This window comes from Vigna angularis, chromosome 5 (assembly GCF_016808095.1).
Source record: "Vigna angularis cultivar LongXiaoDou No.4 chromosome 5, ASM1680809v1, whole genome shotgun sequence".
Lineage (NCBI taxonomy): Eukaryota > Viridiplantae > Streptophyta > Magnoliopsida > Fabales > Fabaceae > Vigna > Vigna angularis.
The window spans coordinates 33,080,116-33,151,966 of record NC_068974.1 but is presented as its reverse complement, the minus strand read 5'-3'; the positions used below and the strand labels follow the sequence as shown (position 1 = coordinate 33,151,966).

General features: G+C 30.6%; 7 protein-coding genes and 1 non-coding gene across 11 annotated transcripts; 5 read left to right on the top strand and 3 right to left on the bottom strand.

Moving 5' to 3' along the window:
* The first annotated feature begins 17,638 nt into the window (after positions 1-17,638).
* On the top strand, positions 17,639-21,786 carry LOC108340370 (protein SOSEKI 3). 4 transcript variants are annotated; one of them, XR_008248816.1, is made up of 8 exons: positions 17,639-17,934; positions 18,045-18,403; positions 18,515-18,584; positions 18,770-18,885; positions 18,972-19,842; positions 20,713-21,011; positions 21,117-21,265; positions 21,340-21,786. XR_008248816.1 is itself a non-coding variant. In XM_052877541.1 (7 exons), exons 2-7 carry the CDS (start codon positions 18,211-18,213, stop codon positions 21,140-21,142), a joined length of 1,575 nt encoding a protein of 524 aa, XP_052733501.1. In that variant the 5' UTR covers positions 17,639-17,934; positions 18,045-18,210; the 3' UTR covers positions 21,143-21,786. The 4 variants fall into 4 exon arrangements, 3 of the variants coding, with proteins under 3 accessions (XP_052733501.1, XP_052733502.1, XP_017433197.1); XM_052877541.1 differs by having other exon boundaries at positions 21,117-21,786; XM_052877542.1 differs by having other exon boundaries at positions 18,029-18,403; positions 21,117-21,786.
* A 1,463-nt stretch (positions 21,787-23,249) lies between these two features.
* Positions 23,250-26,075, bottom strand: LOC108340371 (E3 ubiquitin-protein ligase RZFP34). Its single transcript, XM_017577709.2, has 12 exons — positions 25,933-26,075; positions 25,692-25,779; positions 25,515-25,574; positions 25,194-25,226; positions 25,013-25,090; positions 24,868-24,911; positions 24,730-24,770; positions 24,569-24,651; positions 24,387-24,478; positions 23,938-24,007; positions 23,792-23,833; positions 23,250-23,676 (listed from the first exon to the last, which is right to left on the bottom strand). The coding sequence occupies exons 1-12, from the start codon at positions 26,040-26,042 to the stop codon at positions 23,521-23,523; spliced, it is 897 nt and encodes a 298-aa protein (XP_017433198.1). The 5' UTR covers positions 26,043-26,075; the 3' UTR covers positions 23,250-23,520.
* Positions 26,076-32,598: 6,523 nt separating this feature from the next.
* On the bottom strand, positions 32,599-33,789 carry LOC108339898 (protein EMBRYO DEFECTIVE 1674). The gene is made up of 4 exons (XM_017577122.1): positions 33,649-33,789; positions 33,498-33,568; positions 33,270-33,414; positions 32,599-33,173 (listed from the first exon to the last, which is right to left on the bottom strand). Exons 1-4 carry the CDS (start codon positions 33,706-33,708, stop codon positions 32,739-32,741), a joined length of 711 nt encoding a protein of 236 aa, XP_017432611.1. The 5' UTR covers positions 33,709-33,789; the 3' UTR covers positions 32,599-32,738.
* Positions 33,790-36,538: 2,749 nt separating this feature from the next.
* Positions 36,539-38,150, top strand: LOC108339427 (transcription factor FER-LIKE IRON DEFICIENCY-INDUCED TRANSCRIPTION FACTOR). Its single transcript, XM_017576559.2, has 4 exons — positions 36,539-37,009; positions 37,148-37,345; positions 37,435-37,608; positions 37,709-38,150. Exons 1-4 carry the CDS (start codon positions 36,539-36,541, stop codon positions 37,826-37,828), a joined length of 963 nt encoding a protein of 320 aa, XP_017432048.1. The 3' UTR covers positions 37,829-38,150.
* Positions 38,151-39,013: 863 nt separating this feature from the next.
* LOC108340736 (superoxide dismutase [Cu-Zn], chloroplastic) lies at positions 39,014-42,379 on the top strand. The gene is made up of 8 exons (XM_017578284.2): positions 39,014-39,393; positions 40,289-40,350; positions 40,436-40,475; positions 40,570-40,665; positions 40,761-40,792; positions 40,963-41,038; positions 41,318-41,371; positions 42,091-42,379. Exons 1-8 carry the CDS (start codon positions 39,165-39,167, stop codon positions 42,114-42,116), a joined length of 615 nt encoding a protein of 204 aa, XP_017433773.1. The 5' UTR covers positions 39,014-39,164; the 3' UTR covers positions 42,117-42,379.
* A 15,959-nt stretch (positions 42,380-58,338) lies between these two features.
* Positions 58,339-59,679, top strand: LOC108339821 (zinc finger protein ZAT5). The gene has a single exon (XM_017577037.2). It carries the CDS (start codon positions 58,466-58,468, stop codon positions 59,381-59,383), a length of 918 nt encoding a protein of 305 aa, XP_017432526.1. The 5' UTR covers positions 58,339-58,465; the 3' UTR covers positions 59,384-59,679.
* Positions 59,680-63,456: 3,777 nt separating this feature from the next.
* On the top strand, positions 63,457-63,529 carry TRNAV-UAC (transfer RNA valine (anticodon UAC)). The gene has a single exon. It is a non-coding gene; the product is annotated as a tRNA-Val (tRNA).
* Positions 63,530-63,928: 399 nt separating this feature from the next.
* LOC108338957 (50S ribosomal protein L9, chloroplastic) lies at positions 63,929-67,035 on the bottom strand. The gene is made up of 6 exons (XM_017576045.2): positions 66,833-67,035; positions 66,519-66,646; positions 65,713-65,758; positions 65,293-65,390; positions 65,163-65,210; positions 63,929-64,342 (listed from the first exon to the last, which is right to left on the bottom strand). The coding sequence occupies exons 1-6, from the start codon at positions 66,977-66,979 to the stop codon at positions 64,222-64,224; spliced, it is 588 nt and encodes a 195-aa protein (XP_017431534.1). The 5' UTR covers positions 66,980-67,035; the 3' UTR covers positions 63,929-64,221.
* Between the last annotated feature and the right edge of the window lie 4,816 nt (positions 67,036-71,851).

The window sequence follows — 71,851 nt, the reverse complement described above, 5'->3', positions numbered from 1 at the left end:
AGTAATATCCCTTTATCTTTGTGGATGTATTCATTAAAGACTGCTGTATATCTGGTTAACAGGGTTCCTAGCAAAGCAGTTTCTAAAACTCCTTATGAACTATGGACTGGAAGGAAACCCAGTTTGAGACATCTTCATGTTTGGGGTTGTCCGGCAGAGGTAAGGTTATATAATCCACATGAAAAGAAGCTTGATGCAAGAACCATTAGCGGTTACTTCATCGGTTATCCTGAAAAGTCAAAGGGATATAGATTTTATTGCCCTAACCATAGTACAAGAATAGTTGAGTCTGGAAATGCTCGGTTCATTGAAAATGGTCAATTTAGTGGGAGTGAGGAATCACGAATAGTGGACATTCAAGAGCATACTGATAGTGTTTCTACATCTAATGTCTCTTCTGAAGTTGTTATCCCTCTTGTTGTATCACAGTCACACAACAAGCAGAGACAACAAATTAATGTTCCAATCCCACAAAATGAACATATAAATGTTGAGCCAGTTGACAATGAGCAAGTCATAAATGAGCAATTGATAGAGGAACCACAAGAAGCAGCATTAAGAAGGTCTGTAAGGGAGAAAAGACCTGCTATTTCGAATGATTATGTGGTTTACTCTGTTGAACATGAATGTGACTTAAGCATTGATGAGGATCCAGTCTCTTTCAGACAAGCCATGGAAAGTAATAATTCAGAGAATTGGTTGAATGCTATGAAAGAAGAGTTGAAATCAATGGATGACAATAAAGTATGGGATCTAGTTGAATTGCCTAAGGGTTCAAAAAGAGTCGGTTGTAAATGGGTCTTTAAGACTAAACATGACTCAAAAGGCAATATTGAAAGGTATAAAGCTAGATTAGTCGCCAAAGGTTTCACTCAAAAGGAAGGCATTGACTACAAAGAGACCTTCTCTCCTGTTTCTAAGAAGGACTCTTTGAGAATTGTTTTGGCTTTGGTGGCTCATTATGATTTAGAGCTTCACCAAATGGATGTAAAGACCGCCTTTCTGAATGGTGACTTAGAAGAGGAAGTTTATATGGACCAACCAGAAGGTTTCACCATAACAGGAAAAGAAAATCTAGTGTGTAAATTAAAGAAATCAATATATGGACTAAAACAAGCTTCCCGTCAATGGTATCTAAAATTTAATGATATCATAACTTCGTATGGTTTTGTAGAGAACACCGTTGATCGGTGTATATACATAAAGGTCAGTGGGAGTAAGTTTGTTATTTTGGTTCTATATGTTGATGATATTCTTCTTGCTGCTAATGATATTGGTATGTTACATGATGTAAAGAAGTTTCTCTCTAACAACTTTGAAATGAAAGATATGAATGAGGCATCTTATGTGATAGGAATAGAAATATTCCGTGATAGATCACAAGGATTGTTAAGTTTGTCTCAAAAAGGCTATATTAATAAAGTGTTAGAGAGATTCAGAATGGAAAAATGTTCTCCTGGAGTAGTTCCAATTCAGAAAGGAGACAAGTTTAGTCAAATGCAATGTCCCAAGAATGATTTGGAACGAAAGGCCATGGAGTCTATTCCTTATGCGTCAGTGGTTGGGAGTTTGATGTATGCTCAAACTTGTACTCGGCCAGATATCAGTTTTGCTGTTGGAATGTTAGGCCGATATCAAAGTAATCCCGGAATGGATCACTGGAAAGCTGCAAAGAAAGTTCTTAGGTACTTACAAGGTGCCAAAGAATACATGCTCACTTATAGAAAGTCAGATCATCTCGAAGTGATTGGCTATTCGGATTCAGACTATGCTGGGTGTGTGGATTCAAGAAAATCCACATTTGGGTATGTCTATCTTTTGGCTGGAGGAGCAATTTCTTGGAAAAGTGCAAAACAATCAGTCATTGCTACTTCCACCATGGAGGCTGAATTCGTGGCATGCTTTGAGGCCACAGTTCATGCCTTGTGGTTGCGGAACTTTGTATCGAGGCTTGGCATTATTGACAGTATAGCTAGGCCGATAAGGATTTATTGTGATAATTCCGCAGCCGTCTTCTTCTCTAAAAATGATAAGTACTCAAAGGGTGCTAAACACATGGATTTGAAGTACTTGTCAGTCAAAGAAGAAGTGCAGAAACATAGAGTGTTAATTGAGCATATTGGTACGGATTTGATGATAGCAGATTCGTTAACTAAAGGACTACCGCCCAAAACTTTTATTGGCCATGTTGAAAGTATGGGCATTATGGATAAGTCAATGTTAACATGATGTTGTTATCTATCTATATAGATATGTATAGTTATATGCTTGTACTGTCATGACACTTGTGAATTCAATTAAAGTTATGTTTCTCTTTATTCTATTGTTATCCACATTAAATTATATACATGTATTATTGATTGTGATGACATGATAGGTCTCCTTTAGAGACATGAAAGTTATAAGATTGATTAAACTTATGTTGAGTTGTTTTGATTATGTGATACATGGAAGGAATCTTGTCGATCATGACTTTTGCCCGCCATGATCCGATTATTTCAATTCATATAAGGATGATGACTTGATAATTCTAATGAATGGTGCGCACTTAAAGTTTATTTTAGATCTTCAAGTCATCACATGAACCAAGTGGGAGAATGTTAAATTATATTAATAATTTACATTGGTTCATGTAATTTAAAGTATACCTTTAATGTAAGGATTCTAATGTGATGATTATTAGAGTATTAAAGTATTAAAGTTATTGGGATTATTTTAGAGTTATTAAAGTTAATCACTCTCTTCTCACTCCAAAAGGGCATTTTGGTATTTTATTAAAGTTAATTAAAATATCATAAAAGAGGAAAAAGTTTTACTTCTGGTGATACATTAAGTTTCTGAAGAGATATAGAGAACATAACGTTCTCAGGAAAGAAGAGAAACTGACAGAGAAAACCATCCTACAACTTCTATATCATCAAGAAGGCATTAAGGAGGAGTAAGAGGAGAGAGAATATTTCACAGGAAGAGACAGGAAGAAGTGCACAATGGACCCAGGTTAGTTCTTCTTTACTGTGTATGAGAAAATAGTGAGTATCATGAAAATTCAAGATCCTGTGTGTTGTTTTCATTTAATTGAAAATTAAAGAAAAGCTTACAGATCAGACTATGGGCAGAGAAGTCATTGGATGAGAGCTTTGTAATGGACTTTAATGATTTGGAAGAAAAATCCGTATTGTACGAAGAGTATGAGAGAGAGAAAAGAAATGGTGGATTCTGTGGTTAACCAAAGGCTGAATGGTGAATTAACTGTTGAACCCGTGAAAGAGAAACAAGAGAAGAAACCTGAGTTGAAACAATCGTTAATTGATACATATGTGAATGAAGAGTTTAAAGGAAAGTCGACAGTAGATGCAGATTTGTTGGTCGAATATATGAAAGGAGACTTCTTTAGGCAATCGAATAAGGAAATTGAGTCACGAGATTTGATCACTTTCCTTAAAAGTTGTGTGAAATCCATTGTAAACAGTTTGAAGGGTGAAGACTATGTGTTTTTGAGGTACAATGATATAGAGGTTGTTGACACTCAAGAGAAAGATTTAAAAGCTGAGGAATCTCAAGGAGCGAAAGAGAATACTGAAATGCGATCTGAGGTGTCTGACGTGGAAAATTCTGAAGAGGAAAACCAACTTAAGCAGGAAACTGGAAATGAAATAGGGAAATTAGTGGAAGAAGTAGCTATTGTAACTTTTGAGGTTGGTAGTTCTTCAAATTCAGATGAGAGTAGTGATGATGAAAAGAGAGGGAAAGCTTGGGCTTCAATGGCTGAAGAGTCTGAATTAGCTGAAAGTAAGAGGAAAGATGTAGAACACTTGGATGCGTTGTTGGTGGGTTACGCTAAATTGCCGCTAGACGTGATGCATTGGCTGATGAAACTTTTGCTACTAAAGCAAAGAAAGAATACTTGTGGTATTTGCAGTGTAAAATCATCTCTGATAAATCCACGATGATGGATATTATTAGGGAATATGCTTACGGAATGTATCATGAATCTGAGGGTACTTTCCAGAAGAACGCAGGATTCTTTCGGGTGGTCAAAGGGAATGTTCGTTGGGAATTCAAAAAATCGAGGACATTGGGTCATATGTATGCAATTAAGTTTGACTTAGAAACGTATAAAAGTGGGGCTACTTTGGTACGATTATTTTGGGGAAAGGACTCTGAAGATCGTTTGAAGATCGACGTTCCAAATTTCACAGAATCTAAGAATGGATTGTTTATGGTTTGTGATCACACTTTTTTGATGAATGAAATGGAGATCTTAAAGGTTTTGAAAGTTGCATTGACTGAGCGTAAACATAAACACATGCCCAATGCGACACTAACTGATGGTGTACCTAGCTGTGGAAAATCTACTCATACTGTGAAAGAGGCTTCACTAGATAAACAATATGTATTGACAATGGGAAAAGAAGCAACAATGGACCTTAAAGAGAGATTTAAAAGAGAAAGGAAAGCGATTGAGGCACAGTTGAAGAGAGTCAGAACTGTCGACTCTTTCTTTTTGAATGATGGAAGATCACGCGCTAACGTTTTACATTTTGATGAAGCTCCGATGGTTCATGCAGGAATGGTTTATTTTTGTGTTGACATGTTATCTGCTCGCATTGTAGTGTGTCAGGGAGATTCTCAACAAATTCCTTTTGTGAATAGAGTTGAAGCTATTAACCTTCGTTACAGTGAGTTGCAGATTTCTAATACAGTAAAAAAAAGACTTACTTGCAGATCTCCGTTAGGTGTTGTTGCATATTTAACTAAGAAATTGTTTTATGGTAATTCTCTGGTGATGAGTGTTAATCCTTTGGTAAATTCTATGAAAGTGTTTGGACCGAGAAGTGGAATGAGCTCATTTATAGCATACCTAAGACTGAAGGAGTGCACTATTTGACATTTACTCAGGCTGAGAAAGATGATGTATTGAGATATTTGGGTCATGATAATTAGGGTGTCAATACAGTACATGAAAATTAGGGAAAAACTTACAATGATGTCGTGTTGGTGAGATTGAAAGCAACCGAGAATGAAATATATTCTGGTGGGCGTAAATCTAACCCGTACATTGTTGTCGGTACGATTCGACACAGAAGGTCATTGGTATATTATACAAAGGCAGAAGACAAGTTATTCTGTGACATTTCTGATATGATGCAACTGCAAGAAGAAAAAATGATGAATCACTTGTAAGAAGAAGGTAACAAATGACGGTGTGGGTCTAAGTATGAGGAAATAGTATTCTCAAATAATGTTTTTGTAGTACCTGATGTGGGAGAAATTCAAGCTATTCAGGATATGTACGCCTTAGCTTTTTCGAGTAATTCTACTATTTCAACGTACTTTGATGGGTATGAGGTTGCGACTAATCATCTGTCGTAACCGGGATCTCGACGAGGAAGCTGACGAACCGTACGAAAAAATGACAAACGATTTAAAATCAGAGTTTAGAGTCTCCATCATAGTTTATTCTGAAAAACTACGGAAAAAACCATAAAATTAGGCATGGTTTACGAAAATCAGATTTTTTGAGCTCGGGAGTCGGTTGCGTGTAGGGAAGGTATTAGCACCCTACAACGCCCTCCGAAGACAATAACTTTAATTAATTGTGCAAAGTTGATGTGGTTTTCATAATGGTTATTTTTCCTGAAAATAACGATATAAGACAACACAGAAGAACAAAAAATGTTTTTTGTTTATTTTAGGAAGCCCGACAAGGATTGACCTTGCTCCTACGTATTCTCATTCAACATGAGAAATTAGGGTTACATAGTTCTTTTTGGAAACTCTTCATTGGAACTCTACTTTGAAATGATTTTTTAGAACGACTTGGATATTAAGGGAAACTTTTGATTTTTAGGGGAATGAACCTGACAAGGATTAACCTTGGTCCTACGTATCTCCTTTTTTGGTAGAGAATCAAAGATCACATAGTTCTATCCTAGGTTACTTGTATGACAATTTGATATTTTTGGATATTTTATATTTTTTGTATTTGGATATGATTGATAAATTGAGGGTAATGAGCACTAGGCTAATGTCAATTATCGCACGAGCACTCACACCATTATTTATGTATGTTGAGGGTAATAAGTATTAAGCTGATGTGAACGATAGCACGAGTATCCATACTGTTATTTATTTATGTTGAGGGTAATAAGTATTGGGTTGATGCGGACGATCGCACGAGTACTCGTACTGATATTTATTTATGTGGAGGGTAATAAGTACTAGACTGATGCGGACGATCGCACGAGTACTCACACCGTTATTTATTATTTTATTATATTTTTTTATTGTTTTTACTTTTTATCTTTTGTTTTGTAATTTTTATTATATAAGAATAATATCTATATTTAAAAAAAGTAAAATTATAAGAAATAGTAATTATATTTTGTCAGAACCATTAAAAACGCACCCAAAAACCCTCTGAACGGACGCTAGGTGTCAAGCGGAGGTGATCCGGAAATCAGATAGTGGAATGCAGGTGTCAGCAGATGAGCGGACGTTCGTTTTAAGCAAAACTGAGTTTTTGAAAAGTTTACGTCACACTCTCTGCATGCATCTTCTTCTCCAAAACTCTGAAATTCTCATTTCTCCTCCTTCTCACTAAAAACTCTCCCTTCTCTCTACCAAATCTCACCTTTTGTCTTCTCCGATCACCGTTTAGGCACCGTAGAAGCATTTCCGGCGTCCTGAGCTTCATTTTTAACCGTACAGTTTCGAGTTCTGAACTGGTAAGTTTCCTTGTCTTTAGTCGTTCGTTCTCTGGTACATGCAAACCAAGTTCTGCTTGCATGCTGTCATCTTGTCTGAGTCATTATTAGTTTTCTATTGTTTGGTTTAGTTTGAAGAATTGTGGAACGCAAGGGTAGAAAGATTTGTAGTCAGACGAACTGTATTTCTGTCTCTAGGACGTTCGTTCACGCTCAGAGGTAAGGTAAGTCTATCTAATTTAATTATATGTTCGTTTGTACGTTCGTTGATAATGAATGCATGTTGCTGAGTGGTTGAATGTATATAAAGTATGAATGCTGATATGCTTGTTTATATGGAATATGATTATTTACTATGATATGGATTGTATGAATTATGAAAAATGATTATGATATGAATTTATAAAGTTATGAAATTATGTAAATGAGTCCTGGATATGAAATTTCCCTATGATAATGTATGTTCGTCATTGAATGGTCATTGACTGTTCGGTAATACTAGTAACCTTGGATAAAATTGGATTCTTTCATTTGGAAAGAACCCTCGTTGAGGACGAGCGTCTTCGTGTGGTAATACTATGCTTGAGCGTTCGGCCAAGCGTAGTTGTATCTGAGTATTTTGTGATAAACTTAAATTTTGTAAATATATGTATTTGTATATTTTAGTTATTCTTAAACCTTATTCCAATAGTATCTTATTATATTTATTAAGCTTTCTATTTATAAGTTTAGTAGTGCTCGGTCTCACACCAAGCGCTCGTAATGAGTAGTGTTCGGTCTTATACCAAGCGCTCGTACTCGTTTCTTGTATGATCTTGATGAAAATAGTGTTCGTCCAACTTCAATAGAATTTTCCCTCTACCGTGTTCGGTCATTGACTGACATTAGGTTTCTTTATGTGAATTCTTCTAAGTATTGTTCTTTAAATGTCTTGACGTGTCTACATTCATTGGTTCCGGCCTAGAGCCTTAGTACTTGACATGTTCTTTGAGGTGTTTGGTTTGAGCTCACGAGAGTCAGTTCATTTAATTGACTCATTTTGTAAGTAACGTTTGTTCTAGTCGTTCTTGTGACATATAGTTGTACTCAGTTTCTTTCTCAACCTGACAAGTAACCCTCTCGGTCTTATTCTATTCTGGAACGGGAGACTTCTCTGTCTCGTTCCAAGTGTTCGTCCTCATTCTGAGTGAGGATTGAACGTTCGGTATCGGGTGTCCTTGAGAATACTTGAACAAAGATGGAATTTAACTGATTGGTAATGAAAGATGAATTTGAGAAGATTGATAATGAAAGATGAAGAAAATATGAGATGAATGAAATGTTGTGGATTTGAACGAGCGTTCCAGGGAGGAACGACTCATGAATGATTATTGAAATTGTAAAGTATGACTGTGGGCATGCTAAGCTGGCTGTTCATCCTGATGTTCCGTGAGTACTCGTCCTCACGTAGAGGAGGATAGGTCATGTGTGAGAACAGCAGGAGGCCTAGTCCTTAGGGGTACTCTGGACAGATAGGACTAACCTCGGGTGGCAGCTGTTGAGGGCATCCCAGTTACTACACCACCCGGGTGCACGAACGCCTGTAGCTATGTAGATTTCATACAGTCCGGACAGTTAGTCTAGTATTATGATTTATATGAAACGTATGATGAAATATATCTTGTGTGTTGATTGTGTGGAAATGTATGTTTATACTTGAATTAAATTACATAAGCTTATCCCGTGTATTTCCTGTCTTGTCTTGTTTTGTACATTCGTCTTGTCATTGCAATGATCATCCGTTGTGGATGTGAGCAGAAGGAGACGAGCTGCTGGAAGAGGCGTTGGAAGAAGAAAATCTAGTTGAGATTGAAGTTAAGACTGAACCGTAGGACGTTCGGTCGATAGTCTAGTTATAGTAAGGTGGTCGTTCGATCACCTTTCCTTTTTGTTATATATGACCGTTCGGTATTTTATTTTGTAAATCATTCGGTCAGGTTTGCTCATTCTTTATAGTTTATGGTAACTCTTTTTGTAAGGTTGTTCGGCCGTAAGCGTACGTTCGGCTTTTAGTGCAAAGACTGATCTGAATTATCAATTAATGTGATTATTCTATTATATAGTTTTGGACTGCATTTTTGGGATGTTACATATTTACATAAGAGTTTAATATTATTTACCTAAGAATGACATAATAATAGTATTTATATAAAGGTTTAATATAAAATAGAATATATACAAAAGTATTTTTAAAGTAAAATTAAGTATTATTTACATAATATATTTACCTAAGTATTAAAAAATAAAATGAAATAAAATAAAATTATCTACATGAAAAAATAAAAACTATAAAATAATAACAGTGACATTTACATAATTATTTTTTAAAGAAAAATCTAAAATAGAGAATAAATTAAAACTATGCCGTAATCATTAAAAGGTACTAAATATCAAAGAAACACTACAACCAATTTTTGGCTAATTTTATAATCTTATATTTTTATTCTTCTTTTTATGTTTAAGAAAAACAAAACAATAAATCTCAAGAATTATATTTTATAATTTTATAATTTGTATTATTTTTCTTATTGAAGAAAACAATTTAAGAACAATAACAGTTTAAAACCGTTTGTTTTATAATTTTAAAAAACAATGCTCAATAAAACAAATCACAAACAATGCTCAACACAACCAACAAATCAAAAACTTTATTTATTTATTTACAACAAAGGATGCTTATTTTTATTGTAGAAAAGAGTATAGGATTAATATATACAAAGAAACCTACCAAAAACAAAACTAAAGGAAGTAAAACAGAACAAGGAGAAAAGAAAATGGCTGAACCCAATTTCCTTCTAAAAAGGAAACAGGACGCTTTCATTCCAGAAATGAAAATAGGCTGAAACCCTAAATCAATTCTCCACTATTTTTAATTTTTTTCGGATTTGAAAACGAGCCTAAGCCCATGCCATTTCAAGGTATTCCTCTCAAGCAAAAACAGGGAAAAGAAAGCTACCCCAACCTTTCTTTTCTTAGCTAGCCGCGCAGGGGAAGGATCCTCCTCTTTAGCAACAAGATTCACGCCCAGAGAAAGGTTCATCCGAAGCAACCCTGCCATTAGCGCGCCAAAGGTCGTCCTTCCTATCCCGATGACACTGTTTGCGGGAAAGAGTCCGCGGTTGTGAAGCCAACGTGGACCTTCCGGCAGCGAGGGTGGTGAGAACGACGATGTTGTGCCAGTAGGGTCCAGCTCTGAGTGTAGATGCCTCACTCGGTTCCCATGGTTCTGGAACCAACAGTAAACGTTGTATTCCCCAGCTTCTCCGTAAGCCCTGAGTCGTGCGGTGATCTCACAAATTTGAGTCCGACTAAGGTGAGAGACTCCATAGTTTCCATAGTTGAAGATGTTTGTCATGATCTTGACCTGGTACTCGGTCGGCTGCCATCGTTGACACACTGGCTTTTTCCCTATCTCCGATTTCTCAAGCCTTTTGTTGTTCATTCTCGTCTAATATAAAAACAAAGAAAAAAACAAAAAAATAACTGTTTAGCGTAGGCCAACGATTAGCCGATTCGATGTGGGTTGTAGGTCAAGTTGGTTTGTCGCACAATGAATGACTCTTCGAGTTAGTCAAACCAAAATTCAAGATAAGTCACACATATATCAAAGTTTGAGAGGAGTTGACACACATATATCAAAGTTTGAGACGAGTTGGCAATGACTAAAGGGTGAGATAAATTGACTTGACAAAGTTTGCGTTTAATTGACTCATGACAAAGTTAACTTATGATCAAACTCATTTAGTTTAGGTCAAAGGTTTAGTTAACCTTAGACAAAAATTGAGACAAGTTAATCCTTGCTAAAGTTATAAATAAGTTAGTATTTTATAAATGTTGAAACAAGTTGATATGGGTCGAAAGTCGAGACCAGTTAGGTGGATTGAAGATTAGAATGAATTGGTCAAGTCAAATATCAAAACGAATGATTCTGAGTTAAAAATCAAGATGAGTTAATCCAAGTCGAAAATCAGACTAAGTCAATTTGAATTAAAAGATAAAATTTAGTTTTTCAAATATTCAAAAAATAGAATTTTGTCTTAAAAGAGAAATTGAATTGTTGTATAAAAAAATTGAAATATAAACTATTACAATGAAAATAATTCAATTGTGAATAATTAAAAAATATCATATGTTTCAATTTTGTAGAATGACTAAAATTATTTATCCAAACAATGTCAATGGACTTTTAATTTCTCCCTCCTTATTTTATTTCTCACTATTTTTACCCCTTAGTTTATCTAGATTTCTTTGTTATTGACAAAAACAAATTAAGTTAATAGAGATAATCAATTACTCCAACCCATATCCAAAAGAAGAAAAAGATAAATATATATCACTATACTGTCCTCTACTCTATCCAGGAAATATACTGATTCGGGTTTTCTGAGAGCTGTCAAAATGGGTCACAACCCGCGAGCTAACCCAACCCACCACGAGTTTGGACCGGGTTGGGTTTGAAAAAATTGTATTTTTTTTATGCGGGTCAAATTTCAACCCGGCTCATTTAAACCCGACTCATTTAAATCCGGCTCATTTAAACTCAGCTCATGCGGGTTGAACCCGTGGTGGACCGGATTGGCTCACCAACTAATTTTATTTTATTCAAATTTAATTTTAATTTTAATTTTATAAAAAAATATTTATTATTATTTTTTGTTTGAAAAAAATATTTAAATTTTTTATTTTCAAAATTAATTAAACACTCATGTTGTTGGGAGTGAAATTTGTTTAGATTTGAATTATATTTATTTAAAAAGATTGTAATTAAGTGAGTCAGTGAGCCAACCCATCTACCTACCAATCCGTAGTGGGTCGAGCCAAATAACTCGTTTTGACCGCTCTAGGTAAATATACCTGATTTTCTTTTTCTATCATTCCTTTATTATATACCTACGTATACTTTTTCCCACATACCCAGCATACTAGTAGCTTGCTTTGTTGAGATTATTTTTACTTGATGTCAACATATCCTCCAATCTCGGTGATCATGTACAAAAAGACATAACAACAATACATGTTTCTATATTTCTATATAAAAAAATATAATTACAGCATTATAAATTCAGCTTCAGAAAAAAATGGCAAGAAAGCATCTTGGTTTATCTAGACTTAACATACCTAATTTAGAAAAGAAAATTAAAATAATTTTCTAATTTCTCTATAATTACCAATCAAAACAGTAAATTATTTTACACATATTTATTTATTTTCAACTGTTTTGAATTCTTCTTCGGCACTCATCAAATACTAACTATTTTTAATGATGGTATGAATATAAAACGTTATTTCTATCCTGATTGACTTACCATAATATTGATACTGATTATCACTAAAATATAATTTGATTTACATAATTTTATAGAATAAAATGATGGTAAAAGATATATCTCCCCAATAAAATGATAAAGACATGGTTTATTTTTAAAATTGTACAAAATATTTTAAACTCTTGTAAATACACAATTCTTTTCAAATATTATTACTTCATATATTACCCGTAATAGTAAATTATTTAAAGATCTTGAATTTTCATCTTCTACGTGTTGTTTAGAAAATAATTTGAATTTAACATGATAACTTATGACAGTAGAAGTATGTTGAATATTAAATATTAATGTTACTTTGGAATACAAAGATTTGTAGTATCTCAGATAAAGTTATGAAAATATTCATTTATTAGTACATTTATCTACTTTGTTCCAAGTGAATACACCTAAACTCCATTTAGAAATAATTGGATGCATAATTACACTCAGAAGATAAATTATAAACTTGACACTTCCATTAATCTGTGTCACTATTCAGTGTCCCCTGACCAGCAGGGGAAGCAGAAAAATGGTCCATTTTTTCATTTTATACACACACACACACACACATATATATATATATATATAATAACTCTAAGATTTTTTTTTATGAACCTTATAAATGATGCAGTTGTGTGCGGCCAATTTCATGCCCAGGGAGAAAAGTAGGGTACTGGAAGGAATAATTGTTTGAATTGATTTGTGGGTCTCCATTAAGATGATTATATAACCTATTTCAATTCATCATAACACTAGACAACTTTGCAGTTAGCCATTAATATTGATCAAAGGCCCATCATATACATGTCTGTCTGAAACCAGATTAATTTATCTGAATATTTACAAAGTCAAGATATTTTATGCGTATATAAATCTATTTTTATCTTTTATTTTATGTTTGTATCTTAATAGAAAAACACACTTCGATCGTTTTTTTTATATCAGTGTGTGATTTGAGATAACATGATTACTCTGTAAACTGAATAGTAAATTGTTATATTAGATATTGAAGGTTATTGTGTTATTTTCATAGATGTTAGTTTGCCTTAAATCAGAGAATGGAACAGTATTATTAGCAATAAGATGAATTAGCATATAAATGATGAAATCCTTTTAAGATCGGTGATGAGAAATAATGAGACTATGTGTTGACAGCTGGTTGAATATCATTCACTAAGTATACATGAACATAAGTCTCAATGGTTTAGTTTTGGTGCCTTTCAATGTGACTCTCTGTGTCATGATCTTTGATGGCCCAAAAAAGTTATGATACTCATTGATGTATATCTTCGTATATGTAACACTTGATTATCTAGTTAATTGGCCACTAAGGTTTTGTTACTTATTATGGTCGATGATTAATTGCGTGTTATAATACGAAGGTGACAAGTGAATGAGTGATTGATCATTCGAGATGGAAGAAATTGTTAAACAAAAAATCTGGATTAGTGAATAAATATTGATCTTTAAGACCTCTAACCACAAATACATCTTATCTTATTTTATAGTCAATCATTTCAATGAATTACGTTTACCTGATCTTTCATTTTAGACACTTTTAATATATATATATATATATATATATATATATATATATATATATATATATATATATATATATATATATATATATATATATATATTTCTTTAAGTCAATTATCAATATTTATTACTAATGTGTCTTTTAGAAGAAATTCACAAATAGCATACAATGAGACATAAACCTAACCTATAAATAAAATATTAACACAAATTTTCATGCAAAATTTTAAAGTTTAGTTTCGAAAAGAAAACTTTTGATAGGAAGATTTGATTAAGCCAATCACCAACATTGACCGTTGGTTTTAATATTATTAATGATATTTTAAAAAAGATTTACTAAGGAGATACAATATCAATAAGAGATGGTCTTTAAAGAGAAAATCATTAAAGAAATACAACATCAATAAAACGTAAACGTAACTTACTATAATTCCAACAAAAAATAACCTTAAAATAATGAATTTAGGACTTTTCGTTCTATGGAATATTTAATTCTTATTTTTACATTTTCATTTAATATAAAACTTAAACTAATATTTAGATTTTCGGAAAACTAACTTTTAAAAATGTTAAATATAAGACTAAATATCTAAAAGATAAAATTGGTAAACACTTATATCTTACCATTTGATTTTATTTATGAACGATGGAACAATACGTTAGAGTGAGCCTACCCTGAGAAGATGACAGCTAGGTGAAGTAGCAAAACCGGTAGTGGGAGGTATCGCATTTATTTTCATTTGAATAGGTAATTTGTTGTCTAACTTATGCAGTTAAAACGAAGCTCAACAATTTTATAACAGATATTAAGTGTAATTTTTGTTGATGTTTCAAAGTGATTGAAACAATTAATATATATAATTCCTTCAACTATTCATAATTAGATTGTTTAACAACCATGTTTATGTAGGTAATGTAAGTGATTTTGTTTTATTGTGGCATAAAAAAACGAAAGCTTCGCAATCATGGGAGTTTAAAGATATTGTGGCATAAAAGTAACTTTTTTAAAAATTTAACCATAGCCAGGAGAATAATATACTTCAGTTTTTTAAAACCAAAGTTTATGATTATGCAAATAATTTTAATAATGTCCCTGTGTTTTAAATGATTTAATTTTTCTTAACACCAAGCTTATTAGATGATTTTGAATGCGTTTTCATCATTAATGATTTTTTCTTAAAAAAATATTTATTAATGGTTGTGTTAAAATATGTTAAAAACACTAATTAAATATCATAATATGATATGATTTTTTTTTCACTTGGTATGGAATTAAATGAGATGACTAAAAAAAAGGAAGGATGTTTTGAAAAAAAATAATTTATTGGATAATTGAAGAAAACTTAAAAAATATAATATGTACATTTTATATTATCTATTAAAGTGAGAATGCAAAGTAGAAAGTAGAGATTACAAGTTTAACTATATTTTTTTAAGTAAACTTTTATCTATATTCTCATATATAATTAATATAAAAGTTTTGTTTTATTTTTGTCTTCGTACCAACATCTCACATGTATATTTTACACCTTATACGATATTATTCTCAAATATTAATTAAATAAAAAAAAACACAAGAGGAAAGTATGATATCACCTGTCAAAAAATAAAAATATTCTTTGACACATCCAAATTTTTATATTTATTTGACACTATTCTTACTTATTTTTTCTTTTTTCTTTCTTGAAAAATATAAATTTTTACTCTTTTATGACTATTTTACTCTTATATCCTGTGTCAAATAAATGTAAAAGTATGTCATAATACAATTCTTCCTAAAAATGTACATTATAAGTATTATCGCAAATAAAATCTGTTATGAATAATAAATAGATACTTCAAACGAAAACTCGTATATAACAAGTAAGGAATAATTTAATAACCACTTATAAAGGAGTTGGATATGTGTATTGTACCATATGTATCCATTGTCCGTAAAAAAATAAAAATAAAATTTAATTTATATTATATTAAGTTAAATTTAATTACAATTAAATTTTATTTTATATTTTATTAAGTTAAATTTAATTAAAATTAAAATCTAATTTATATTTAATTTAATTTATATTATATTTTTTACTTTCCTTTTTTTGAAATTTTATTTAAATTTTATTTTAAGAATTTATAAATTATTATTTTTTAAATATCTGCAAGTATTTATGAATAAAATATGTGGATGTCTTTTAAACGAATATCAACAAGGTTATAGGTCGGGTTTTCTAGTACGGGGTAGCATGTAAACATGTGTCTAATCCAACTCTTTCTCATCTTTAATCAGAACTATCTGAATTCTATAAATTGTGATATTTTCATGTAAAAAAAATTCATAAATAAAATATAATAAAAAGGAGCATAAATAATTAAATATGTGCTCCACAGACTATTTAATGAAATAAAATCGAAGTTTGTGTTTCATCGAGTTCAATGTATCATTTGAATGAAATCATACAACACAAAATGTGTATGTAATATAAGAAAATATAAATTAGAAATATAGTAAACTTTGTAAATATTAAACAATAATTAAGAGAGATAATGAAAAGTTTGGGTGAAAAAAAATTAAGGTTTTCTAACTCATAAATCTAAAGATTAATTTCTCATATTAGTAATAACGTAATAAAGTGTGAATATTTTAATAATTTAAAATAATAATAAATATAAAGAAAACAATAAATATAAAAATTGACATAATGATAAAATAAGACAACTATATACATCTTTAATCCTTATTATCATATTCATTTTAAAAAATTAAATATTATCTATATTCATGTATAAACTCGGCCAACATGAAAATTTCTCGTTAATGTTAAAAGAAATCCCGACAATACCAATAAAAATTAGATTGTTTGTCATCTTTAATGCTCACAGGATGAACATTAGAATGAAGAAAAGTAGACTCATGAAAAGCCATAGAAATTCTTGTGGAGTCTCAATTGTTACAAGGCAATGATTTTCAATTTCCAAGTGAGTCGAATGACATTTTTTTTGTTTTGGGTGTAGATTTTAGTTTTCTATTAAAACTTTTTTAGTATATTTAGTAGTAGGTGTTGTATTATATGTTGGTGTTGACAGTTGGTTGTAAGTATAAATTTTGACAATTTGTTCGTTTGTTGGTTTGTGTTGCACAATCAAATATTGTTGCAACTTTATATGTAAGCTATGTCCCACGAATATTGTTAGACTTATACAAACTTTTTCAAGTATGGTGGCATTTGCATAATTTTATTTAAACTCATTTGCAAATCTATTATTCCGTAAGAAAATCAATCTCTTTTCAAAAGGAAAAAGACAATAGGAGAAACCATGTGTATGACATTCAAATGATCATTGTTTATAAACTGTAATGACATAAATCTTTTCACACATAACTATGCCATACTTCCCAATCATAGTTGTTTCCTCCTTTCTAAACATTCACTTCCAAGATCATTAAATTTTTAAAGTAAAGCTACTTATCATTTCTTCTAGACTAATTGCTTCAAGTATGGTTTCAATAATTAACTCATTCAAATTTAACATAATAACACTCAACTAATTATTACATTCATATTAATAATGGATAACACTACTTTGTAATTTATACCACCTAGATCCACACCACTCAATTTTAATCATATTTCGAAACAACTTGTATATTATAAACATGAACCTCTCATTGACCAAAGTGAATATTATTTCCATGCAACTTGTTAAGTTATCTAATATCAGACATTTCCATAAATACAGATTTCCAAACAGTTAACCAGAAACGAAGAAATAAAGTTTTTGTACGACTGGGTATATTTATAACACATTATTGCTGACAGTAAATTATTGGCTTACTTTACACTTTACAGCTCCCAAAATTAATTTCTAACTGCTTCACATAAATCCATGATACAATCGGTTTTCACTGATAAATATTATTTCATAAATAAGAAATATTGTTTCACTGATATGTATATGTGTGTATATATATATATATATATTCTTTGAATTTTACCGCGCATGATTTGAAGGGCAAATGTGGTAGTTTGAAAAAGGACAGAAGAAGAGAACTAATATTATAAAAGGTGGAAAAAACAACAAAGTCAGACAACCGAACACAACACAGCACAAACACAAACACAAAAATCTGAAGTGCTCAACCACATCAACAAAGTCCATCAAATCGGCCAAAAACATCACCATAAAATACGGACCAAGCTACTCAAACTGAGTTTCTTGACCCACTCTTGTCTCTGTTTCATCCCCTTCCACTCCCACTTTCACTCTTTCCCAACTTTTCAATTTTGGGCCTTCATTCCTATTTTCTCTTTCTCTCCTCAACTTCTTATTCAGTTCCCTTTTTCTTCAAGGTATTTTTTTTGTCCTCTTGCCTTATTTAGTTTTGCATCGATGTTGTTAAATATTCCAGTTTTCACACGCATGTTGGTGTCACGAGCTTGTTAGATCTGATTCATTGCAGTATGAGCGACGGCGGTGGAAAGTCTGTGAATCTCCACACCCAGTAACGGTTTTGCGCGGCATGAAGCAGATGGAGAAGTGGGGTTCTCTTTGAGAGAGTTTACGAGGTGAGGGCACGATAAAGATTCAATTTTTAGGGGTGGTGGGGGCTGTTTTTGCATGCGGGAATGGAAACGAGGATGAAGAAGTACAACCGACAAGTGAGTCCGGAGAGGGCAAAAGTGTGGACTGAGAAGTCCCCAAAATACCACCAGAGTTTGAAGGTGCCCGTGATTTACTATCTTTGTCGAAACAGGCAGCTCGAGCACCCTCATTTCATGGAGGTCCCTCTTTCTTCACCGGACGGGCTATACCTGAGAGGTAGAATGAGTAATGGGAGGACATAATCTTGGTTTTCCTCATTGGGGTGGGGTGTTGTCTCTGTTGTTTTACTTTGTTGGTTGTGGATTTTGACGGCTGTTTCTTCTGCAGACGTGATTGATAGACTTAATGCGTTGAGAGGTAGAGGTATGGCTTCCTTGTACTCATGGTCTTGCAAGAGGTGAGCAAGTTGTTGCATTTTCTATGTTCATGTTTTCAATTTTTATGTCGAGGGAAAAAGAAAACATCACTGGTTTTGTGCCTCTGACATTTTAGAGAAGTCAAGGCTACATGAAATTTGCAATTTAAGATATTTAACTTTAGGTTATTTTTTCATCACTGGTATACGTTCTTCTTGTAATTCAGAAGCTACAAGCATGGATTTGTGTGGCATGATCTATGTGAAGATGATATAATTCTTCCAGCTCATGGAAATGAATATGTTCTAAAAGGTTCTGAGCTCTTTGATGAATCAAATTCAGGTAAATATCTTCCACAGGTAAGAAATTGTTAGGTCCTAAATGATACAGAGTTCCTGCAACCTTAGTCAATGGATTTTACTTCGCAGATCGTTTCAGTCCCGTCAATAATGTTCAAATACAAAGCGTGAAGCTGTTGCCGGGGCCAACTTCTTCTAGGAGCCATGATGAAGCCTCATCCTCTTCGAGCATGAACGGGAAAGAGACAAGAATCTCCCAAGACGACGAGCTTTCCCAAGAACAACAATCTGGTTCCTCTGATGTTTCTCCAGAGGCTAGAGCTGAAAAGGGTGATGCTCTAAGCCTGGCATTGACAGAATACAAAATTTATAAAACTGAAGGACTTGCTGATGCTTCAACTCAGACTGAAGAAAGATTCAGCAGATCCAGGTGTCAGAAAACTTGTACTAGGGGTGTATCAACGGAGGATGGATCATTGGAATCTGAATGCCATGAAATATGTCAAGTTGAAGAAGATCCACAAGTGAAAGATACTCCACAAATCTGCAGGGATACCGTTTCTCCTCCCTCAACTTCAAGTTCCTCGTCTTTTGTGGGGAAGGCTGAAACTTTGGAATCTCTGATTAGAGCTGATGCTAGTAAAGTAAACAGCTTTAGGATTCTGGAGGAGGAGAGCATTCGGGAACCGACCAACACGAGGTTGAAAGCTTCAAATTTGCTAATGCAACTGATATCGTGTGGCTCAATATCAGTGAAAAACCACAGTTTTGGACTTATTCCTTCATACAAGCCCAGGTTTTCCAGCTCAAAATTTCCTTCCCCACTGTTCTCAACTTCTTTTGTGTTGGGGGAGTTAGATTGCTTAGCTGAGAATCCAAAGTTGATGAGTCTCAGATTAGAAGACAAAGAATACTTTAGTGGAAGCTTAGTTGAGACTAAACTGAAGGAAGGAAATGGACTTAATGTTCTGAAACGCTCTTCTTCCTACAGCGATGAGAGGTAACTTTTGCTTTTAAAATTTCACTAGCAACATCATAATTAGCATGGTGAAGAGTTGCACTTGCTTCTTAATTATGCTAGAAAAGACTAGTCATTTCCTAATACTTATTCAAAGCTGAGAAAAATAGTATATGGGTCGCTTCTCGTCTGATCCTTGATGTGGTAATGTAATAGGAATAATAATTGAGATATTGTAATTCTTTAGATTATTGTCAGATTAGACTGAAAAGCCAGACAAGTTATGCTGTGGTCCAAAGGTGATAATGCTTCAATCTGGTCATACAAGGCTAATTGAGTTTCTTTCAAATCTGAATTTCTTCTCCTGTTGCTTTAAGTTCTCTCTCTTGCATTAAATGCATGAGTCTATCTCTCGGCATTTTTCTATTAAAAAAAATTGACCATCTTAATTACCCTTGGCCATGTCATTGTTCAATAAAATGGTTTCAAAATCTATGTTTTCTTATGTTTTGGTTTATCGGTGTTTGAAGCTAATGATTTCATACAATACAAGTACTTTCACATGCATGTTTATATCTCTATTTCTGATTGTATGAGATGTCTCATGGAAATGAAGGCTTCAAAGGTCCAAACAGAAAGTCTTTCATTGCTGCTTTATGATGCTAGTATGTGATATGAAAAGTGGAATAATTGAATACAAAAAAGCTGGATTGAGAATCTGTGGAGTAAGAAAGAGAGACACATTTATCATATGTTATTGGGAACATCATTACTGCTTGTTCTCTTTCTATGTTATGAAATAAGAACCTTTGTATATTTATCTTCGAACATGCCACTAAATCTGATAGGGACGTGTTAATTGTCACATTGTGGCCTATGATGTTTTACAAAATGAACTCACAAATGTGCCAGGACATTTAAAGAACAGAAACCACAAGAAGACAAAGAGGAATCATCATCCTCAGGACATTCAAAATGCATTCCACGGTCAATTAAGGCTTCATTGTCCAAGCATCCCCGAAGTGAATCCATGAGATCCCCTGTTTCTGATGGACCACGCCACTCATCAGACAGAATTGATGGCTCTGGCATATCCTCAGTGACATCTAATGGTAGCAGCAAAAGAATCACAGAACCTCTTTCAGGGAAAAAACAATCAAAGAGGATAGATTCATTTAAGGAAGAGGAGGAAGTGATCAAAATTGAAGAAAGTTAAGTGTTGACTCCATTTATTTCTTAAGGCTCCTATAAAACTATCCTTATGTTCTTACACCTTTCAGCAACATTAACTGAAACAATTGGTGTTTCCTCAACAGGCTTGCTTCAGGAGCTCGGGTTATAATCCAATCCAAACCATTTTCAGACACAGCATCTAGCAGCAGTTGAAAAATTGAAGTTTCAGAACCTAGACAACAGAAAAAACTGCTTTAGTTTGAATTCAACATGGTTTTGTATATATATCTTGGTGGGTCCACGTGACATTTTCCTAAGCTTACAAGTAAAATTATTTTGACAATTGACTCAATGCAAATGGAGCAGGTGTGGTCCCAGTGGTCCATTACCTTCAATATCTTTTGTGCTGGATAGAGAAGGACTACCATTCTGATTTGAAGTGATTGCACATTCTGCTGTAACTCCTGATACAATATCTTCCTTTTGCACCCTTCCTTTTCCTTGCTTCAAATTATTGATTACTGCATACTACCTAGCTTTCACCTTCAAGGGCAACAGGTGCAGAAAAAAAAATTAGTGCAGGTCGTTTTCAAAACCCTTCTCTTGGCATTGGAGCTGATGTCAATTGTCAAGAATGTGACTTGATTTTGACATTGGATGCCTTCTACTTAACATCAAAATGTAACATATCCTAGATGACCAGATTTAATTCTCAAAGCTAGAAAAAGTTGGTGAAAAGCTAATTTTATGAACCCTTTTAAAAGGGGTGCTTCAAGTCATGAATTTTAAAAGCTGGGTTGATTTTAATGATTATATATTGCTGTTTCCATATTGGCACACTACACGATTCATTGACCTTGCAGAAAGCATCAATTGAAACGACAATAAGAATCTCACGGTAGACAAATTTGTTCCAAAAATGTATGGGCTACATGAATAGATTGACATTTTAAGACTACTTTATTATAAGGATTTAGAAGGAGAGTTTCCATGGCTCTGTTTCATGGGTCCTTACTCTTGTGTCTTTAGCTTCAAACTTGAGGAAGACAAGCATAAAGGTGTTGTCCAAAAGCCTTTTGTCTGGAAAGCTAAAATCAGGCTTAGTCCTTTCATGCTTTTGTCTGGCTATTGAGATCTTGACTGACCCATAAAATCATTACCTAAGCAATTCACATATCTTTGGTTTTACTCAAGGCACAAGACATGTAGGCCACTATGCTTATCTAGTAATCTTTGATTTGTAATCTTAGCTTTTTTCTTTCTCTCTCGTTATACTCTCTGGGTTTTTTGGATTTTTGCTTATTGTGGTGGTTCTAGTATATAACATAGCAATGAATTTATATGGGAAATTATGATATCAGTGAACCTTTCAACATTTTTAGCTTTAGTCTCTCTAAAGATAACCCACTTGTTATCATATATCAATAATTCAAAATTTTTTTTATGTTTTATACTCAATATAATACAAATCTTGTTGGTTCATAAGTATGTATTTACCGAATCCCATTGATTAATATGAAGATCCTCCACAATTCTGTAAGAAGACACATGTTATCGTCCAAAAAAGATGAAATTGTTGGGTTTTGAGGGAAGAGAAAATGAATTTGAAAAAAATCTCAATTCCATTTATGCCCTTTACTACTTAGCAAGCTACTTTGTTGTTTTTCTAACTATGTCCACCCTCAAAGTTTGTCACAGAAATGAATAAAAGCTCGGAATGGAAAATGGAATCTAATTGAAAGCAAAGGTGATTTGGTGACCAAGCATACAGTCACGGTTATTGCTTCATGCACTTCCATAATTACTAATTTGCATCTCCACAATAAGAGGAAAAGACTCAAACACTCTTCACTACTGCAACACATTATCATTGTCGTTGCCACCACTACTTCCATCATCACTGTTGCTGTACAGAAAGAAAAAGAGAGGAGAACCGGAGAGGAAGAAGAAAAGAGAAAATACGAAAGAAAACTCTTTTCGCAATATATTTTATGGGTTTTGAAAAGTATTTTTCTGAAACACATGTGGGAGGTATTATTATATGTATTCGAAAATGTATTTCATACATTCAGAAAATTTTATTTCTGAAATTGTGTTATGAAAATTTTATTCCAAAATTTTTATTTCGAAAATTTTGTACTCAACATTTCGGAAAGCTTGTTCCGAAAATATGTAATCTGAGGGTGCAGATTAAAATGTAATCTGAAAGTAAATTTTATATAGAGAAAAATGGTTATTTTAGAAATTTAAGGGGGTGCGCAAAGAAATTATGTGGATGCAGAAAGTAAAAGCTCATAGTCACTCATCAATTTGACTCTGGGAGCTTTGAATCTTTGTATCATTTTAATATAATGATGGCATGGTGGCAATGATAAGGAGACCAAAATGTTTCTTAGGCTTTAATAACACTAATACCATAAGACAACACAGCCTAAACCAAGTTTATCCTCAACTGTCTATGTTTGACCACTACAATTTGATCTCTGTCATCAATAACTGAGTAACTGCTGAACAAGAGCTGTTTCCATTCCAAGAGACCCTTAATGTTCATATCACCATTTCTGTCACTCTAGACGAGCCTGGTGTAGCAGGTGTTCCCTGTATCTGTCTTGTGTTGTATGAATTGCAACTTAAACACTTATGTGCCACAATATGGAATTGAACATGAGATTTCACTCCACAATCATTGCAAAGAATCCACACCTGATTATATTATAAGGTTGAGTTAAACTTAAAGTTCACTTCTTAACAATACAGTTAGATATATCTACCCTTAATTCCTAGCTCTAAACCTTTAGAATTGGAACTTGTTACTTACCATCTTGTTTTTTAAGGTTTCAGGCATTGGAGTTAAGGCAACCTGAGCACAAGTTTTAATTCGAGAATGTTACATAACTGAATATATTGATGCAATCATATGCTGCTTAAAAAGTATATTAAGAGAAAGAAATAGCTTCTGCATACCACTTTGTCAAGCTTCTTCCACAGACTTGACATGTCACAGATGGATTTTGAGCACACAGGACATGAGTACCTGTATCCGTTTTCAAAGAATGAGAATTAATAACACTACTAAATGATGAAGATTGTCTCAAGGTATATATCAACATGGGCTCATGGCAGAATTTTGCATGGTGAAATTCATAAAGGTGTACACTATTTAAGTTCTGCAATGGGAGATATAAGGTTGACTTAGAAGTAAAGTTGAAAGACGAGTTAGAGAGATTGTGGATTCAACTCTTCCCACTAATACTAAAGAGTTATTAGATTCGTTTGATGAGTTTGGAAGAGAGATTGTCCGAGTTTGTGAATTCAACTCTCCCCATTAACAAGTACTAATAACTAACATTTCCGATAAAAAAAATTTTAAGTCCTGCATTGGTGACATATAGATATATATGTAAATGCGTTACCTATGATGTTTTTCCATCTCTTTGACACAGTCTAAATGTATAGTGTGCGCGCAAGGCAAGACACTGATTTCTCTTACTGTATCAAATAGATACTGCATCGGGGAAAATGAAGTAATCTAAATGAGAATCCAACATTTTTTCTAAATATTTCAGCCAGTTTTAGTACTAGTGATTTGTTTTACCTCAAAGCAGACAGGGCAATTGTGATGCATTGCTCCTTCTACACAACGGTGACCCTTTTCCATTACCTTGGAGTAGCAACATCCTAAAGCATAATTTGGTAGATTTTAAGTAATCACTAATGAGAAAAATTAAACAATTGCATTTGGAGCAATGTACTCACCACATCTCTTGCAGTGGAAAAAGTTATCCTTGCCTCCAGTTCTGTAAAAGTTATTGCATAGAGCACATTATAACTCAAATTCTGTTGAGCAGTACACTATGAAATGTAGTTATCAGCAAACAGAGTGAAGAACTTTACCTGCAAATGCCACATTCTTCACAGTGGTATTGGTTCTTTGAAGTCTGCAAGATTGAAGAAACTTTTCACACAATTTGCACAATCAAGAATAGTACTAATTAAAAGAACAATCACAACTGAGATTGTATTACAGTGGAGAACTCACATCATCATCAAAGAATTTGCATATATCACAAAAATACTTGCCCATGCATACTCCACAGTTTATGCAGTATTGTTGAACCTGACAGCATGAAAAACAACCATCGGATCAGTAGCTGCAGGCATGTTTATGAGTATACACATCTTTCTTTCGATTATCATAATTCAGATTTTATAGGACTCACATCTTGCTCTGTGTCACATAAAGAGCAGATAACCTAAAAATCAACAAAATAGAATGGAGTAAGGGAGTGAACAGCATCAAATATAGATTACATTGTGAGTAAAATAAGATAAGAACAAGATAAATATTAGAACTTTAGTTTGCTCAATAATCCAAATATATAAGAGAGCTTTAATGAACTTGCAATCCTACTAAACATGAAAGTGACAATTCTCTGGCAATCGGAATATTATTTCATATGAATTACTAAGTCACAGGATAACAATCACCATAAAGAATCAAACCCAATTCAAAATCAAGAAGTGAGTAAACACATACAAACCTTCTTAATTTCATGGCGTGGAACATCATGACGATCCACAACATCAACCTCCTCAGAGTTCTGATTAAATTAAAAACAAAAACGGATAAGAAACATGTATGTATATAAGTATGTCTTTTCTGCTAAACTAACACAACTCTAGAACGATGAAAAATTGGGAAGAACATAAAACTATACCTTAGCTTCATTATGACAATGCCTACAGTCAAAAACCTCATCACAGCACGGCGCTCTGATCTTGCATCTCCTTCTGTAATGCGTGCACCTGTCTCAAACAACATGGCACAAACGAGATAAGATTTTTCTACCTTTTCCCATAAAACAAAACAAGGAAACGAAATCCCAACCGAACCAAATTCTCAAATACAGAAGATGAAGAAGATAAGAAAGTTATCATCTTTGAAATATTAAGAAGTACCCAAAATTCCGAATCCCAAGTTCCATAACAGAAAGTTGCGTGGGGTTAGACTCAGAGTACTCTGATACAAGAAGACAATTAGATGAAACAACCTCTGCGGTGGTTTCCATAGTTCTGTGTGCCAGTGTTGGCAAAATCCACTTGTTTAGTTTGTTATAATGTTGTAGCATCTCTGATCAGAATTTATTTAAGATATTTTTAATAAAAACTATATTTTATTTAGAATTTTGTAATTATAACTTTTTTAAAATTTAAAAAATAATTATTTATTCAATTTCCCTAAGCAACTCTCATCAAAATATCTTTTACGTTATTTTATCATGTCTTAATTTAAAATTTTATAAGTTTCACCATTTCACATCATTATTAAGATATTTCTACAATTTTTATTTTAATATAAATTTTTTATAATATTCAATTTTTATAAATATTTTATTCAATTATATATATATATATATATATATATATATATATATATATATATAAATAAATAAGAAATTTAGAATCTAATTTAAGACTCTAAGTCTTATATTTTGTATTATTTCATTAAAAATATCTTATAGGATGTTGTAAGAAAGCATTTAAGTTGCATTTAAAACATCATTAATTTATGATTATTGATATTGAAGTCTATAAAACCTTTTCTCTCTATGACGCTATCTACAGATGCTGACTCGGCTACACGCAAGGACGTGTTACAGTTAATAAATAAAATCGAAATGTCATAGAAACAAATCAAAAAATTATAACATCTTAAAAGATCTTTTTAACAATTTTATGCACCAATATATTCACCACGTGACACGTGTTCTTATGTTTTAAAACCTGAAAAACTATTTAATTTATCATTAAATATTGTAAATAAAAAGTTGTAAACAAATAAATTCATTCAAATGTGTTTTAATATATTCTTTATTTATTTGATGTAAGAGATATTGCAAAACAAAAATTGAATAGAGTAATTATAGAAATAATTAAGTATGATTATGCGGATGAAATGATTGCATGTCTAATTTAAATTACAATATAGTACAATTTAAATTGTTAATATTTACATCATAATTTATATTAAATGAAATCACAATTTAAGTTAGTTTAATAATGAAAAACTGTAATTAATTACGAATTCAAAATGTACTTTATTATCAATATCAAACAGAGACATTTCATATTTAGTTTATTAAATAAAAAATACATTATACTTATTTTTGTATTTACCTGGTAAATATATATCTTATTATATTAGGAAATTTGTATAATTTGATAATAAATTAATTAATAAAGTAAATACATTTTACCCAGATAAATTTATTATGATTATAATATTTAATAAATAGAAAAAGAAAATTCATTGATATGAAATCTTTATATCATCAACATCAATAAAATGATTATTTTTTAAATTTAAATACTAATTTGATGTATATTTTATATCAAATGTCGTAATTTTTTTGTTTTTATTTTATTTTCTTAATTAAAAGATTTAGCTTCACAGGACCTTATATTTAATTGGATTCTATATTTAATAATTTTGTTTAATTTTGTCTTTTAAAAAAAAATAGAGTAATTTTTTCGTTTTTAAAATTGAAACCAAATTTAATATTTATACAAATATTATATTAATATTTTCATCAAATATTTTTAAATTAAGGTTTGAGTTGATTTAAAATTGAAATAAAATTATAAAAAAAGAGTGGAACCATTAATTTAAAATTTGAAGAGATTAAAAAATTGCATAAAATATAAAAATCACATTATGTAACATCCAAAAAAATATAGCTGCAAACTATATTCAAGAGTACTTACAATTACAATAAAAAATAGAACAATTACCGGAAATAAAGTTTAACTTACAGTTATCCTAAAATAACCATAAATTAAAAACTTTACAGAAACCTACATTGATACAACCCAAAAGGGCAGACCGATCGGTCATACAAGAAGTGTATTAACCGAACGGTCCTATACTAAATACCAAAACAAAGTCAAGACCGAACGGTCTTACTCTTAGCGGAGACCATCCTCTTCTGCCAGTGCCTGCTTCAGAGAAGCTTCTGCACCTTCTGCTCACACCCACAGGGTGATTATCGCAAAGACAAGGACGACCGAACGGACAACATGACAAGACAGGAAAATAAGGGTAAGCTAGAGTAATTTAATTAACTATGTAAAAATATAACTCACATAAATCTGATATAAATCAATAAGTTCATCTTGCAACAATCAATCATACATTTCCAACCATAATCATACAATAATGCATGCAATGACTGTTCACTTTACTCTAACTGTCCGGACTGTATGAATTATGTAGCTACGACATTCTTGCACTCGTGGAAAGGTAATTTGGAAAACCATCAGAATTACCATAGCTGGAAACCCAAGCCGCCACACGAGGTTAGCCCTTCATCCCTCACTGTAGCTGGAAACCCAAGTCTACACATGAGTTTAGTCCGATAGCTGGAACCCCAAGCTATACGCAACCAGGCCTCCTGCTATTCTCACCACATGCGCCACCATTCTCTACTTGAGACTCGATGACCATTGGAATGTCAGGATGAACGAGAGCTTAGTCTGACCATATTCATACTTTACAATTCCATAACCATTTCTGAGATATTCCTCCTTGGAACACTCGTTCACATCCATCACATCATACTTCTTCATATTCATACTATTCCATTCATATCACATTTTAAATACCATACCTCATTAACAACATATTTCCTCATCCATCACATCTTTAAATAAATATCACACATAACAGTAAAACAATAATCCCACCTTTGAACAAGACCTAACGTGAAAGATCAACATAACCTATGAATAAGACCGAACGAGAGAGTACTCCCAATATGAGAACATGACCGAGCGGTCATTTAGAGAATAAGACTCAAGCAGGAGTCGAACACTTGAACTTATATCATGCATTTATGATTTAGAACGAACAATATTGGCTTAGACCGAACACTATTAACTTAGTACAAGTACGATATTGAGCACTGGTATGAGAACGAGCGCTCATAAGAGACCACACAACTCAATAATATCGATCACTAACACTATCATAAATATTAGTACAAAACTGAGCACTATATCGAACGAGCGCTGGTCCAAGACCAAGCACTACCAAGACAGTACATGACCGAGCGCTCTCACTAGCATAACAGCTAATACAAGACCGAGTGCTCTCACTAGCATAATGGCTAGTACAAGACCAAACACTATATTAAATAAGAAAAAAAATCAACACTAGACCGAGCGGTCATAACTGAGAATTCACAATAGCAGAACTCAGTTAAGACCTAGCACCAGATAGAAACCGAACGGTCAATTAAAGACCTTCAGGAAATTACCTAATTCTGCAGAATATCTACAGAATTATAATCAACACCCAACCCTTACCAATTTCACTCGGCCACTAAACCATAATCATACAGAAACTCCAAACCTCATGAACATAGCATATAACAGTCCACACCCAAAATCACCGTACATCAAACAATTCAATTTCACATACATGCAACAACATCAACAACAGTTTCATACATCAAAACTAAGTAATTAAATTAGCTAGGTTCCCTTACCTCTTGACCGTACCGAACAACGATTATTCTTTTCTAGACTTTGCTTCCTCTCCAGAAAATCCCAAGAACACCTATATTTCACCAATTGGTGAGGAAATACCAACCCAAATTACCAGAAAAATGATCAGAACTAAGAAGAAGAAGATGTCAGAAACTTGGCTTGCATGTGTCCGAAAAATAGAATTTCTAAGAAGAAGATGAACTTACCAACTCTAAGCTTGATTTTAACCGGTGAAAGACAATGATCTTGACTCCTAGATTTCTTAAACAAAGGCTGGTTGAAGAAAAGAATGAAAGGATGAAGAATTTCTAGAGAGAAAGAGTAGAAAAGGTAGAGGTTTGAGTTTTTGGAGAGATGTAGATTTATGAGAAAATGAGATGAGCTGTAGTTTGAAAAATTCTATAAAATGTTAAATCTCTTTTGGTTGAGACATCTGTCCCTCCTTTCCAGATGTCATTTTCAGGGTTTTACACATTAACTATTAAATAAAAACTTCATACAACATTATATTAATCAAATATAAAATAAAATTATCAAATTTATATATATATATATATATATATATATATATATATTATTTTTGTACAACATTATATTTTTATTTTTTAGATTTTATTTTCTGTGTCTTTTTATCATACTAATAATTACAATAATATCTCTTAACATTGTAAAATGTGTTAATTTAATTTTTATTTTTATTTAATATTTTATATGATTTTTAATCTCGTAAAATTTTAAATCACTGATATTAGTTTTACTCCTATAACTTTTGTTTTAATTTTAAAATTTGGAAAAAGACGGATTAATTTTTAAAAAATAATACTAAATTAAAAAAAATAATGAATATAAAAGTTAAATTAAATATAAAAACTGACATGTGTGAATTATTACTGTCACTTAGCATTTAGCACGACGCCGAATTGACAAAATATCCTACCATTAACAAAGATATTTTATTTTATTCTCCTTAATTCAATTTCATCTATCATAATTGATATTTAATTAATGAGATATGAGTTTCAATCGAGTCGATTAAGTTGAGTATTTTTAATTGAGTTTTCTTTAGATTTTTTTTTCTATTTATTGATTAATCAATCTTTTTACATTTTTTAATTAAACCCAGCCATAACTCCGTATCTACTCATAACCCAAGCTTCTGCAACCTAAACAAACACATAAAAAAAAACCCTTTCTAAGCTACGCCAAACCTTTAAGAGCTGTTTTTCTTTAACCTTCTTGAGTTTGTGGAATTTGAGTAGAGAGATCCACCCTCGTCTAAACCCTCCTCTGGAGTTAACATCACTATGTAATGTATCCTTTTGTTTGAAAATGACGACAAAAGTGGAGCTTCAACCATGTGTCTGCGGAGCAGCAATGCCAAAATCTACTCATGAAGGTGCATCAACAACTTTCCGGAAGCAGGCTGAACCGCAATCTCTGAGGAAAGTTTTACTTTCATTTCTGAAAGAAAATCTATTCTCCTTAATTCACAAATTAACTTTTCAAGGAATGTTAACGTATTCTTAATACTACACACTACCTAAGAGATACCAAACATGGATGCAATACAACATATGAAATGTGATTGATACTGATCATATGAAATGTTATTGACTCACAAATATCCCAAATTAAATGAAAATACCCCTTACGTCCTCCCAAATGCCCTAGCCTTCTCAGGTTTTCTGATTTTTGCCGAAGGTACCCAAATGGCTTTGCAGCAAGTTTTTATCAAATCGCTAATAAAAAACTGCAGTAATATTTTCATTAGATTAGAAACAACAGAAGATGAGTAAGCTATCGGTGCATCTTAGAACATCATCCATTTCTTTATCACCGTTTCGTACCACTCCCACGAAATAAACACAAAAGGTTAAGAGAAAACACAAACATTAAGCTACTAAAGAGCCAAAAAAAAAATCCAATGATGATTGAATAACCAAGACTACAAAGAATAGGGAGAAAGCTCAAACTCACAATTATTGCTCTTCTAAAAAGCACTGAAACCAACATGAGCTCGTCTTCCTGGAAGCATCGCCAACCAATTGCATAACAATAATCAGTTTTGGGACAGAATTTCCGGATAACATCATATGTCCAAATAGAGTTCTGGATAATCATTCTGATACAGTTCCAAATACACAACAAACACGCCGAGTTTCATTTTAGACACATTTCATTACAATTTAGATACACTCCAGCTAATCCATGACAATTTATACATCCACTATGATAAATTCAAAACAAGGGTACTTCATGAAGCTGCCCCTAGCTGGAATTGTCACAAAGTTTTAAATAGGCAGATGATTACAGGTTCAGTGCTCTCAGTATTTTCACAAATTCATAAAAACAAGACATTAGCAATCATTGAACAACACTTACATTTTATGAAGAATCCACATGAAGCTCCGGATATAACATGTCAAAATTTCGAGACCAGTTGTGCTTTCAATTGGTTTACATTATTGCAGCACAAAAACCGTTGTCAATAAGTAAAACTATCAAAATGGAACCCTGTAATTCATGTTGTGAAGAGCTTACTCAGTGGAATAAAACTATGTTGTGGTTGTTGTAATTATACAATTGCCATTTTATAATTATTTTGATTATGTTTAGCCCGAGGAAAACAAAAAAAACAAAATAAAGTTTACTGAAACTACCTACTTTTAAGGATATACAAGCACAATCGAGCATAAAATAATTTTGTTCTTTTATCTTCTTTTTTACCCATTTAGCATATATTACACAAGAACTCAAGACAACATATAAAGGTTGCATTCGGGTAAATAATTTAGTTAACCACTTAATTAATAAGAATACAATACACGAAAGTGTGTAGCTAAATTAATTTAATAAACTTGCGGTGAAGCTTATTCAAATAAACTAACAGAGCTTATAAGGTCATAAGTCATGTCCATGGAAAAGAGGGGAGAGCTTTTGGCGGAGGGAAGACAATTAACTAGAACACAAACAGTGAATGACCATTAAAGTGGTTTACTCAGTAGAGTTAGTGCATGGCTTAGAGAGTAGAGAATGTGTATGTGAAGGTTAAGAATGGGTTGAGTAAAGAGTGGGACGTTGAATGAAAATGGAATGAAATATAATGCATCGAAACCTTCACGTCAATAATACACACTTCAAATAAACTAACAGAGCATAATATAGCAAACTATGTTCACAAGTTTCACTATCCAACACTACTTCAGTATGAGAGATAATTATTTACAACTATTTAGCCTGGGAGATCTCCTAACTTGAGAAAAAACATTGGCTATTGGAGCTTTCCCGTCTTCTTTGGGCATTGATTGACTATTTTTGGAAATGCTTCTCGTTACCATCCTACTTGCATCCAACCCTATCTTTTCTCTAACAGCTTTCTTTTTCTTGGCCGAAATTTGAGTTTTAACGATGTTTTTTCCAGAAGGGCCTGTGGAATCATACATACCGATCGAAGATTTACCATCGGCTTGGGTTTCAACATTGGCTTGGCTTTCAATATTGGCTAGGCTTTCAACATTGGCTAGGCTTTCAACATTGGCTAGGCTTTCAACTGGGATTCCTTTTTCACTATTGTTACATTCGCATTCTATGTTATCAATTGAAGAATACGTGCTCCAATTGTATGGAAATCCAACCAGGAAGTGTTGACAAACCTGGCAAAAAAGAGATTGAATTTAAATTTTATACCCATCAATAGGATTATTAGGATGTTCAATTTGAATTCATTTTGATGTTAGGATGTTGAATACCTCTAAGGGGACGCCACTCTGAGATGAACGAGAGGTGTCGACGAAACCACGGAAAATAATAGTGGTGTCATCTTGAGTACGTACGACATTGGCTTCTTCTCTTTCCGCAATGACGGTGGACGTAAACACTCTTTCTCTGTCTCTCCTGCGCGTACGAATTGCAATTACTCCATTTCCAGCAATGAAAAAATTTGAATTAGAAAAGAAAAAAGAAAAAAAAAAACTCACCCGACGGAAGCAACCCCTCCAACGGCTAAACCATTGCGTTGCTTCACAAGCCACCATTGGTTCAAGAAGACCTACAGAAAGAACAATGATTTGCCATTAGCATTGTGGGGGAAGAAGGAAGACGGAGAAAGGAATTAGCCTTAATTAATACAATAGATTTAGGCGGCACAGGGATGGTTTTGAAACCGCCGCCGCCGCCGACGACCACCATTCTCCTTCTAAACTCAACCGAACTCTTCTGCCCAAAACTAACCTAAACATTCATTGCCACCGGGAATGTAACGGGTGCTGTTAGCCAGAGGACCTTGATTTTTTTTATATAAAAATAAGAACATAATATTATTATAATATATTCAACCTATGATTTAAAATACCGTTTTAGATTATATAATTTACAATAATATTTTGAATTATATAATATCATGAGCTCTAAAGATAATTTAAATTCAAAATAAAGTTATGTAATTTTGAATTATATAATTTAGGACGTCATTCTAAATTATATAGTCTAATATATGTTTTTTAATGATGTGATTTAAATTAATGTTAGATGGCTTTTAATTATATTAAAGGATAATGATACTTTTACAATATTTTTTTGACAACATTTTAACATATTATGTGATTGGTCCAAAATTATTCAACAACCAATAATAATAATTATAAACACCAAAATGGACCAATCACGAAATGACATGTAGATGATGTTAAAATGTTGTCAAAGTATCATTATCCTATATTAAAAAGGGTTAAAAATCTCTTGACCCAATCATGTATTATGTTTATATAAACAATCAAACAATAAGTATACAAAACTAATCATTATCACTAAACAATAAGAATTTAGATTAAATAATTTATAATAGAATTTGGAATTATATCAAACTATGAGATTTAAAGATAATCTAATGTAATATTTAAATTCAAAATAAAGTTATACAATTCTAAATTATCCAAGGTTATACTTTTAAATTATATAAGCATATAAAACTATTTACAATGTCTAAACAATAATTAAACAATCAACGTTAACAATAAAGTAGACTCTTCTTCAAAGGCTCTTAGATATATAGAAGCATTAAAAATAGTACATATAAATAATTATTCTTTATGTTTGTGTCCCTTTATTGTTATATTAATTGTGATTCTCCCTTAGCATTGACTTAACCTTTGAAAATACAACACTTCTCCTAAAGTGAGCGTAATATTAATCAAAAAATATTGTGGCTTTTGCAAGTATCCTTAAACAAATAAAAATAATAATATGATTTTGCTTAAGCATCTCATTCTTATATCATTAATGAATACTGTAAATGTTGATTATTTTCTTTTTTATTTTATTTTTAATCTATTAGATATATTAAATATTATGATTCAACCAAATTCATTAAGTCTCTCTGTTCTGAATAACTTAAATTTATATCTATTAGAATAGTATTCATATATTATAATCAATATAGGTACTATAATTATTATTTATAATGAGGTATAATTATGTTATTATTAATTACAGTGTTATTATATATTTTCTATTTATAATTCTGTTTTTTTTTTATAAATTGTAAATTAGTATTACATAACCAAGTCTATTTATCATTTATAATTTCTGTTTTCATATTCATTTATCATTCTTTTTTCATTTCTTTATATAATCGTTTTTTACTTTTATTTTATTATAGAGCAAGAAATAAGGATTATTGAGAGAAAGAGATAAACAAAAAAGTAAAACTTTTTTACTATAAGGGAAGGGGGTAGGAGTATCTTCCTAAGAGACACTAAATTCACACTAATTTAAATCCCCTAAATTTCCAATAAATAAACTTGCACGTTAAAATAAGAACTTTCAATTTTTTTTACCGAAACTATAAAACCTCTATTATTTCCTTTTCTTTCTATTTATTTATGTATTGTCATAAGTTAATATCGTTTATATTTTTTATTCAAGGAATCAACACAAATAAAATATTATCTCTTATTAAAATTTAATAAAATAAATAACAGGAAAAATAGACAAAAAGATTGAAAAAAATGTCTTGTGTGAATCATGATGATTATTACACGAGAGTTATTTGTTAATAACATTATTGGTTACCTAAACCTGATTAGGGTAATAATAATTTTTAAGATATGTTGTCTCCTATACATATTAGTGTTATCCATATCATTGCATGACTATTTTGATAGAACACATAAAAATAGTGACGTTAAGTAAAATCGTGATACATATTACAAGGAAAAATAGTTACATCTTAATTATCAATTATATTTTATTTTTGTAAATATTGATCTAACAATTAATATATATATATATATATATATATATATATATATATATATGTATGTATGTAAAAATTAAAAATTATTTTTTCATAAAGTTGGATCCAACGCTTGCATGTAGGACAGCATCCTTTTGTATTGTTATCCCTTCCTTTCCTCCACAACAATTTTCTATTGATAAAATCACAACAGTAGTATATATGAACAATTGTTCATAATTAATAAACTTTTCAATATTTGATTCTTGAACTAATCTTCTAAAGACACATGTTACCAATTTTATTATATTTAATTTTACACAATTTAATAAAGTACGTGAGGAATAGCGTCATCTTGTTCCCATCAGATTCTGTTCACACACACATAATATTAAGCAGGAGTGCTCATGATCAGAAAGTGACCATATAACATAACTTTAATTAATTACACCATTCAGCTCATGTATTCATTCACGACAGCATCACTCGCTAAATTAAGAGTAATATAATACATCATCGTTATATATGCTAACCAGCATGATATGAAAATGCAATCTGTGACTACGTAATTAACTATGCATTTAACATTTTCTGAACTTAGTTTTATGTAGCACTTGTGCAGTACTAGCATTATCTCTCTATATATTAATGATAATTGCATTAAATTATTACTACCATTTATAACTAAAAGCAGTATGTTGAAATGGACAGCATGCTGTTGCAACGTTAATTTAATGGTGTGAAATATCTATATATTGCAGTTATATCTCTCACCATGTCTAAAGCATGGACAAAAGCTATCTTCATCAAGAGACTCTACTGCACATTGATGACTTTGAGCTACACGACTTTGATGAAGATCCTAACTTAGATCATTTGATCAATTTCATTCATTTGGAGAAGAAAGATGCTACTTGTGACTTCAATTCTGAGCTTATCAACGAAGCATTCATTGATAACTCGTTCTTGCCACACCCTGCAATCCCATATGATCAGTGCAATAGTAATGCTATGAATGTCTATGATTCAAATTCTGCACCTAACTCCTCTTGTTTTGATGGGGAAGCCAAAGGAGGAGGAGGTGAGGAAGATGATATGGAGCACTCATATGCAACAACAAGCACAACAACAACAACACCTACTAAGTCAAAACCAAAAACTGACAGATCCAAAACTCTGATTTCTGAGAGGAGGAGAAGAGACAGAATGAAGGAAAAGCTTTATGCATTGAGATCTTTGGTTCCCTTCATAACTAAGGTAGGTGTCTCTACTACTACATTAAAACTTCACACTTGAGAGAAAATTTCACCTAAGAAACCTGATTGTGACATGTTCAACATTTTTGAAACTCAAGTTTACTGATGTACAAACATGTATGATTGATTGTGTGGGAAGATGGATAAGGCCTCTATAATTGGAGATGCTGTCTCATATATGCACGAGCTTCAAGCACAAGCCAACATGCTTAAGGCTGAGGTTGAAGCACTTGAAACTTCCTTACTGCTGTCTAAAAACTATCAAGGATCAGTTGAAAATCCCATGAAGGATGAATTTACCAATAACATCCTTTCAATACGCAAGAAGATAATCCAGGTTTCTGGAAAAAATCTTTCTAACTCCGTAGATAGTTTTTACTTGATCCCTGCCCTTTATTGTAATATCTTCAATGTTTCTCTGTGTAGATGGACATGTTTCAAGTGGATGCAAAAGGGTTTTATGTGAAAATAGTTTGCAACAAAGGAGAAGGGGTGGCTGCCTCATTGTACAAAGCTCTAGAGTCTCTGACAGGCTTTCATGTTCAGAATTCAAACTTATCCACAGTTGGTAACAGTTTTCAACTTACATTTTCATTGAATGTAAGTTGGAAGAGAAAAGAATTTCAATTTTACTTCCAAATTTAGGATATAGTTGTAACTTTTGTTTACTGATTTTATCATATTGATGTGTTGAAAACAGGTGAAAATCTCTGAGCCAGAAATTAACCTGCACAACATGAGGATTTGGGTGTGTGAAGCTTTTGTGAAGCAAGGCTTTGAATTCATACCATTTTTAATGCTTGACTCTTTCAATCTATAAACTTTAAGCTGTAATCAACTAAGGTTGCAGAGACATAGAGCTATTATGACTAGTCATGAAAATCTATAATCTATAATCAATGTGATAATATATCTAAGTGCTGGTTAGTGGTTAACTTTTTTTGATACATGGGTAGTGGCTAACTATGAGCATTGATATGTAACTAATAATTAATTATTTTGAGATAATAGCCCTATCAATTTTTAAGAACCAATATCAGTAGTATGTGTGTGTACGCTTCTGTTTATCAGTTCTTAAAACTGTAATATTAATAATGCTGCACCAGCACGTTGCAAACTTGAATTAAAATTGTTATCCCAAATGTATAAAAAAATTGCTATCGCACTTGATGTGACAATCTCTGTCACTACTGCCACATTCATCTAAAATTTCAAAGTTATATCTAACTAACTTTCTATTAATTTATTTTTAACAAATAGTGTTTTAGTTTAAGGGTTCCATGGTAAGTCTATTTTGTCTATTTCTTCAAGTTTGAGTTAAATTTTTCATTTATAATTATTGTTTGGTCGAACCGGAATTTTTTTTTGTAGAAGACATTCCAAGTAAGTGAATATTCGATAGTGTTAATAATAAATATATTATGAAACTAATTACTTGAATATTACAAATCTATATTTATAAATTTTGAGGTAAACTTTTAATTAATAATTATTTAATTACGGTCCAAATCATAATAATATAACTTAAGATTGTTATAACTATTTTTAATTTTAATTTTGCTTTTAATACGATGGATCGATTTTTTAACCGATTAATATAAAATGGTAGACTAATAGACTGTCCGATTCTTGAGTTAATCAGACTGTTACACTATACTAATAATTATTATTTTTAAATAATAGGAAATGCTTATGCTGACTTACACAATTATCTCATCTGTCCTTTGTTTCGATAGAAATGAGATGGAAGAGAAAATAATGAAGATAAACAGCATAAAAGTATTACACTTTTCTCGGATTGTTTGAGAAGAGAAAAGAAAGTTATTTTCGTAAAATTTATCAAAAGAACATTTTTTTTTTCTTAGAGTAAGTTTTTTAAGGAAAATAATTGAGGTTAGATAATTATTGTAAAAGAATATATAGGAATTATATTTATTACATACTACATAGTTATTACTTTTTCTATCGGATAGGAAATAGTACTAAATTTCAGAAGCAGCCAAAAAAAAAATGAAAAAACAAAAGAAGTGCCAGAGCGAGTGTGCGCGATGCACTATAAGATGAAGAGGATTATAATTTGCTTTTAACCACAGATTCACTCACATTCCGTGTAGCATTATCACAAACATCTAAACCTCTTTTCACTCTCCGTCACAATGCATCTAGCAATGGCAGCCAACGCTGTCGTCGCTCCGTCGCCGTTCCAACCCAGCTCGCTTCTCCGGTCATCTTTCTCCGGCGTCTCCGTTAAGCTCACTCCCCAATCCCTAACCTTTTCGCGCTCGAGGACCCTCACCGTCTTCGCCGCCACCAAGAAGGCCGTCGCCGTCCTCAAGGGAACCTCCGCCGTCGAAGGCGTAGCCACCCTAACACAAGAAGACGATGGTTTGTCCTCTCCTCTTTGTAACAATTAGTTTGATTGAAATCGAAATGAATACAATGGTGACAAGCGATGAGTTATTCAAGGAATTGTGCATTTTATTCTCATTCTATCATGTCTCACTGAGTCTGGTAGAAGTAGAAAGCTTATCACGGTGACATTTAATTATTGATGTGACTTTTTTTAAGAGTATTTCATTGAATTATTAGTAGTTCAATTTTTTTACGGACTCATTTATATGAAAAAAGTATTCAGGATCTATCAACTAACCCCTCAATTTTTTAGATATCAAATTGAGTATTGACCTGTTTTATGTCTGAGCAAGCATTGAAGTGTGAAGAAAGAAATTGATACATTTTGGTTTTCTGAAACTGGTGTAACCAAAAGAGCATAATATAACTATACAAGAGAAGGACTCTTCTTCGCTTGAGGAATTGTAGTTTTATAAATTCTTTATAGTTTGAATAAATTTATCTGAATTGAAAGAAACAAGGAAATAAAATGAATTGAATTTCTTTAATAAGCTAAAATCAGCTTATCTCAGCTTTTGAAGAAGTTAAGTAGAAGAGTTTCCGTAAGAGTTAAGTACACAAGTTTATTTTAGCCTAGTGGAGAAGCGCATTCATTTTCACTTCTAGTTTCTTCTCTAATAAGTAATTATGGGATAACTTTTCCGGACAAGGCAAAAAATAAAGAGAAAAGATGAGAAGTGAGAAAGTAAAACATTCTCCCCCATTTTGCAGCGGATAGTGTTGGGAAGAGAAAGATATGAAGAAAAATAGGATGAAAATGAGACAGAAGTGAAGTGAGTGGATGTTTCAAATTAGCCTTTCGTCATGTGTGAATGTCAGTTGCTACTTTTCACGTGTCTCTAACTACCTATCTGTGTGTAATGAGTAGGCCCAACAACGGTTACTGTTCGCATTACTGGCCTTACTCCGGGGCTTCATGGTTTTCACCTTGTGAGTGTTTGCTTACCTTGTTACTTCATGGCCATTCCTTCAAAATTGTTTTCTTCGTAAACTCTTTTATCAATTTTTCTTGCAGCATGAGTATGGTGATACCACAAATGGGTGTATTTCGACAGGTTAGGCAGCTAGAACTTTGTTTCCATTTTTTGCTTCACTGCTTTCTTTTCTTGCCGTGGTCCAGTTCAATTAAACTTCTTGAATGTCTTTTAGGAGCACATTTTAATCCTAAAAAATTGACACATGGTGCTCCTGAGGATGAAATCCGTCATGCGGGTGACCTGGGAAACATAGTTGCTAATGCAGATGGTATATCTTCTTTCTTTTCTCGTTTGTCTTCCTCTATATTGAACTGCTTTCTGGACCTGGTTATGTATATTGTTGTCCTTTGTTTTGAAATATAGGGGTTGCAGAGGCTTCAATCGTGGATAATCAGGTTCTCTTTTTAATTTGTATTTTAACACGATACTTGTTCTTTTGATACATATCTCTGAAATCATGGTTTTTATGCTCGTCAGTCATAATTTTAAACCATTTTGAACGATATAATTCCACATTGAATTGAAAGTGGCTAATTGTGTTGTATGTTTGGCATCAAACATGCAGATACCACTCGCTGGCCCCAATTCAGTAGTTGGAAGAGCCTTGGTGGTTCATGAGCTTGAGGATGATCTTGGAAAGGGTTAGTTATTTCATTTTAATATTTATTTATATTTGCATTTGGATCCCTGTGCTGTGGACAAAAATTACTTTCACTAACTTCAGCAATTACATTACCGAAATAAACAGTACCGAGTATGTATGTATAATGGGAGGAAGGACCTGGGAATGACATTGGTTTTTCATCTTGCATTTTGTATCGCACATTGCGATTGGAATCTTGTGTAGTATGGGCACGGTGTATGAATCATAGCTGGATTATTTTTGCTTGTCTTATCTGCGTTTGCTTTTACATTTGCAGGGGGTCATGAACTTAGTTTGACAACTGGAAATGCTGGTGGAAGATTAGCATGTGGTATGAAAAAAATTATGAACTAGAACTGATCTATCCTTTTCATGTTCTTCTATTCTTCCAATCCAACATAATTATATTTATGTTGTTTGGTTTACTCTTTGCTTCAATGCTCTAAGATGAACTATTTTCTATAACACTGATTTGCTTACAAACTGGTTTTTTGATAAGTAATGCATGATTTACAGACTATCTGTAATATAATTTTCAAAAGTTGTGCACTTGAGTCTGTTGAATAAGCTGACTCCTGATCTATAGTGTAGATTAATACTGCTATCCACTACCAAATTGAACAGAGAAGTAGAAAACTTATCACGGTGACATTTTATTATTGATGTGACTTTTTTTTAAGAGTATTTCATTGAATTATTAGTAGTTAAATTTTTCACTCAAATTAAATTTAAACCTCCCCCCACCTTTGTCACCCTGCCCCCCGCTCATGATGATTATTTTAAATTGAAATTATGTATTTGTAGAACAATTAACCTCAAATATGAAATGAATCTATTTTTACATATAAACTCAAAATATAATAAATAGTTTTTGAATTAGTGAAGCTAATATATTTGCCATTACTGGTAACTTTGAGAAGTTTATTCAACAATCCAATTTTCAAAAGTTATAGCTTATTTATATGTCTGCTGTCTTCATAATGTTTATACTCCAATTTTTGAATTTATGCTTATCCTGTGTGATAATGTGTTGTGGTTGCTTGTTTGCAGGTGTGGTTGGTTTGACTCCAGCATAATTAGTAGAGCGAATGTTTAGTCGTGTTATTTTTCCGATGATGTTTTTTTTTTCTTTCTTTGGGTTACCCCCATCCCGTGAAGCACGATGACTCGCTGTTTGCTTTCTTCAGTCGCCATGTAAACTATAAAGCATTATGTCCATCAAAAGACAAGTGCGCAAATGAATCTTGAAAACATATCAGTCCTTCACCGGTGTGCACACCCTAATAAAATTCATCATGCGGTCAGGTGTTTATTCCCCCCAATGAAATTGATTTCTGTAGTCCTTGTTGCCTGCTTCACAAATAATTTATGTTGATATTCTATGTCAATGGTGCAAGTGCATCAACTGGTTACTTGTGTGCAATGTTCTTTTACTTTTGGTCCTGGGGACGGGATCAAATGAAGCTCTTTTACCCATGTCCCTTTTAGCTCTTTAGTGAAGCTATGCTGCAAGGGATTCTATATGTTCATCATATTCAGTTGAGACGTGTATTGTGCTTTCAAGGCTACGAAGATGAGATTTCTCTTGTTTTTTTTTCCCAACCAAGATAAAGTAATTCATCAGTGAAGTGTGTTTTAGTTGATATATGTCGCTCGCCTCGTACCAATATATTTTTTCTTTGGTGGATTCGTCAATCCAGAAGTCACTGATTTGGACTGTAGTTTTACTTGTGGGATTGATCAACCTGAAAGTTGAAAGGTACAAGAAGTGAGTATTCAGGTGCAGGAAGAAACTGCCCTGCGTTGTTGCTTTATAGGCTAGTTTTCCAATGCTGGATGATTCATGGTAAGAAACTTATTGTCAAGCCCATAATAACTAGTAAACAAATAGACACACGAACTTGCTTGCTTCTCTTGTAAAAGTGGTTCACATAAGGTAAATGTAAAATTGGTCTCCCCCTTCAGAAAGCTGAAGGTTCAGCAACGACAATGTCATTGCACTCTGTAATCACACATGGTAGCAGTAAGAGTGCTGGTCTAATTATTTTCTGCACGGTTTACATTTCTCATCTTATTTGGCCCAAATATGTCTGGAATGGTATACTTTCTTGCTACAAACAGTTATGATTTTCTTGAAGTTGGAGCAAGACGCAATGTCCATCCCACTGAAATAAGATTGGATGCAGAACTTTAAATATATATCGTGTTGGTCTTTCACACTATTTCCCATTACTTGCTGATGAAACAAGACTACCGAACATGAAATAAAGTTGCATTGTGTGATTACAAGAATATGTTCTTTGTTTACTTCTCAAAGTAAAGTACCCAAACAAAAAATAAAACCTGAACAGACAAGTTGTATTAACGGGCTCGTATGTATATGTAGCATGTATGTAGATGGGGTTTGCTTATCTGCTCATATATCATGACGAGGGAGAAATGATTTAATGTGGCGTATAGTTTTATAAGGTTTAGGTAAAAATGCAAGTGGAGTTTACTAGTTAAGTTTCATATTTGGTGATTCACTAGAACAAAAACTGCAACTAATTCTTCATAATGCCAGAGATGTAAAAGTATGAAAGAAGGGATCATGTATAACTCTGCCCAGCGACGCATGTCATAAATTTCCTTGCTAAGACCTACCAAGTTTACGGTGTAAGAAGGTCTCTGTTAGGAAAATGAAATCATGTGGGTTTGAAAAGTTAATCAATTCAAAGTCTTTCACCATTATTAATCATGAGTCATCACTACTTTGGTAGTGACTACCTTTTTCTAGTTAGCGGTTTAGAATGGAAGCAACTTGTAATATTAGGTAGGTATTTGGCAGACTACCCTCTACCAGTAATTCCAATTCACTCTACACACTACTGTTGCTGTTCCTAAGTCTCTTTTCAAATAACTCAAGCCCAGCCACACAAAAAATATGATAATTAAATACACATAAAACTTAAACACTGAAAAGATCTAATTATGGTAGTATAATCTTATACAAAAATAAAATAAGTTATAAGATAAACTTTAAGTCTAACTCAATCTTACAAAATCAACTTGTAAAATGAGGTTTACACTCATCTGTATATTATAAATTGGTCTTATTTATAGTCCATACGAGACTTCTTGAACCATGTATTTCTCTCTTAATCTCAATTTTGTTAAGATTCTGCATGCATCTTCCACCTAAACTCTAGATCAGCATGCCATGTGGCCATTTTGCAGCCTCATTAATTAACGTTTTGTGTGATCGCATCTTATTCTTACATGTAGAATAAATTAATCAAACAAAAGCATCTAACCATAATTAAGTACACGAGGGTTTGCACCTTGAGAAGGAGGCAACTGGTTTGGCAATTTGTCTTTGGTAAAAGCAGTTTGTTTTTGTCTGTAATAAATTAATTAATGGGTGGTTTGGTTTGGTTATGGGCATTGGCTATGACTAGTTTGCATGTTAAAGTCATATATTGATGATGGTGTGATGGAAAAAAGGTTTCTGAGGAGGTAAGCAGGCATGCATGCATGTGATTAATGGGTGAAAGCAAAAGAAATTAAGCATAAAGGGAAAACCTAATTAAGAGTATAACAGTAACAGTATAAGGCTTAGAAGGAAGTGAATTATATAAGGAGTTGGCAGTGAGTCAATGTTATTGTGAGAAAGGATTTGGTAAGCCATGGCTACTTGCCTTGTCTTCACTTCACTTCACTCTCTACTTTTGTCACTTCCACTTCATTAAGTTAAGTCCCACTACCATACAACGTAACATCGCTCAACTTAATCATTTCATTGCTTTTAACTTTCAAACTTCTTGGTGTCTCATTTCAATGTCCATTTTCTGCTTTCATTTCATCTTTTCTTTTTTTATTCGAATAATCAAAATTATAACTCATCTCATTCATCTAAATTCATTCCTCAGTAAACAAAGTCTCAGAGACTATACTTCAATAAAGATTATATGAAATAATTACTTGTTTATATATAAAGGAGTGTTAAGGGTTGGTTTTGACCAAAAAGAAAACAACATTTGACAACTCACTTTCAGATGTAAAATGGTAAAAAAAAAACGAATTTTGGTATTTCTAAAGAAAAAAAAGTAGTAAAAGGTAGTGAAAATAATATCAAATAAATGTAAAATATTTTTGGGTTTCAAAAATATCATTCTTCTTCCAAATTAATACCTTTCTAACAGGTAAATAGTTATTCTTTTGAGTTCGCTCTTTTTCCTTCATTGAATGTCATAAAAAAAAACAATTGTAATGCATAAACTTTGAACTCTATAAAAAAAAATATATTGAATAACAAAATTGCATAACAATTTCAAGTTTGAAGCAAAGTCTTTATGACAATTTCAAGTAATTATCATTGCAAGCAATATATGATTATTTATTTATTTATGGCTTAATTAAGTTTCAAAATAGAATTTTAAATTGGATCTTCAATAAATTTTTGTGATATATTGAATCTTTAAAAATTTTAAATTTTTTAACCGAGTTCATATTATTAATTTTTTCTATTAATTAGATAGTGTGATTGTTAATTGAATAATGCGATTATTCTTGTTTTATCATATTTCTTAATTTTCGTCACATAAAAAGTTTAAAATTACTAAGAATTTAATAAAATACAAATATTTATTAGAGACCCGAAGATTTCAAAACTTATGAAGTTGAACTTAATTAAACCTTCATTTATTAATATACAACACATTAATATTGAAGAACAAATAACTTAGATATTTTTGTATTTTTGAAATCGACAATCATTTACAAAATATTTTATAACATAATTTCTAATAAAAAAAATTGATATTAATGTATATATAAACACACTACGTTTTAAAAACATAATTAAAAAAATAAAATTTCAATTAAAAAAGTAAACTAAAATTACTTTTGAAGTGAGATTTATTTTTTCAAAAAGAGAAATCATATTTTAAACTACAAATAATCTTTTTTTATTCAATTCAAAATGCAAAATCGTGTTTTAAAATATAATCAGAAGTCGTGTAATAATAACCACTTCAAAAATCTATCCATTTTCTTATATATATATATATATTTCTAAAATTGTTGGTAAAGGGGGCAATAATACCTTAGAAGTAACTCCTTCAAAACGATATCGATAATAGTTTATATATGTATTTGATTATTTAATTATTTAATTATTTAATTTCGTGATTGCTTTGGCAGTGTTTGCATGTTAGCAACATTCTTTAGAAATAATTCCTTTATATTATAAGTGTGTGAAGTAAATTAGAATTTTGCCGTCAAAGCCGGTTCCTTCGCAGCCTTCACTGGCAAGCGATATGACATTATCGTGTTGTGATTAATTATTCACGTAATTTTGAGTTCACAGCTATGATTAGATAAAACAACAACCTTTTGAAAACAAACAACAACCTAAGAACTGAAACATTTGAAAGTAGCAGTTGCAGTGTAATAAACTATGAGTGAGTGGGAATTATGAAATGAAAAGAAATGCAGAGTTATTACAGATAGTTTGTTGTTATGTAAAATGGTCTTTTTGTTGAAGAGGTGGAGTGAGTGTTAGGTTTACCACTTTTCTTTTCTGTGTGCTCTTTCATATATTTGACTTTGGATATAAGCAATGCCAAGCTGCTTCCATTGTACTTGCCCCTACACAACTAGTACCTACCTACCTATCTCCTATTTATATATATATTTACTTCATTTCTAGTCACTACAATAAAATATTTGGAGTTTCATATAATACATGTTTCTCACTGCTGCTAATTAGTTTGTTATTATTAATTTGAGGTCTCCTCACTGTTATAATCATCATGAAAAATAGATACATCTGTTTAATATTTTGTTGATGAATATACTTTTCTCCTTCATATTCACATATATGGATGAGAAATGATAACTTCAGAAACACAGCTCGGTCATACACAACTCGATCACACAGATTGATACAACTCAATTGAATTCGGTTTAATTTGGTGCTGTTAAAGTTTTAAGTTTAAGTCCCATGTTGAATAGAATTAAAAAAATAAAACACCGTATAAGGTTGAAGATCCATTAACTCATTGTTTTAAGATTTTTGATAAGAAGTGATGTCAATCTATTATCTGGTTAGACTCATATCTTATTGGTGTTATATCTACTTAGTAAACATTTTCTTTTATAGATCCAATAAGCAGTAACTGAAGTTAAAACTACTTGGAAAATATTTTAGTGAACATGCTGAAGTAATTAATATGAAAATTTTTATGATAATATTATGAATATGTGTAGTGTTTTAGCTCCAACCAATTAGGTTAAGTTGTATGTTATGATAAAATGAGTGGTTGAAAAGGTTATGAGAGTGAATGAGTGAGTGAGGTGTGAAGTGTTGTGTTAAGAGTTAAAAAGTGGAGTTGGAGGATTAATTCCACTAATTTCACTCTCTTTTTTGCTCATTGTTTTGGTAGTGTAGTGTGGGTTAGTGTCTGTCACTCTCTTTAATATCTTTCACCTAATCTGGAATATTTTATTTTTATTTTAAAATCCTAAAAGTTTACAATAAAATGATTTCATGAATTTTTTTTATGTTGATTTAATAATTAAAAACTATTTATTAATCTTTGTCAACCAGATTAGACTAAAAAGATAGAACATTTGAATGTTACGACACATTAGTCAATATCTTTTTATCACCATTCTTCCTATTTTCTCTTTGTTTTATTAGTTTTACATTCGTTTTTATCTTGTTAGTTTTTGGTAATATTCCATGCGATTTTAGTCTTGAAATACACCATTCAAATTTAGAAAAAACATATGATAAGACAAAACAAAACTCTATTTTTTGTTATATTGTCGCATCCTTCAATCCTAATTCATCTGCATATAGATGAATATGACATAAATGTTTACAGAAAAAAACTAAAGTAAATAAAAGTCCAAAATTATGGATTAAAATAATGGATTTAGTAAGACGATGAAATTCATATTTATTTATATATTGTAATTTTCTCTTATAATTAGTTAATATAATTTTTTTTTACCATATTTCTTTTATCAAGAATATAACGTTTTCGTGTCAAGAACAGAATTTGATATTTAATTATATAAGGAGTTTAAGTTTAAGTTAATTTTACAAAATTAACTTATAAAATTAGATTTACTTTTGATTATATATTATAATTTGATTTTATTTAAAATGAAGGTAAATATTTTAATAAAATGCGAACCATATTTTGATGATAATAGTTCCTATAATCTAATTAGGTAAACCAGCTTCGTAGTAAGAAGGACTTTTTACCCTTTTTTTTTCAATAGCTTGTATTGATTCCTAAAATTTAATGAGGAATATGTCTTAATCCCATACTGTTTCTTCATGTATTGTAATTATAAGATGCCAACATTCTTAACACTCAAAGCTATGTTTGACTTAACATTTCTTTAATTTATTTTCCAAATCTCTTCATACTTACTATTACTTCATGTTTCCCACTACTTCTACTCAACTAAAATATGTAATAATTTTTTTTTCCTATTGGTGGAAGTATATTGAAAATAATAAAATATAAAAAATTTAATCACTTCTATTTCATAAATTAATTAACAAAAAAGGGGATTAAAATTTTGTTAAAGAGTTATTGTTCAATTTTGATATGTTAGGAATAGGTAGCCCTTTTATTTTGCTCTTTTTATTAGCATTGTACATTGAACCTTAAGCTGGCTGCTGAAATGCATTTTACTTATTTATATTTTAATGAATCTTTATTGGCACATGTAGCTGAATTTAATTGGAATTAAGATAGAAATTATAATGAGCAAAATACGCCAATTGCTGATAATTTAGGCTAAAAAATTTGCATAATTTTGATAATTAAATAAGAGAATGATAAAAATATATGTTATCTATATAAGATGAAAATAGAATGATCGGTTTCATCTGCTTCCTAATGATCTATTTATTTAGAAAAATGTCATGCCAAGTACTTTTTTAAACAAAAAAGTTAGAACTTTAGTTACCTAAAAAAAATTTTTTTAAAGAAAAAACTTGACAACTTGATCTATTTTATAGTTATATTTGAAAACTTTTCAGACTAAAAGCACTATTAATTCTAATAATAATTCATTATTATTATTATTATTTTCAAAAGAATAATATCGATGTTATTAACCTTACTAACCAATAGCGGATTAGTTTGTTTTGTAATACATTGATACATTTTGTAGTTGATGGGCATATTAGAAAGACTTTTACACAAAGTTAGGCCAAACATTTAAATAAACCTAATTAGACCTAAAAAGAAGGTTACAATAATTATACTTGTCAAGTTCCAAGTCCTATAATTAAAAATCATAACAGTCTCTAACCATGCAAAGTTTAGCGTGCCAATTATTTATTTATTCTAATTCTTCAAATATCATATTGAATATGGTTTTTCTTCGTTATATTTTAATTGCGCCAAAAATGTTGCTTCCATTATTAAATTTTTTATGAACTATTAAAAAAATGTCATGAACTAAGTTGGATAGCATTCTTGTGACAAGAAAAACCTTTGCCAACCATTAATTTTACATTCATAACACAATTTTCATTTTTTTTCTTCATAATATAAGATAATATTTATTATAAAATATGTTTTATTATAAATTTTTTAAAGGAAATAACGAGATATACAACACTAATAACATACAAATTTAATTTTTAAATATGAACATTACTTTTAACCTAAAATCTTAAGACAATAGATTTAATAGTCTTTATATTTATATCATTACAAGAAGATAATATAATATTGACAAATTTTAATAATAACAAAAATTTGTCAATAACTTATGTTTACCAACGGATTATTATCGAATAAAAATTTGTTGATAAATTTTATCAGCAAATTTCTAGATCTGTCAATAGATAGTGACAATCATAAATCTATTAGTAAATGTTTATTGATAAACATTTGTCACTAAAATCATTTGTTTATCTTTTTTTTTCTTTATTTGTTAATCTTTTTCATTATCACGTGTGGTGGGTCGTTAGGCCACCACCACCTCTAAGTCAATTTTATCACTTGAGGTCCCATCCCTCTTCATCTATCTTTCTCTTTTTTCCTCCTCTTCCTACACATCTTCCTCTTCCACCGTCTTCTTTATCTCCATAACTACTGTTACTATAACTGGCGTCCTTTACTTACACATCATCGACGTCACCAACAAGCCTTCACATTACCATTGAGCCACCACCACCACCTCCTCCTTTTCTTCTTCTTTTCTTCTTCTTTTACTCTTTTTACTCATCTCCCCTAAATGTAAAAAAGACTTCATTAGATTGGGTAGGAAATTTGCCGCCTAAAATGGTGACAAATTTACCAATGGAACAAGACTGTTATTAATTACGATGATAACGTACTGATAGAAATGTCCATCAATAATAATAATTATAATTTATCAACAAACAATTTTAATAGCTTTTGTCTTTGTTAATTGTGTTGATTAACGTTGTCAAAACGGATTAAAACCTATGAGCTAAACTGATCCACCATAGATTCGAACCGAGTTGGGTTGAAAAAAAATTGAAATTTTAATACAGATCAATTTTAAACCTAACTCAGTGAGAATTTGACTCAACCGGATTCAATATGTAATAAGTCAAATTGACTCAATAATCCACATAATTTTGAATAAAATGAAACGAAACAAAACATTGCAACCAAACTAAAAAATGCATACACAAAAAAACACGATAGAGAGACGTTTCCCCTTCACACAACCGTAAACTCGCAATAAAGCCCTTCAACCTCCCTTTCCCTTTCGCGCAACAGCGAACCTACCTTTCCTATAATGTCTTGAACAGGTAAGAAATCGTTTGTATTCTTCCTGGTTTAGAAATTTTATTGTACATTTGTTCTTGTATCCAGTACTCACATTTGTTCCTGGTTTATCTATAAATTTTTGGTTTATAAAAAATATGTTTTCATAGTAAAACATACAAACATCCATAGATAAATTTCTCATGATTACTTATTTGTAGATAATTCTAACGATTCAACCGTCAATAATTTTTCACCATTGCTTATCTATAATAAGTAAGTGCCCAACATTGTTTTACCAGTGTCTTAGATAATTCATACCATACAGTAAAATCATTTGATTTATTTCTTTATATAATCCAATGCAGTATTCAAACTTATACAATCATATATATTTTCGATTGAAGTCAAATTAAATGAAAATATTTAAAATAAACGTATCAGAAACAATATTATATTAATTAATAATTAAATGAATAAGAAAGTCCCGCAGTCAGAGATAAAACTAATTTATAATATACAAATAAATATAAATCTTATTTTTACATATTAATTTTATAAAATTGAATTAGACTTTTTTTTTCAATAATGCAAAGATATAAATGTCAAAGGTATAAATGTCATCATGTACATAATCAAAGTATAAAAAACACGTATCCATCCTTTTTTTAGAGATATTATTTATTAATAGATAGTGTAGATAGCATTTAAAAAACATTATTTATGATAAAAAAAATAGCATTATCTATGATTTTTTGTAATAGTGAAATTAATTAAAGTTTTCACAGACAAAATTTGGTTATAAATTTTCTTTAAAAAATATAATTTTATATAAAAAAATTATAAATAATTTGTAATTTATTAAATTATTAGATTATTCACTAATTTTCATTTCAATTTTTTTTATCACCTTTTTCTTAACTCAAACAACTTAACATTTACTTTCACTTTCTTGCAAATCTATTTTTCAAAATAAAACACGCAACATACATTTTTTTTTTCAGTTTCTTTTACATTATAACATAATAGGCCTTTTACATTGTATATTAAGTCTAGCTGATAAAAATTAATTTTTATTAATTACACGAATACATCATAGTTAATGACTAATTAAAAAACTAAAAACTAAAATGATGGATATATATAAAATGTCCTGTTATAAATAGTAGTGGTGTGGATTACTTTTCAACTGCTCTTCCTATTTGTACTCAGATTGATGGGTAATAATGTCATTATGCCTCAGTACCTACTTATGGACAATTCAGTCAATGATCTGATTAAAGTAATCAGTAATTAACATTTTATTATAAAATCTTTAGGAAAATGGAATGCTTCAAATCTCTCCCTAACCTATACTAATAATAATTATTTTCTTTATTAATCACAATTGCTTTCCATAACTACATTTTGATTTCCCTTCCCTTCATTTTCTTTAGAGTTCGTCTTTCATATAATATAGCTGCAGATTAGAGGTGAAATTATTAGGCATAACAAGGAGGAAAAGTGGAAGTAAAGTTCGATCAAACGCGCTTTGTATAATTATAAAAAGGTTAAAATATTCTAAGTATTTCACATATTTAATCAATTCTTTTTAATTAATATTATCCAATTATGTACCTAAAACTAGTGTTAGTTTTCTATTATAAACTTATGGTGTTTTTGTGCATTTTACTCCCTAAGAAAGTTAGGTAAATTTGGGTGCTTAAAATGTTGGCAATAAGGTGGGATTATAAAATTCATTCTTTTATTTAAAATTTAGTCATTTTAGATGAAAATTTTTAAGTAGAATTTCATTTTTATTTTTGTTTCAATCAAGTTTTAATTTTTTTTAAAATGACTCAATTAGGTCATTTTTATTATAATATTACAGATAATGTTAAAAAATATCATATGTTAATTTTTAATTTTTATTTATTTATTTATTATTGTCACGTTAATATCATATGACATGTATAAATGTTTATTAGTGTTAGTGTCACATCACATATGTGTAAATGTTATTACTAAGTATCATAGTCATATATTTAATTTGTTTCTATATATATTTGGATTCAATTTGGTTCTAACTGTATTTTAAATAAAACAACGTTGTATCTCCAAAAATTAAGACCAAATTTATTATTGTTATAAATGTTATGTTGATATTTTATTAAAATTAACTTTTTAACATATTAAATTAAGATTATTAAAGTGATTTATATTAAATTACTTTGATATTATAACACTAACAATAATTTTTTTAATTTTATTTATTTTAATACAATATTTTATTATTTATCATACAAGCATTATTATATTTATTAAATAAATTTAATTTTTATTTAAAAAAGAGTAAGTATTCAAAACTATTATATTATTAATCCATAATTTTTATAAGATTAAAAGTAATTAATTTAAATGGAATCCAATAATATCTTTAGAGTTGGTTTAAAAAAAATTCAAAAATATTTAATAAAAAAATCAATTTTAATATAAATATCAATATAATATTTATACAAATAATAAATTTGGTTTTAATTTGGAGAGGGACAATACTGTTTCATTTTTTAAAACAATTGAGATTGAATTAATTCAAATAGACATAATTGAATACAAGACAATAACACTTGTTCTAACCATGACAGATGGCTCTACCTTGTCATGTGATATTGAAAGTATCACATGTCACAATAAGAGACCTAACATGTAGATAATAATTTTAAAAAAAAATATTAAAAAAAGGACAAATGAAAAACAACGTGTGTGTTGGCGGACAAACATGTGTGCGTAGGAGGACAAACATGTGTGTGCGTGGATGAGTGTGTTCATGCATGTATAGACAAACGAACGTGTGAGCGCGTGCATAGATGAACAGATGTCTGCGCGTGTTTATATTTATATTGAAGAAAAACTTTATATAAATAATTATTATTTATTATAATTAATTGAGTTATTTAATAGAATTGATTATGTGTTAATGCATTAGTTATACAATTTAATTAATTATCCCATAATCAATTAATATATGTATATTTTTTTAATAATAGAATATGTTGTAGAAAAAAAAAAACTATAATACGTACATATTCAAAATAAAAATAAAAAACTAAAAAGATTTCAATATTCAAAATCATTAAAATCTATTCCTTTTAACGTTCATATATGTATATTTTTTTAATACTAGAATATGTTGTAGAAAAAAAAAACTATAATACGTACATATTCAAAATAAAAATAAAAAACTAAAAAGATTTCAATATTCAAAATCATTAAAATCTATTCCTTTTAACGTTCATATATATATATATATATATATGTATGTATATATATATATATGTATATATATATATATATGTATGTATATATATATATATGTATGTATATATATATATATATATATGTATATATGTATATATATATGTATGTGTATATGTATATATATATATATATATATGTTTCTCTCTTATTTCCATCCTCTCTCACATCCACACACAGTAACCCACGACACTGCAATTTGTTGTTTTTGTGCTTTATTGATTCATTTGTTTTTCAATTTAATAACAAAATAATTGATGATGTTGATGTTGATTTTTTATTGGAGGGTTATGTTATATCTTTTTCCTGTAATTAAATTTGTAAAAAACTAAAGTCTACAATAATTTTTCAAAAATTTCAAAACTAAAAAAAAAAACAAGAAACCCCTACGAAAAGACGTTAGCATAAACCCATAATAGTTGCAAAGCATTTAGTTTCTTAATACCAATTTTGATAAAATCATAGAAATGAAAGGAGTAGAAGTTAAACTATGAGTGTGATTGGTAACAAATTTATTATGATTAAATTCCAATTTGAAATTCATATGATTTTGTTTTTCTTAATTTTACTTTTGCGGCAAATGATAAATCAGAATGACAACATCATGTTTATAATTTTGATAAAATCATAGAAATGAAAGGAGTAGAAGTTAAACTATGAGCGTGATGGTAACAAAATTATTAAGTTTAAATTCCAATTTGAAATTCAGTGCGTTTTGTTTTTCTTAATTTCACTTATGCAGCAAATGATAAATCAAAATGACAACATCATGTTTATAATGACCAAACAAGTTGGAGATGTAATAAACTTAAATGATGTGATTTACTTTGGAATGTAATTTTTTGGTGCAACTGAGACCTAACAAGTTCATTATGACTAGTTTACTAATTTCTGGTTGATTTTTAATTAGTTGTTATATCAATGCAGTTCCTCTTGAAAACTACTCAACATTCTACAATCTACTCAAATCTAGAAGATGTGTAATTTTTTAGAATATTTTTATTCTTTTTACAAAAATGAAATGAAAATATGCTTATCAATATGAAACATTCGGGAGGGAACGAGCAGTGATCTCTTTTCTGAATAAGGGGACATAGTCAACAACAACAATTTTCTCTGTTCATAACTCTCTTCAATAATTTGTTCTGGTTAAATAATTTAATACGATGTGAAGGAACTTCATTTTTTTGCTGTGTTTTGACGTTGGTTATAGGAAGGTGAAAAGTATATTCCATTTTCTGGACAATGACCTACCCCTTCCGAAATCCCCTTCTCATATAACAATTTTTCTCTTTTGGAAAATATTTTCAGACAACTTAATAGTCAAAATATCAAATCTCCCTAGAGATAAACTACTAATTCTAAAATTTAAAAACAACGAAATTTAATAACAATCGGAAGGAAAAAGATATAACACAACCCTTCAATCAAAAATCAACATCAACATCATCAATTATTTTGTTGTTATTAAAGTGGAAAACAAATGAAGGAATTGAGCAAAAACAACAAATTGTGGTATCGCAGGTTGCTGTGTGTGAGTAAAATAGAGTCTGGAGATGAGAGAGAAACAAATAGGATAAGTGAGAAAGGTGGATTAGAGTTAGACAAAGTGTTTCTGATTTTTTTCCGTTGGGACTACCGTAGGGATTACAAAGAAAAGGTTGGAGTGAGAAAGATGAAAGAGAAACGGTTGAGTGGAACGAATGAGGTGAGTAAGGGTTTCGGGTTTCTTGTTTTTTTTTTTTACTTTTGAGAATGAAAATTATTCAAATACCCTTAACTTTAAAATTTAAAATTCATAATATATGAGAGCATTTTTGTGTACTAAAACCTGGTACATATTACTAAAATGTACCAAATAAAAAAAGACATGTTAATAAACCCATATATATATATATATATATATATATATATATATATATATATATATATATATATATATATAAAGAAATAAAATTAAATTGTATTAGCATTTGTAAAACCAAAATAAATATTTAAGCATAAAAAGTAAAAGACAATTTTGTACAACAATAAAAATTAAATGAATAATTAAGTTAAGATTCTGATTTTAGTAACTTAGCTGTATATAAAAATTTCGGCAATTCATTAAATCATCAATTAGATATAGTTATAAATAAAGTTTAAAATAATTATCATAAAAGTCAATAAAGTTAGCACATGAAAATTAAATATAAAATATAAATTTATTTCATAATTGCTAAGTATAGTTTTACAATTGAATTACTTTTAAGGAATTTTACATCATGTTCATAAATTAAAAATCATTCCACACGTAATTTTTAGATTAATTATCACGAAAACGATCAAAATTTAATGTAGATGACCAACCAAGGACAGTCGAAAAAACAAAAAGTTGACAATGTGAATTCCTTTCAATTAAATTTATTGAAAAAAACACTACCAGATACAAATTAAATTTATAACTTTTTTGCCAGTCAATAAATGTAAAGTATATATAATTTAATTTTTTCCCATAATGAGTAAAAACTGAGGAGAAAAAGTGGTTTATAATGTACTGTATATAAACCATTGATGATTATTTTTGAACTAAAACTCTCAAATACGAAATCATTAAAATGTTTAACAATAATTTGTTATTGTGACAGGTGATCTTCTAAAGTTTAACCAATGAAGCTTTCAGCATAAGATGAAGTTTAACGAAAGGAAATTATGAGGAACCCTACCCTTTGGTAGGAAATCTCCTAAAGTTCTTACGTTCTATACTTCTTTTATCATGCCGTCTCTTCTTTACTTCATATCATTAATCCAACCCTACATTAGTATACCTAATTCTTAACTAATTATAAAATACCTTTTTTCTCAAAAAATAAAATAAAATTCATAACTATTATTTATTTTGTTAAGAATTCAAATATAAATATTTTGATTTCAAAGTAAAAATGAAATTATTTTGTAACATAAAATAAATTTATAAATATTTTAAAATTTTAAGTGGAAAGTGATTTTAATTTTTTATGAGTTTTATTTTTGTCGTGTTGTTATTGAATTTTCTAGATAAATATACAAAAAAAAAAATTCAATTGTTTTGTTTCAAGAATTGAATTTTAGTTTTAATTAAATTTTTTATAAAATTAACGTGTAAGGATGAAGTTTATATTCATTTACCTATTATAAATTTGTCTTATATCTAATAAAATGAAATCTCCAAGTCATTTTTTTATAACGGTTTGAAACACACTAGAATAATTATTACATTTGGATTAATAATTTTTTCTTTAATCACACAGCTTGAAAGCCACTTGAATGATGATTACACTTGGATTAGTAATTTTTCCTTTAATGACAGAAGAGATTAGAGAACTAAATTGTGAAAGTTGACATGCTTTTAACGTGATGCAATCTCACTTTTCTTGAAGGGATTAGTGTAAATAGTTGCCCTAAAGGTGTGAACAAAAGAGAGCGTTGAAACCGATTCTCAAACGTTAAGGCCAACCTTTCACGCTTTCTTTCTTTAACTCCTCCATACTTTTTTTTTTCTTTTTCCACTTTATAAGTTACTTACTTATCAGATCCATCAATCTCCTTCTCTAATTCCAACCTAACTTACTAGTAAACCCAACTTTAAGTTATACACTATATATATTAATTACACTCCCACTAATTAAACTCCCCATTAATTACGAAATAAAAACCATTTTAATCATGGAAGAATAATACAACACAAGCATTGACATTCGCAACTTTATTATTATTATTTTATAACAACATACAACACAAGTTAACACGCTGCGTTCACATTTTTATAGTAATAGAAAAAAAAAATACTCAAAACACAATTAAAAAAGAAAACAGTCTCAGTTTTTATTTCGTTAGTTACTGTTGTTATAAAAAAAAATAGGTATAAAAATGTATCCTATGGATAATAAAATAAAATATTATTTCAGAAAAGTAACACCCTGAGGCTGAGCTGATGTTATTATAAAATAGTAGAAGTGAAACAGAAAGCAAAAAAGTGTGGTCATGATGAAGGCGTAGAAAGAAGTGCTCAGAGAGGCGCGTGAAAAAGCTGAAAGAAGTTAGTTTTCTTGTTAGTAACACTTCGAAGGTTGGAAACGCAAGGAAGATTTTGGTGACAGACCACTTGGGTGTAGCTGTTATAAGACGGCTTCAACTTCTTTGTTGCCATTCACTACCAAATTTCACAACACACACATACATACATATATATATATACATATATATATATATATATATATCCACATAACATAACCACTTCAATTCCATCACTACATCGTAATCACATTTCTCTCTCTTACCTTAAATAGCATTGTTTACATATAAAACTGTTGCGTTGAGGCTTTGTTTCTCATCACTTAGGTTGTTTCAGTTTGGTTATGGAGATGGAAGGGTTAGATTCTAATTCTAATTCCAATTCCTATTCTAGCTCTGCCCAGAGCAACATAGCCAAGGGCAAACGGACCAAAAGGATGAGGCTTTTGTCCCCTTCTGGTGTCGTCGTTGTTACCACCGCCGCCACCACTGGACTCACCACCACCACCACCAGTTGCTCCAGTCCTAACTCCGGTGGCTCCTCCACCACCACTTATGAGAGCGAAGAAGAAGACATGGCAAATTGTTTGATTCTCTTGGCCCAAGGAGGGGAATCTCACCCTCATCAACCTCATCATCACAAACAACGAGTTGAAGATCATAACGGTGTCAAGACAGCAAAGGGTAACGGTAACACCATCACCACCGCCGCCGCCGCCGCAACAACCGCAGTTGACACCAAAGTTGGTTTCTTTATTTATGAGTGCAAAACGTGTAACCGAACGTTCCCTTCGTTTCAAGCACTGGGTGGACACAGGGCGAGTCACAAAAAGCCCAAACTTTCGCCTGAAGAGAAAAAACCACCACCCTCTCAATCGCCACACGTGGCTGTTACAACCTATGATCGGTTCGAAGAGGATAACGTTAAAAATGGTCCTCCGATTTCCCTTCAATTGGGTCATGGCAACAACAAGGGCAAGATTCATGAATGTTCCATCTGCGGTTCGGAATTCTCATCAGGACAAGCATTGGGTGGACACATGAGGAGGCATAGGTCATCGACAAACACCAACACTGTTGACACATCAGGTTCTAACACCGTCATCGCCGTAGCCACCACTGTTTCTCCGCCGCGGAACGTCTTGCAGTTGGATCTTAACCTCCCGGCGCCGGAGGATGATATCCGGGAGGCTAAGTTTCAATTTCCGGTAACAACTCAGATGCTGGTTGGTACTCCGGCTTTGGTAGATTGTCTTTATTAGAGAACAGGGTGGGGATTGGAATTTCAAAGAATTATTATTTTGATATCAATGTGAATTATTAGTGTTATTTTTAATTTACAATTATTCGTAATTATCGATTTTTTTGGATTATTATTCCTAATTCGGTTTATTAATAATTTCCATTTTGATATATGTGATCGATCTACTTGTTCAAGTTGGAATACTTTGAGTAAGTAAGTGGTTAGTGTTGATGTGGTTGCCTTTCATTCACGAAAAGTGAGTGATAGTTCATAGGGCATCTTTTATTCAATTAATTTAATTATTTATTTATTTTATTTGGGTGTATTTGCAAGTTCTTCTTTGAGGGGATAATCGAGGGCGATGTGCGAGAGAGAGTGCTTTGGCATTGCTATAGCTAGGGTTTGGTTTTGGCATCACCATGACCAATAACCATAACCATAATCAAAAGTGGTGGATTAGGTTCCTTTACTTGTTTTGGATTTCATTACAATAAAGCTAAAACATCACTTTCTCATTCACACTCACTACCCATTCCCACTCCTTTCATTAATGAAGAGAATAAAGGATTTGTCAAAACTGTTTGATAAATATGCCTCTACCATATGCATGCCCATCACCATGTATCTTTCAATTTACATGGTTCCCACTCTCTCACTTACTCTTACTTAAAAAAATACACTATAATGTATCTTACTATATATGTTAATCTCATCCTCCCCACAACTTTTTTGCCATTAGTCGCTTCAAACTAATATCTTTCACCTAATTAATTAACAAACTAATTTGTTCTCTGTATATTAAAATTTGAACACACGTATACAATGATTATTTAATAATGGGTTTGGAGATTATGGCATGGAAGTTTTGAGCCCATAGAATAGAAAGTTGATGCTGGGAAGAAAGATACTATTAACTTTGAAGCCACAAGTGCATTTGATTAGGACTTGTACGAATGGTCACTGTTTGGAGTTGGACCCATCACCCACTCGTTAGTACTACTACTCTTTATCTACTCTTTTGTAGCTACAAAACTTAAGCATTATTTATGCAGTTCACATAAGCAAAGATGAGAAAAAGACAGGGTGAGTAACAACAATTTCAGTTTCTCTCTTCCACGGAAAATAGTATTAACGAAAGAGTGAGAGATAAAAGTTGAATCAAGCAAAATGAAAGAGAGAGATAGAAGAGTTTTAAGTGAGTTTGAGTGGGCACTTATCTAAAGTTAGTAATGTGCACGTTTAGGTGAATGGTGGTAAGCGAAGCATGTGGACACGTACATTGCGTGAGGTGTCCGAATGCATAACAACATATCACTCATTGACATTAGCACATGTAGTTGGAGATGTTCCCTCCATGTCCCATAAATTAATCTAATAACCTTCTACTTTATATTTTTTTATTTATATTTATATTTATATTCTCCTTTATGTATAAACTCTACTTTATTCATCATATTATTATATTCTCCTATATCACAAACAATTACTTTGCTTGCTTTCTCAACGCCCAATTTTCATTTCTCTTCACGCAACTTATGACACTGTAATACGCGTTTCAGCAATGTTTCTTCAATGTAGAAAAAAAAAACGTATTTTTATTCTGTATGTGAGATGATTTCCCGAAAGGAGATCATGGGGTTGTGTACAAATTTCACTTGACTACCTAACTTACTCCAAATGGCCATTCTCGATTACCAGACATAACTGTGGTATCTGCTGAGATGTCAATGTCCTTTTGGTGAAAAAGAATGAGAAAATTAACTGATCTATAGTTGTTCATGCATTGTGTTATTGCGTGGTTTGTTACCACGTGAGGATTAATCTTAATCAGTGAGATTAGACAATACTGAAATATTAATTCAATTCACATAAGATATTAAATGTTGAGAATATAAATGAGTAAATTTTATGTTAAGGATGACTTGGTCTATTAAAGAAGAAGAAATACAACATCGAGATCTAAATCCAGCTATATAAGGGATTAACATTATTTTTTAACAAAAACTTTAAAGTAATGAGTTAATAGGTCTTTCATCTTTATATAGTAATGTTTTACATTCTCATTTCTATCTAACGTGGAATTTGAACTCATACTTTCATTTCCAATAAATAATTTATATAAATTATATTTATGTTTCATTGATATTATGCATTCTAAATGAATCTCTTAAAAATACATATTAGTATATATAGTATCAAAATTAATGTTTCATTTTAGTAATTGATAAGTTCAATATAAGTAAAAAAAATCTTAAATATAACTTTTTCTGTATCGAGTGTATAAATGTATTTATACTATTATATTTAAATTTTTAATCTAAAATCTTAAAACAATTTTAAATCTCTTTTTTTATTAAACTTTCTTATTTCTCTCTTAGTTTTTTTTTTGTTGGACGTAATTTTCTTTTCAATAAGATGTGTGTTAGAGTAACATTGGTTGAAGGTTTTTGGTGATGGAGACAAATGTCTCAAATGCATGAGTTGGTTTACTATGTGGCTGGTTGTGGCCATAACCAGAAAAGTAGGCATTTGGCCGGCCATAAATTCTGTGTGTCGTTGCTTGCTAATCTTAAATTAATTTCCACACCATTAATCAATTGCTTAATTAATACCCTATTGGTGTTGAGTCTTGACCATAAGCAAGGTTTAGTTTCCAAATATCACAACCAAAACCCTTCATTAAGATGCCAATCGGTGTTTGGTGTGCATCTTCTTTTTCATTAATTAAATAGTGCCATTTCATTTCATTCTTTCTGGAATATGTTCTAAAGATCCACTTCCTTGGTTTGGGGTATGGTTAGCTTTTGCAAAAGCTAAGTTACTAGAAGTGAGAATGACTGTTGAACAGATTTTGACATATTGTTGACAAAATTAAGGATATTTACCAATTTAACGTAAGCTACTTTTTCTTTCTCCTTCAATTGGCAGAAATTTTTATAATGTTCCAAGAAGCCTTGTTGGTTGGTGTTAAGATATTTGTTGTGGTAAAAATCTGTGTCGGTTGATTAAAGACAAATGACATACATAAAAAAAATACTTTGTAGGTGTTAAATGTACTATGTTAAATAGACTTGTTACTTTTCAATAATAATGGTGAGTCATTCGATTTTAAAATATCTAACTTCAATACAACAATCTTTATCAAATGTTGAACGATTATACACGTTAAGTTTGGTAGAGGAGTTTTAAGTGTAATTAAATCTTAAATTAGATTTGTCAATAAAACTAATTATGATGATTAATTATAATTTTTTTAATATAAAAAGGGGGTTTTGGTTTATGGTATATAGAGTCTTTTTGACATGAATGGATTTTCTAGTAAAAAAAATTATCCTTTCCTTTCTTGTTTTCATTCTTCTCATTCTTTTTTATTCTTTTATTTGTCTATTTCTATTGAATTTTTCTATTTTGTTTATAACTCTTTTTTATGCATTTTATTCTTAAAACCATGAACCTGTAAACTAAAGTAATCACATAAGAATTTGATTCAATCCCTAAATTTCTTATCAGATAGATTTACGAAAAACCACCATCACGGGTAGCAAACCAATTTCCATGGTTTGTAGGTTATAACCTAATAGATCGTAAAAATGAAAAAAAAAATCATTTTTTCCTTTAAAAGAACTGTTTTTATTTGTGATATATTTTATATCATATTCTCTGACGTATTTTTATTGATTAAAGTTTATTAGAAACTGTAAAATTATGAGTGGTATCCATTATCAAGTAAGAACAAGTCTATAAAACTTTGTGATGTCTAATAAATGTTAATCAACAAAGAAAAACATTTAAAAGAGTATATTGCCTGTATGTGTTTCCTTATATTTCAACTTTTTAAATGTATATTTCATGAGAATGAAACATGAAATGAGTTATTTCTTGTTGGGCATTTTCTTTGTCGTACACCTTATGTATTTATTATTGGTGCTAACAAATAAAGTTAATATAAAAATAAATTTTGAAAAACACATGATTCAGTTGTGCAATTGCAAGCTACACTGTGATGAATACAATAAATCCATACAATTTCTTTCTTCAAATGTCAAAAACGTTTATTATAATTTTCTATTTATTGAATACATTTTCAACCGAGTTGCTGTGGTGTAGTGGTTATCACGTCAGTCTTACACACTGAAGGTCCCCAGTTCGATCCTGGGCAGCAACATTGATTTTTGATTTTACTGTTTTTTTCTCTTTTAGTCAATTCATTACCTTTTTTGCCAAATTTCTTTTAACCTAAGACAAATGTGATTGTCAATTTAAACTTTGAAGAACATTCCTTTTTAACTTCATTTCAATAGAGTTGACAAAATTTTACAGGGTGTTCATAACAACATAGACAATTTCTTTGTCAATAAGAAGTTAGTTGCACAATAAATGGAAATCTTCTACATTTTTGTTTTTCTCCTCCAACAGGAAAAATAAATGTTGAATCTTTCAGTGGCCTCCAAAGAAATTAAAAGCCTTCATTCACACTGGAATGTAAACATGATCATTGAATCAAGTGCAGAAAAACAATGGATTCGTTTTATATTCCATTTTCATGCTCACAAAACCAAGGAAAGATCAAAGAAAAAATAGCCTTTACCACCAAAATAGTGCATTGCATTGTCCTACAAATGAATAAACATTCAAGAATGGGGTATGAACAGAACAAAAATGTTCAAATCAGAGACAGTTCTCATTTTGGACCTATGACAAACCCTTCCTCATCCGAGAGTCAGGGCATGATTACAAGATCACAGACTGCTTGAAGCTTCAAGATTCATCATCATAAGATGGTTATGCACCTTGAACAAAGGTAACTAGCTCCAAAGTGTCCATTTAGCAAAGGAACTTCAGAAAATATTTGTGCTTTTAGTTGGCAGAAACATTCAACTTCACTCTAGCTGTAACTTCTGGGTGAAGCTTTAACTCTGCAATATATTCTCCTGTTTCCCTTATCTCTGGAAGATCAACAACTCTCTTGTCCACCTCCCTAGAAATGAATCACAGTTCAATATATATCTTAAAGCAACATTAATCAATCAGATTACAAAACAGATATGAAATAAATATTGACAGATATGAAATAAATATTGGAAAAACAACTCATCTCCCCATTTTTTTGCAGTGAAATGTACTTGCATGATCTTCCCCAACAGATTCTCAGAACTAGGAAGATTCTTTCAAGTGTGAAAATTGAACCCCGTATAGACAAATACCATATAAATTGAAGAGTGCCACAAGTTTGGAAATTTTCTAAAATGGTAATCAAGTAGAAAATTGTATAGATTGAAAAACGTCAAAGGAATACATAGAATTATGCATGGATGGTTTACATTGATAAAGTTGGATTATATTGTATTTTCTACTAGCAATTGGAAAGGGAAAAGAAAAAGGTAAAATCAGATGCACTACTGAAAGACACTTGCAATACTGACAGATGATACCAAGTTATCACATGAAACATATTATGCATGCACACTCCAAAATAATGACATTTGCTAAATTAAGTATCGGATATTGAATGACTGTATTACTCTTTCGGAAATTTGGTTCATATTCCATAAATATCACAATATTAACACCCAAAAATCAGAGAAAGCTCCAGAGTCAAATGAAAAAAAAAAAATAATCTGCATTACTTAAATGACAAACACCTTACCGAAGTCTGTCACAAACTTTAGAAACTCTGTATTTTAGACACATTGAAGAAAAGGAAAAGGAAAACTTGTGAATGTATAGTATAGTATAGTACTCAATCAAAGAACATCCACAATACTAACAAAATAAAAGAATTTTGTAAAATATGGTACCTTTGAAGCTGAGCCTTGATTATGTCAACAAGATCTTGAGCAGTGACACTAAAAAGCATTCAAACATCAGACACAAAATCCATACAAGGACATAAATTGACTTCTCATAATCGTGCAAGGCAAATCTCACCTTCCAAAAATTTGTTTTCCTTTACCACCTTTACGCTTCACCTTGAAAGCCCCAACAGTTTCAAAAATTAGAGCAAGTTGTTGTGCCTCTTCTTTTACCTGCAGAAATGTAAACATGGACAGCATATGTCTAAAAGAACTGTGCATGGGGTAAAATACTTGTTAATAAATTCAGAAGATAGTATGAAATTAGATGTAACCAGATATCAAAAAGAAAGTGTTTTGCTGCATGCAAAGTTACTACAGGGATAACCATTGAAAGATGTGTACATTCGATCATATAAAACTCTTTTTCACAAGTTTACAGATCTTGATGCAAGGTTTACATATGGAGCTAAACACCATAGCATTCATTTCTAATGTTATTCAGAGATGGTAACCCTGAATCCAAGTAGGGACTGGGGATGAAAGGAAAAATTACCCGTCTTTTCTCAGCCTCAATTCTTTCTTCTTCTATTTTCATTTCCCTGGACAGAGAAGGTCAAAATGAATAGTTCTAAGCACAATGAAAAGTAAACTCAGATAAAAACTTAGACGAACATATTTTATTTTAACGGCACTTACTGCACAAAGAAATAGCTAGCCCTAAATTTCAATGATCATTTCTCTTGAAGAAACAGATAGAAAGAGTCTCAAACAAAGAAATGCACAAATTACTAAAAAAAAGTTTATTACACTCACAAACGTAGAATTTTCACAATTTTATCATAAAAATGCCACAACAGCAATCTCACTTGAAAGAGGCCAATTTCCATTTGGCAATCCAAGATGACAGCAGTTGTTATTAAACTAATACAGCAGGAACAACTTAAAGAAGAAGGAAAAACATGAAAAACCTGTCCAACCCAGAACATCAAAACCCTATGGGTGAAATAAAAATAACTTCCTAAAGTCATTACTAGTATAATTATTAACTAAAAGCCATCTTTTTGTTGTTCTCCAATCAAATCCCTCTAAAAGTCTCGTTAGTCTATATACACAAATAAATCACATTCAGATGACCTCTTATCAGAGACATATTATATTTCATGACACTACAATGACATATTCAGAACTCACTGGAAACTTATCCAACCTATTGCTTGTTTGAAAATCATCATTTCTACTACGAACGGGTCATGGAAACGCAAATTCGAAGCACTAGTCCAAAATATAGAAATTTGAAAACAAATTTATCAGATAAATTAATGTTCCATCCAAGACCTAGGTGGTTTAATTACACATTACTTGAGTAGCACAGGTGTAACAAGTTGTGCCTTTCCCAAAGGAAGCAGGTAATTTCTGTAAAAACCAGCCTTCACATCAAGGAGTTGCCCTTGCTTTCCCACGTCAGCCACATCTTCCTTCAGAATAATCTAATTTCACAAATAACTAACCAAGTGAACATATAGTGCTGCAAAATACAAATACATTACTGTAGAAAAAAAACGAGCATACCCATTTTTCGTACAACAACAAAATTCAAATTTGACATCCAAATAGTGTTGAAAAGCACGAAATTTTATTTCTTTATCGTGTTAGAGCATGGAATTTTATGTAACCTTTCGAGTTTTCTTTGCCTTCTTCTGAGCGAAGACAAAAAAGTGCGCAGTTTGGTTGGGGAAGTGAACTGGAACCTTCGAGCTTCCGGTGAAGGTGTGGTGAAAGAGTGAAGAAGAAGAGGAGAGAGAAGATAATGGTGACGCCATTGATGGATTGAGAACAAGCACAATGTTCTGTTTTCTTATCTCTTGTCCAGTGTTACGCGTCGTAAATTATAAAATGAGAACTTTTTAAATTTTGGAATTATTAAATTAAATACAATAATATTCTTTATTTGATAAAGAATTTGACTATTACTTCTATAATTATTATTTTAACTGAGGAACTTTTTTAGTTGATATTATATATCTTTGAGTTTAATTTTAATAAACTCTGAATATAAAAATGTTTTATATGCTCAATTGATAGAAAATTATTAGTATAAGTTTTAAAAAATCTTAAAATATCATAAAATTTACATATACAACAACTACCATTATATAACTGAAATTCGTATAACTCAAATTCATTATACGTTATTTGTGGACAAGTTTCCTGGTCTAAAAAAAATTATAATATATGAAAAATAAACTCTTGTTCAAAATGTTAAAATTAATTTCTTACTACTTACTTTTAATTGGCAGTATTATTATTGATTAATTAATTAGTCCTCAAACTTAAAAAATACTACGTTAATTTAATCTTTTTACCAATAATTTTTTAATTTTAAATTTGAATATATAATATCATATATTAGGTAAATTATGTTCTTCTATCATAATTGTGAGAATAAAAAATTATCAGTTAGAAACTAAATTTAAATATAGAAAATATTAAAATCACGAATTTTCAAAAAAAAAAGTTAAAACGAGTTTAAAAAGTCAATATTATTATAAACCGAGTGTTTTCTTATATTAGAAATTTTTTATTAAACTATAAAATAATTTTTATTGATAAATAATTTTTGTTGTAAATAATTATTTAACTTTAAAAAATTAGTTATTAAAAGATAAAATGGTAAATTAAATTTATAAAACAATTAAATTTGGATTAACATTTAAAGGATAAAATTAAAAATATAATTATTTTAGATTAAAATACTAATTGCTTTTAAAATTAGAAAATGCAAAAGAAAAAACACATTCGTAAATAACACATATTTTCCCATTATCGTTTCAGGTGACAAGTATATATCAACTCTATTACTATTTTGTGTTAGAAATACTTAATATATTTAAAAAATAATAATTAAAATAAAATCTTTACTAATATTTCAATACAATATTAATCTTAGAAGTAAAAGTAAATATTATTTTTGCTAGTACATTTTGTTATGATGTTGCAGATAAAGATATTTGATATCATGAACAAATTTTTAATGTTTTGTTTAATAATATTTATAAAATATCTTATCATACTAAAATTATTGTTAAGTAAAATGTGACTTTTTTTAAAAAAATTATGTAAATATTTTTGTGAAAAATAATTGAATTTGAAATGATTAATATAAACATTTTTTTTTATCAAATTCATGAATTTAAAAATTTTTGTTTATTACTTGCCATCATGATTATTAGTTTTGTGATTTAAAATTGATTCCTTCCTGTTGATTGTGATCAAAGTTTAAATGAAAAATTATTTTGTGATGTTTTGATTATGTATCTTTGTGTTGAGAAAAAACATAGTTTTTATTTCTAAAGCTTGTTTAAAAATTTCAATCTAATTATAAGCTTGAAGTTAATAATATTACTATATGATTTCTCATATGAAAGGTATCATGTCACTAACTCTAAGTTAAACTATGTGTATGTTAATAGAAACTTATTTTGTTTACACTAGAAATAAAAGAAAAAATATTTTGTTTATTATTAACTGGTTGTTTAGTATAATAGGGTTGTTATTTCTACACATGATGTATTTGTTATTAAAGAATATATTTGTGAAGGTTTTGTTTAAGTTAAGACTTATGTCTTTATCTTCAAATAAAATATCTAATAGTTATTATTTGATTATTACATATGTTTGAAAGTTGTGAAATGTAACATGTTAGACTAGGTCAAGGAAATTTAAATTCTATTAGAAGAATGAAGTCTCTTAATGGTTATGTTTTTGCTTTGGGTAGATGTGCAGTAGCATAAAAATCTGCTAAATAAAATATTGTTTCCTGATATACCATGAAAACAAAGATTATTGTAAATACAATTTTTGCTAAGGCAAATTTTTATTATCTATATGATTTACCATTACTAAATAAACTTATAACTCTTATTTCAATGTATTGTGACATTCAAGTTTCTATATTTAAAGTTTAGCAAAAATTTCAATGAAAAAAAAAGCAAATATTTGAGTCATAGGGTTGGTATTAAAGCCCATAAATTAGTTGTAACAATAGACACTCATCTCCACATGCATGATGATCTCATGAAATAATGTTCAATGTGTAATAACGAAGTTGATGTTAACTTAAAGTACACTAACTAATGACTAAATTTTATGTCTCATTCTTTTGGTGATGTATACTATAAATTATGACAATAATAAGGTTGAGGTACGTATGTGCATGAGATATGTACATTACTATGCTTATTTTTTAAAATACCTCTTAATAAATCCAATGACAATTATTGCATGGGTGTAATCACCCTTTGAGAGTTATCTAGTGAGTGTGATGGTGTGACCGCTATTGTGAGACCTGTGCAAGTCTCTAAGTGACACTTATGAAACATATGTATGTATAAGGTCTTACATGCAACTACTTATTAGAACCTAAAATGAATATGGATACTTTGTGTTATGTACTAAAATCTGACTATAAGAGATTTAGCTCAAGACAATTAAGTCTTTGCATTTTTTCGAGTGGAAGTTAATGTTGAGAATATAAGTAAGTCCAAGACCCACATTGGATAAAAATAAGATAGTGTAGCAAGATATAAAGGTGAAGACCTATTAACCAACTGCCTTAAGATTTTGAACAGAGAGTCATGTCAATCTTTTATGTGGTTGAACTTAAGTTTCATTGATGTTGTATCTCTAGTGAATATCATCCTTTATAGACTTAACCGTTAAAAGACACTATGTGTATGGTTCCTTATGCTTACAATATTTTGTTTTAAAAGATTATATATTTTATTTTATTTTTTAAATGATGCGAGTTGTTAGAAATATTTAATATCATTTAAAAATAACTAATTACAATAAAATCCTATTGTTGCTAATGTTTTAATACAATATTAATCTTAAAGATAAATACCATAAGAGTTTTTCACATTTAAAAATTATTATTATTTTTTAAATTAGATTAATTATAATTGACCGGTAAGTTTTTCTTCTATCTATAAATATTACTTATTTGGATGGAGAAAAAATACAACAGATACATCAAGTCATAAAAAATGTTTTCAGTCTTCTATATTATCTTTTAAGATATTGATATTCATAAAATTTAGAGAACATTCATTACATTCAGTCTATCTGACGAATTATTGTATCTTGAAAATAAGTATATATAATTTTATTTTGTCTTGTACAGTAAAACCGTTTTATCTATAAGAACAATGTTGGATTCGAGTGTGAAACAGAGAACCAGAAAGAACGAGAGAGAAGAGAGAAAACACACAAAGAGGAATTATCTGAATATTACGGTATTGAATTAATCATTGAAAACCAAGACAAGCTACAATATATATAGCCAATCCAAGTAAAGAAACAGAAAGGACGAACGCCCAAGAGACCGAACAATCAAAAGACCCGAACGTTCATAATCGAACGCTCAAAAGAGAAAGTTTGACCACAAACGACCAGACATAAAACCGAACGATTAACAACAAGAAACCGAACGGTCAAAAGTAAAAGCTAATTCTAACTAACAAACAACATTATATGTAACTTAACCCAAACTATTTCTACTTATTTTCTCATTTACTTTTATCTTGAAATATTTTGTTATAAAAATGGTTTAATTTGTTTTTATCTGAATCTCTATCTTATTCTTATATAATTATTATTATTTTTTTTGATTATTTTTCTAACACTTTATAACGTTGACCTAGTTTTAAATTAATAAAATTCAATTTAAATTAGGTTGGTATATATTATCAAATCCATCCATATTCCTAAATCTTTTTTAAAATATTTTATTTATTTTAATTTAATAATATATGTAGTTAAAAGAATTGGAGTTTGATCCTCCAAAATTTGAAAAGTATTTTAATTTTTTAAATTTAGAAAAAATAATTTTAGCTTTAAATACTAAATCTGAAAAATAAAGTTATTTTACTCATTTAGTAATTGAGAACTAAAATCATACTTTCAAAACTTGATCACAAAAGTAAACTATTTTAGAAATCAAAATTAATTTGATTTTATATTTTAGGGACAGAAAATATAATTAAATCCTTATAAATTTTTTATGAGAAAGGTTATGAACACTATTGCAAAAAAGAGCTTTAACGTCACTCTTTAGACGTTTGACCCTCGAATATCCAACGTAAAGAATGATCGGTGACATTTTTCGTAAATAAAACAACTATTTAGACGTCGGGCAACTATTTAGACGTCGGCTATGGAAGGGCCCGACGTCTAAATACTCATATACGTCGGCTCCCCCGAATAGACGCCAAAACTAAACGAAAAAGTTAATAAAAAAATAATTTTTTATTCTATTTAGACGTTTGTTATTGGGGGAACCGACGTCTAAATCCTAAACCCAGAAATTTAAAAAGTCATTTTTTGACTCCATTTAGACGTCTGATCCCGCCACTCCAACTTCTAAAGCACTTTAGACGTCTGTTAATTGGGGGAACCGACGTCTAAACCCTAAACCTAGAAATTTAAAAAGTCACTTTTTGACTCCATTTAGACGTCCAATCCCGCCACTCCGACTTCTAAAGTGTTTTAGACGTCTGTTAATTGGGGAAACCGACGTCTAAACCCTAAACCCAGAAATTTAAAAAGTCACTTTTCGACTCCATTTAGACGTCCGGTCCCGCCACTCCGACTTCTAAAGCACTTTAGACGTCTGTTTATTGGGGGAACCGACG

Excerpts from the sequence above, each read along its gene's own strand:
- LOC108340370 (XM_052877541.1), top strand. The coding sequence starts at position 18,211 with ATGGAAACGAGGATGAAGAAGTACAACCGACAAGTGAGTCCGGAGAGG. Across the intron at positions 18,404-18,514 it reads GGACGGGCTATACCTGAGAG|ACGTGATTGATAGACTTAAT; the intron begins GTAGAATGAGTA and ends TTTCTTCTGCAG. Across the intron at positions 21,012-21,116 it reads AGTGATCAAAATTGAAGAAA|GCTTGCTTCAGGAGCTCGGG; the intron begins GTTAAGTGTTGA and ends TTTCCTCAACAG.
- LOC108340371 (XM_017577709.2), bottom strand. The coding sequence starts at position 26,042 with ATGGAAACCACCGCAGAGGTTGTTTCATCTAATTGTCTTCTTGTATCA. Across the intron at positions 25,227-25,514 it reads CACGCCATGAAATTAAGAAG|GTTATCTGCTCTTTATGTGA; the intron begins GTTTGTATGTGT and ends GTTGATTTTTAG. Across the intron at positions 23,834-23,937 it reads GGAAGAAGCTTGACAAAGTG|GTTGCCTTAACTCCAATGCC; the intron begins GTATGCAGAAGC and ends ACTTGTGCTCAG.
- LOC108339898 (XM_017577122.1), bottom strand. The coding sequence starts at position 33,708 with ATGGTGGTCGTCGGCGGCGGCGGCGGTTTCAAAACCATCCCTGTGCCG. Across the intron at positions 33,415-33,497 it reads GGAGGGGTTGCTTCCGTCGG|GAGAGACAGAGAAAGAGTGT; the intron begins GTGAGTTTTTTT and ends TCGTACGCGCAG. Across the intron at positions 33,174-33,269 it reads AGAGTGGCGTCCCCTTAGAG|GTTTGTCAACACTTCCTGGT; the intron begins GTATTCAACATC and ends CTTTTTTGCCAG.
- LOC108339427 (XM_017576559.2), top strand. The coding sequence starts at position 36,539 with ATGGACAAAAGCTATCTTCATCAAGAGACTCTACTGCACATTGATGAC. Across the intron at positions 37,010-37,147 it reads TGGTTCCCTTCATAACTAAG|ATGGATAAGGCCTCTATAAT; the intron begins GTAGGTGTCTCT and ends TTGTGTGGGAAG. Across the intron at positions 37,609-37,708 it reads AACTTACATTTTCATTGAAT|GTGAAAATCTCTGAGCCAGA; the intron begins GTAAGTTGGAAG and ends TGTTGAAAACAG.
- LOC108340736 (XM_017578284.2), top strand. The coding sequence starts at position 39,165 with ATGCATCTAGCAATGGCAGCCAACGCTGTCGTCGCTCCGTCGCCGTTC. Across the intron at positions 39,394-40,288 it reads CCTAACACAAGAAGACGATG|GCCCAACAACGGTTACTGTT; the intron begins GTTTGTCCTCTC and ends TGTAATGAGTAG. Across the intron at positions 41,039-41,317 it reads TGAGGATGATCTTGGAAAGG|GGGGTCATGAACTTAGTTTG; the intron begins GTTAGTTATTTC and ends TTACATTTGCAG.
- LOC108339821 (XM_017577037.2), top strand. The coding sequence starts at position 58,466 with ATGGAGATGGAAGGGTTAGATTCTAATTCTAATTCCAATTCCTATTCT.
- LOC108338957 (XM_017576045.2), bottom strand. The coding sequence starts at position 66,979 with ATGGCGTCACCATTATCTTCTCTCTCCTCTTCTTCTTCACTCTTTCAC. Across the intron at positions 65,759-66,518 it reads GTTACACCTGTGCTACTCAA|GGAAATGAAAATAGAAGAAG; the intron begins GTAATGTGTAAT and ends TTCTCTGTCCAG. Across the intron at positions 65,391-65,712 it reads TTGAGGCTGAGAAAAGACGG|GTAAAAGAAGAGGCACAACA; the intron begins GTAATTTTTCCT and ends ACATTTCTGCAG.